Source organism: Molothrus aeneus, chromosome 13 (genome assembly GCF_037042795.1).
Source record: "Molothrus aeneus isolate 106 chromosome 13, BPBGC_Maene_1.0, whole genome shotgun sequence".
NCBI lineage: Eukaryota > Metazoa > Chordata > Aves > Passeriformes > Icteridae > Molothrus > Molothrus aeneus.
Genome location: NC_089658.1, coordinates 18804348 through 18875178, shown reverse-complemented (window position 1 = coordinate 18875178; position 70831 = coordinate 18804348). Strand labels below are relative to the sequence as shown.

General features: G+C 52.2%; 1 protein-coding gene across 1 annotated transcript; it reads right to left on the bottom strand.

Moving 5' to 3' along the window:
- Positions 1-11514: 11514 nt before the first annotated feature.
- SMAD6 (SMAD family member 6) lies at positions 11515-48647 on the bottom strand. Its single transcript, XM_066558638.1, has 4 exons — positions 47731-48647; positions 45039-45095; positions 43273-43350; positions 11515-12473 (listed from the first exon to the last, which is right to left on the bottom strand). Exons 1-4 carry the CDS (start codon positions 48485-48487, stop codon positions 11932-11934), a joined length of 1434 nt encoding a protein of 477 aa, XP_066414735.1. The 5' UTR covers positions 48488-48647; the 3' UTR covers positions 11515-11931.
- Between the last annotated feature and the right edge of the window lie 22184 nt (positions 48648-70831).

Sequence of the window (70831 nt, the reverse complement as noted above, 5' to 3'; positions counted from 1 at the left end):
CTGGAGCTCCCTGGCCTGCAGCCAGCACTGGGAACATGCTGGACTGGACCAGGCAGGAGGGATAAGGACTTCACCATCCAAAGATTGGCCCATAAAAGATGTTGTGGACAATTCCCCCACATTTTGCCCATTTAATCTCAAGGGTGAGGAGCTCAGCTTTGGAAGTTGTAGCACCCCAGGCAGAGCTCCTAGAGGGGCAGGAGACTGAGATGGGGTGGGAAGGATGCAACCCCCTCTCCATCCCAAACCCCAGGGCCAGCAGCTCTCTCAGGGGATGCAAATATCAACTATCTACCACTGAAAATCAGGATTGCTCATCCTGATTGAGCGGGTATTTATGGGGTGCTTCCCAGGAGCTCTGAGGCAGGGGACTGTGGACACTGCCTGGAAAGCTTGTGAAGGCTGAAGCTGGATTTTAAGGGCTATTTCCTGGCACTGGGTGTGTCAGGAATATTCATTCATAACTGCCAATTCACACCAAAAATCCCAGACTTGCCATTAGAAGTCAGGCCTAAGAGCTCAACCAGGCCAGGGAACAAAACCAGTGCTGAATGATCCATTATCCAGCCAAGGGAGTTAAATAAAACCCCCGTGACTTCCTAACAAGCCAAAATATGAGACTGCTCACTCAGAAACCTTTGATCCTGGAGGACAACAAGTGCTTAAAAGGAATCTCATCCATTCACCAATTCCTCCCACTCACGGGCTACCAAACCTGGCCAGGACATTCCTTTGTGGAGAGATGAAGATTTTACACCAGATGTTGGAGCCTGAGCTTCAGAGCCCCACAGAGCCTGGCTCACCAGGACTTGGTGCTGCCTGGAAGGTTCCAGGGGTGTCCCCAGCCCACATCACCCCCCAGAGCACACCCACCACAGCAGGGCCCACAGCTGGCTGCTCCTGAAGCCACCAACAGCCAGAGGAGGGGGCTCCTTGGGAGGGATTTACTCCAGAGGAGACACATCCTTCCTGATAATGTGCTCCAGCTTCCTATTCCCTGTTCACATCTGGGCTGTATTTCTAGGTAGCCAATTTAGCCCCGTGGTTCCACACATGGCACCGCAGCATCGCCCTCCCTACTCGGAGAAAACCCTTCCTCTGCTGAGAAACAACCCCCAGCAGCTCCTAAAGCTCGACAAGGAGTGGCCAACATGAAGGAACAACAGAGCAGGGGGGAGGAAAAAGGAATAAAACACAGAATGAAGCGGTGTGACAGCTCTGGAAAAAAGCAAGCAGCAATGATGCCGTTTGTATAAGATATTCCGAGAGCCGGTGTCAGTCCATCATGGTTTGTATTAAAGCCAGATGGAGATCATCTCCTCTTCAAAGAGAAGTGGCTGTAGTTGTTACAGTCGGCCAGCTGGTTCTGAGCTCCCCTTTTCCCTGCAGTGTAATATATCCCGTGCTCGTTGGAGCTCACGTCCCATGGAATATCTGTGCAATTTGTAACCAGCACACAATGCGGCTCAGCTGTAATTCCATAAATCACCCCGCAGCCTCCGTTTAAGAATAAATCTTCTGATGGCTCTGCCTTGCAAAGGACCAAGCAAAGGTTTGAAAGGGTTTGGGTTTTTTTGGTTTTTGTTTTTTTTCTCCTCCTCGCCTTTCGAAGAGGAAAAGAGATTCAAAGACATTTGCAAAATCCACAAGGGGTCAGTGTCTTGGCAGAAATCCTCCTCCAGCGCTGAGGAACACAGGCATGGCCCCAGCTCCAGGATGTTTTTAATACTCCGAGACAAGGGAAGGATTTGTGGGGGCAGGGGGTTGATTTTGATGTTTCTCCCTGCCTCCTTTTTTAATGAAAAAAAGCAACTCAAGCAGCAATTCTGCTTTGCTGCGCTGTTTTTCTGCTTCGGCACGAGTGACCTCTGAGGAGTGGGAGAGCCCTGGCGGGGGATGCTGACCTTGGACCTGCCCTGCTCAGCCAGGGGGAGGCTGGGGCCAGGCAGGGAGGGGGCTCAGCCCCAGCAGCTTTCCCAGGGCTCAGAAACATCCCCTGTGGGGCCAGGGTGGTGGCACAGTGGGGTCACAGCCCCTCCACACTGGAGCAGCTCCACGGCGAGCTCAGGGTGCTCCCAGTGTGGTGGTGTCACCCCCACCGGGCCTGGGGACATCGCCCAGGCAGGATGGAGCAAGGTGAGGCTGCACAGCAAAGTGAAGAGGGTCAGTAACACCCCAAAGCTCAGCCCAAACCCACATCCCACCATGGGGCTGGTGTTGCGCTGAACTTGTGCTCACACAAAGCCTCAGAGCCCTAAATAAGGCCCAGCCTCAAATCCTTCCCTCTATACCAAAAGCAGGTCTAAAGGAGGGATGGAAACTACAGCACCTTCAAGGTCCCTTCCAACCCAACCCATCCTGGGGGGAGCAGAGCATTTCCCAGCCCTTCTCTAAACAACAGCCCCAGAGGTGTTTCTAAAATAAATAAAGAACATGTCCAGTGTTGCTGCTGAAGCTCATTCATGACCACATAAGAAGTAGACTGAGCTTCCCAAGCCCATCTGCTGCATTTTCCTGCCCACATGGAGGATTCAGGGCTGTTTTCTGATTTTCCCCTGACGCAGGGGCTGCTGCTTCAAGAGGTGATGCCCAGGGGCTCACAAGCCTTGACTTGGTCTCCCTTCCTCAGGTGTGTGGCACCAGATCAGCCAAAGGCACAGGAGGGGTCTCTGAGGGCGGGCTGTAGGTTGGTAAGAGAGGAAGGATTGCCCAAGTCTTACTCAAGGAACAGCTCTGACCTCCCACCCTCCCTCCACACACCACCACTTACTTATCTTGGAGGAAACATTTCACAACACCACATTAAAAAAATTCTTTTACATTTAATAAACCAAAGTTTATGACCATTAAGCTGCTATCAAAAGCCTTCCGGAAATCTCATCTCAGCTTGTCTTATTTCAGGCTGAAAAGCTCCAACCATGTTGGTTAACTCCAAAAATCACCACAAACCCCCTTTCATCTTGCTTGATCCCAGCTCATGTGCACATTTCTGTGAGAGGTTTCCTAAGCAGGAATTCAAGGCTATCAAGGTTTTTTTTAAGGGAAAAGCAAAGCTGAGCTCAGTTCCCATCAGGGCACCTCACATGAAGCCACCTCAGATGCTGGGAGGCTCCTGCCCGAGTTCCTACAGCTGCACTGCAATCCCACAGGTTACTGATCCCAACAGCAGCAAAAATCCTGCTCATTTAACCCCAGCTGGGCCATATCTCCAAGTTCAGGGATTGCTAAATCTGGGAAGCAGAGTGGAAGAAAGTTCTGCCATCACATTGCCACAGATGGAGGGCGATGTCAGATGTTCCCTCCAGGCTTTCAGGAGAGCAGAGCTTGGATCCTACCAGGGATTTCTCTGCCAACACAACCAGCTGGAGGAGGGGAGGATTTGCCCACAAGCAGAGGGGATCTCATGGAGCAGAAACACAACTCAGCAGGGACTTTCCTGTGGGAGGCTCAGAAAAGCAGAACAGCCTCTGTGACCATCCTGTGTACCTGGACCTTCAGATCCAGCAGCAAACCTCACACCCAGAAATCCACACCTTGGGCAGTTCCAAGAAGCAATAATGGGTTAATTATGGACTTGCCAAAGCTATTTTTAACTGCTGCTGTGACAGAAGAGCTGCAGAAGCTGCTCCAGCACCAGCTTCCCCGGGCTGATGGTCCCACTCCATCCCCAGCATGAGAGCTGCACCAAGGGCTGGCTCAGAGTCCTCAGAAGAAAGAGAAAAACATGCTGAATTCCCCAGCATTTGAATCACGGAAGTGTTTGCCAAGAATGGGCCTCCCTCGTTCCAGTTTCATAATTCCTCAACGCTCTCAGCCCCGCTCAGACCCCGTTTGGGTAATAATTAACTGTTCCCAGCACAGCTCCAGCTTGGCACACAGGCCTTCCAAATTAACAGCACTGAGGAGTCTATTTCTGTTAATTACACTGTTTTGGAAGGAGAAGAGGAAGGAAAGCAATTTCCAGAGACGTGTGGGGGTTTTCTTCTCACCCTTCCCCCCGGCATCCTTCGGGAGAAGGCGCTTCACGCCCACCACGGAGCTTCCCCAGCAATGGGCTGTGGTTTCAATCCTGCATCCCCAAAGAGAACACAGATCCCTGCTGCCAGGGGAGGAGGCCCAGCCCTGCTCCACACACAGCCCCAGGTGGTGGTGGTGACTCAGTTCCCTTCCTGGAGGGGTTGGTGCCACCAGCCTGGAGAGCCTCGTGTCCCAAATGCCACCCACAACCCGACTCGCCCAGTGCTGGGACCATCAGAGATGGACAAGGACAGAGGATGGGGATGGACGAGACCAGCAGGGACCAAGCAGAACCTTCTCCCTCCAAAACCTGCCAGGGAAGCCCTGGGGACCCTTCCCTTTGCTCCCTTCCCTGTTCTCTCCCACTGCCCATGCTCGTCCCTGAGATGCCAGGCTAGGGCACGCCCTGGGGACAGAGCCAGGCTGTGACCTGCTGCCACTGTGACTGAATCACACAGGCAGGAAATCAAAAATGTTTTGTGGCCACTTCATTTGGTTACTGCCCCACCTTTGGGTGCAGAGACACTGGGGGACCAAGCAAGTGCCACTGTCTCCTGCCCCACTATCACACATTCCATGGCAATGGAAAACTCATCCTGGGAAGAGGCAAGAGGCCAAAGACACTTTATTATTAAAAAAAAAATAAAAATTAATCAATAAAGATGCTTCTGTGAGTGTTTCATAGAAGAGAACAATCTCCTTTCCTCTTCCCTGTGACACAGCTTGGTGCCCGCTCTCTGTCAGCACAGTGGAGTCCCCAGCCAGTCCCACCAGCCCTGGCACAAGGCCACCAAGCTTGTCACCCAACCCAAACTGGCAGCTGGAGGGTGCTGAGGCTCCCAGCACTGCCAGGGCTGTGGAAGGAAGGAGCTGGGAAGCACCAGCCTCTGAGGAAACTGCTGGCAGCAGTTTGAGAGCAGCAAGGAAACCCTGAGCTCTGGGCTTCCTCCTGACCACAGCACAGGGAGATGCCACCAGCCCATGGCCCTGGCACTCCCAGAGCAGCTCCCAGTGCCAACCCCTCCCACAGATGTGATCATAGCAAGCACAATCCCATAAACAGCATCCAGATGTGCTTTGGGAGGCTCCATAAACCTTCTTGATCTCCTGACAATGGTGCCCAGAAGGACTTGGAAAGCTGACAGAACTCTTTGAAGTTTTATGTGATGTGCTTTGGACATCCACAGCAACTGCTCCATGGTCCCCATCCCACCGGGCTGAGCACCCTTCCCACATCCCCAGGTGCTGCTGGGGCAGGAGCACGAGCCTGAAGCTGCTGGATTCAGGAACTGGGGAGCCTGGAGGCTGCCCCACCCTTTATCTCCACCCTGGGGGTCTGGAAACCGCTCTGGCATCACCCAAGGAAAGCAGCACTTGGGACACTTCCTCTGCTTCCCTGTCCAGGCTGAAAATACTGTGGGAAAAATTATTCCCAGGGAGCAATTTGCTATCTCCAAGCCTGGCAGCGAGCAGAATGTGAGGGGCAGGAAAAGCAGAGGAGCAGCACTTCCCAAATCCAGAGGGGAGCTGAGGGGCGTCATTTTCAGCCAAGTTTCCTAAGGAAACAAGGAATGAGCCACCCTGCCAGCCCATCCCCTCAATTCCTGAAGCACTGACTTGCTTTTACCCAGACCTGTGTGAGGATGAGCCTGTGCCAAAGCCATTCCTTGGGGTCTGAATGCCACCCCACAGCCCCTCCTGTCCCTGCAGGGAAGCAGCACCAAAATCCTGCTTCAAAGAGGAGCCACCAGAGATGCCCCAGCCTCCAAGCCACAGCCAGAGCTGCATCTTCTCAGGCAAGCAGCAAAATCCAAGCCCCAGATGCAATTCCACGCCAGCTGGAGCCCCCCAGGCCCCTCCTCAACAAACTCCTTTATTTTCTCCAAAGCTTTGCCGCTCCACCAGCCCCCACAAGTGGGGTGCACCTCCCACCACCCTCCCAGAGCTCCAGGCCACTTCCCCAAGGTCCATTTGCAGCTTTGTCCCCCTCAGCCCCGTGGCAGGGCTGGAGGAAGGCTGGGAGAGTCACATTTCCCCAAGAAATTCCGGGAAAAGCACTCCTGCTTTTAATGAGAAGACTTTTTTTTTTCCCCTCTGCTCTCTTCCATAGCCAAGCTAATAAAAATGGAAAGCACTAAGAAATTCCAGCAGAAGGGAGGTGCGGGGGAGGAGCAAAGGGAAGATCCCACTCATTTAAACCTATCCTAAGCAGGAGATAATTAGCCACATATATCCCAGAAAGAATAGCAACAGTATATGCAATTATTGGGAATGCACACTTTAAGAGCATTTGCCAAAAATGCCTGTTTTTATTAAAAAGGAATGGTTTCACAAAGGCCCAACTGTAAGAAAGGTTGTAATTTGCCCAAATAAAACTTAATTTGATCCATGAAATAGCTGTGGTTTATTGTGTAATATATGTGCTATGTGTTTTAATTTAATAGAATCCAATATAATTGTAAGCCAGTTGAGTTTCAGAGCAATTTTGGGTTGTTCCCACAGTGTGCAGAGCACAGATGCCACTTTGTGCATCACACCAGCACATCCATAAATCAGGAATATAGGAAGGATTATCCACAAAGCAGCAAGTAATGCTTCATCACGCCCCAGACAGAAAATAAGACCTTTGAGGGGAGCAAAAGGAGTTATTCACAGGAAATAACTCAGGATGCTCTGCACTCAGCCAGGCTCCTGGATGCAGTTTTGGGGTGCTGGAGCAGCCCCAGGTATCACCCAGCAGACAGTGATGCCATGGGCCCCCCCCTTGCAGAGCCCCCAGCCCACCCCAGAGGAGGGGAGATGGAGGTGAATCCTTATTTTTGCTTTCTAGGAAAGTCGTGGTCCCTGCTGGACACACACAAGAGCAGATCCTGTTCTCCCACCAGGCAGCTCAGGACACACAGAGGGGAGTTACAGGATCTCCCCTCCCCAGCACAGCTCTGCAGCACCCAGCTCCCATTTCCCCCAAAGATGAGCTTAAACCAGCCAGGGTGCAGCAGATTCACCACCAGCCTCTCCCCAAGCCCCCAGCCATGCCCTGCACCAGCAGCAGTTCCCCACACCAGCTCTCTCCACAAGGCATTGGGATGGATGAGATTTAATTTTTTTTTTTGTCCTGGTGTTTGTCAGGAAAAACCCCACAACCCCCTCTGGCTGCTGAGGCTCATCCCACATCCCTGAGAGGCACCAGCAGCTCCATCCTCTGAGCCAGCACCACCCTGGGCAGCTGTTAAAGCTCCTCCTCCACCTCAATCCCACCCCGGAGCAGGCAGAGCCCCAGCCTGGAGCACCCAGGGCTTTGGGAAGCGCAGGTTGGTGTGTGAGCAGCTCTGCTAAAAGCATTAACACACATCCCAAAGAGCTGGAGACCTTCCACCACTCACAGCCCATGAAGCCAAGCAGCCTCACACCCCAAACCAAACCTCAGCTCCCCTCTCTACACCAAAAGGGATTTTTGTCCTCTCCCTTGGTAGCCCACACAGAGTCCTGAATTTGAATTCCAGCTCTGAATTATATATTGAACAAGCCCCCCCTACTTCCACTGTGGAGATAAAGCCCTGAGAAGGAGGATTATGGCCCAAAGACTGGCAGCCCCCAGAAAACTGTGGCCAGACCTGTGCCACAAAGGGCTCTCAGCCTCTCTTTTTCGTAAGACCTGAGAGTGGATGAATTTAGCAATAATTTCTTTTCCATTCTGGCTGCTGAAACGCATTTCTCAGTCATAGCAGCAGTGAAGTCAAGGACTGGGATGATGAATGTCTGCTCACAGGAGGAGCAGCAGCCTCTGGGACCCACCAGCAGCAACTGGCTGCTCCTCCCCAGCCCAGTACACGACTTAAACCCCATTATTGCTAAATTAAGAGGATCCTATCAAATAAACACAGTCCACACACCGAAGCCTGCAAGGACTCAGGTCCAATATGAGAATTACTAATTCAGGACTTCCACTGGAGTGGACTTGGAGAACCCAGGTGATGCCTCCAGCCAAGCCTTAGCACTCACAGAAAAACTGTCCATGAATTTCACTGCTCAAACACCAGCTCAGAACATCTCCCTGTCCCACCACCCCTCAGGTGACCCATGGAGAGCCAGGTGAGCCACTCCACCCACCCCAGGCTCTGCAGCAGCATGGAGAGAGCTGCCTGCTCCCTGCCAAGGCCGTGCCCTGGGGCAGCTCCACCTGAGGAGTCACTGCCTCAGAGGGGTGACAGTCACCAGCTGAGGCACCAAAGCCACCCAACAGCCCTGTCCTGCAATAAAACCATCCCCTCTCACCCATAAAGCAGAGCAGCTCCGGGTCAGTGCCCAGCTGGGCCCTCAGCACCAGGACAAAGCTGTGTTTGCTGAGGGATCCCTGCCCCGGGCTCTGAGGGCCGCTGAGGGATCCCTGCCCCGGCCCCCGAGGGCTGCTGAGGGATCCCCGCCCGGCCCCCGAGGGCTGCTGAGGGATCCCTGCCCCGGGCTCTGAGGGCTGCTGAGGGATCCCTGCCCCGGCCCCCGAGGGCTGCTGAGGGATCCCCGCCCCGGCCCCCGAGGGCTGCTGAGCGATCCCCGCCCCGGCCCCCGAGGGCTGCTGAGGGATCCCTGCCTGAGGGCTGCTGAGGGATCCCTGCCCCGGCCCCCGAGGGCTCTGAGGGATCCCTGCCTGAGGGCTCTGAGGGCTGCTGAGGGATCCCCGCCCCGGGGCCCGAGGGCTGCTGAGGGATCCCCGCCCCGGGGGCTGCTGAGGGATCCCTGCCTTGGCACCACAACAGCAGACGCTCAGAACTCCCCCAGCTCAGTGTGACCCTGGGTGTTTCAGTACTGTTACAGGGAAAAAAAAACCCCCTCATTTCCCCACTGCACTGCCCAAAATAGGCACTTAATGATTTGTAACCACAGGGGCGACCCAAAAGCCTCCTCAGGACAAAGCTGAGCCAGCTCCAGCTCAAAAGGAGCCACAGAGACGCCACAGATCAGTCCAAGCACAGGCCAGCACCCTCCTGTGAGGGAGCTCTTCAATTTCTACCCCTAAAATGCTCTAAAACACCACACAGACCCAACAACAGGGAACACGCCACTTACCTCAGGTACTGGGAGAGCACAATTCCTGCAGGAAGGAGGAAAATCCCACGTGGAGAAGCTCAGGAGGCAGCTCAGAAAAGAGCAGGGTTGTGGCCATCCTGCTTGTATAGGGCTGGGGCAATTGGCAGCAGCTGTGGGTGCTGTACAGCAGGACCCCATCAGCTCCTTAACCAACCCCAACCGTGCCCAGCTGCTCCTGCAAACCTGGCAGGAAATTCACTCCTCCTTCCCCATGGCAGTGCCCTCCACCCACAGCCACCACCCCAGGGCTGCTCCAGGTGACATTTCCCAGCCCCAGGTCCATCCCCACTGCGGGGAAGGCTCCAGCTGAGCTCTGAGAGAGTCCAGTGTGGAGCTCAACTGCTTTGAAGTCCTAAAGCTCCTGTAAAGAGTTCTAAGTTTCGATGATTATAAGGTATTAAAGGGGCAAAATGAGACAGAAAAGGATACTTGATGTCTTATTTTGTTGCCTCACCATAAAATCCTTTTTTATTCCCTTTAAAGCCCCGCTGTCAACTGAAATAAAACTCCAGATTTATTCCTGGGGAAGCGCGTGAGTAATGAAAAAAAAGAGAATTAAGCACCACCAGTGGATTGCACAAGGGAAAGCCCCGAGTTAACCCTCAAATCCGTCCTTGGTGCTGTTTTGTCCAAAATTATGGATGAAGTGGGTAGAAAGTGGAAAATGGTGGCACTGCTCCACAAGGAGGAGAACAGGGAGCAAAGGTGTGAATGTGGTGTGGGAAATGCTGGGGAAAAGAAAAGGAAATAAAAAAAGCAATGTTTGCTGGTGCTCCCCAGGTAAAATGAGGACAGTATTGAGAAAAATCTTTTAAAAGCCCCCAAAACATAAAAGTGGCCTCTTGATAGACTGTGTGAAAGTGATACAGCAAAGGAGGTGGGTGGTTTGGCAGGACCCACCAAACCTAAGCCAAAGGGATAAAAAAACCCCTGCAAAGCTCTTGAAAGCTGCTTTAAATGAGAGTGACATGTTTTGACACCGTTCCCCAAGAATGGCTGTAACACAAACAAAAATTAATGATGTCAAGTATTAATACTGATGCTGCAGGAATTCAACCAATGTGTTCCTAATTAAACATCAAATATGGTTATAATTTGAAAAATGACTGCGGGAATGTCATTGCAACATTCCCTGCTCAGATCTCTCCAGCATCCACCCAGGTTCCTGTGTTGCCCTGTGGGATGCAGCCCCCACCTTCCTCCATCCCTGGAAATGTCCAGGGCCAGACTGGACGGGGCTTGGAGCACCCTGGGATGGAAGGTGTGCAACAAGGTGACATTTCAGGTCTCCTCCAACCCAAACCATTCCAGGATTCCACAATTCTGCAATTCCCCATCCTCACTCGTGGCTGTGGCAGGAACATCAGGGCCAGGTGCCAAAATGCAGGACCCTGACATGCACCAGGAGAGCTTTTGAGTGGTAAATTCAGGCCCTATTTAACCCTTTGAGGTCTCATTGAATCTTTTTCTCTGCAAATACGAAGGTGACAAAAACATCCTCTGCAACCTTGAAAGCTTCCCAGTCACTGGGCTCCAGAGGCTGGGATTTTATGGAAATCAAAGGCACAGACTGGAATTGTAGCAGAACTCCAGGACTTGGCAGAGCTCCTCCCTGGCAATAAATAACTTCCCTGACCAAGCAAAGCCCGTGTCCAACCTGCCCCTGCCAGGCCCAGCACAAGTCAGAGCAAAGGAGCTGATTTTATCCAGGATTTCCAGGCAGAGTAAATCAGCTGAGACAGGCACATCTGACCAGGACATTTTTTTGGCTGCAGCTGCTCCTCAGAGTAAATATATTCTTCCCAAACACTCCTGGATCATTTATTGCCTGGATGACAGACTGGGAGATCTACAGGACAAAGCTGCTCATGGCTCCTCTGAGGCACTGGAGACGTTCCCAAAATCCAGGCCATGCTCCAGTGGAGGATCCACCCAACCATGAGTTGTCCAAAACCTCCATTTGTTTCTCAACCATCAAACACGTCTGGGACGTGCAGGGCTCACAGACAACCCCTGGGTAAGGCAAAAAATCCAAACTGGTCCTGCTGGGCACCTTTGTGGCCGTGCAATATTCTGCTTTTCTCCAAGACCTACTGATTAGCACTGATGAAGAATAATCTGCACAGCATGGATGTGCACCCTCATCCCCACCCTGTTCTGTGTTATCAGAGAGGTCAGACAGCCCTGGGTGAGAAGAGCTACAGATCTTCCTCTCACCTCCTCCCAGTGTTCCCTGGCACTCCAACTGGCCTCACTCACCCTCCTCTTGGAGCCAGCTGCAGCCTTCCAACTCATTTATTGCTTTTCCAGGGTCCTGGCTAAGATGGGAGACAGCAGCTGCCCCCTGGAACCCCCCTGACTGCTGCCAACTTCAGCTGGGGGGGGGGAAGAAAAAAGACAAATCCCCCCCCATAATGCGAATACTTTATTATCAATGAGTGACTGGTATTAGCTTTTTGTCTGGGTATTAATAATATTTCAAAAAACCATACATCAAAATTAGGGCTTTCTCCTATTTTTGCTGTATAATTTTTGTTGTTTTTTTTCTTTTTTTTTTAAAAATCTGTATTGAAAGAATTATATAAGCCAAAGTGCATTTTCTGTTTTTTGTCCATATACACATTGCACCATACATAAATAATTACATTGTAAAAATGACTCCATAATTACAAGTATAATATATATTTTCATATAATATATAAAACTTTATATTAAATCTAGGTAGATGATATTTGGGATAGTCTGTGTCTTTTTTTTTTTTTTTCTTTTTTTTTTTCTTTTTGTGTGTGTGTGTTTTGTTGTCGTTGATGTTTTCCTTTCCTCGGAGAGTTACCGGTTGTTGCTGAGTAAGATCTCCAGCCAACACGGACACGACGTGATGAACTGTCTGGAATAACAGGGCCCCCAGCCCTTGGCGAAGCTGATCCGGACGCTGTTGGGGTCGTAGGGCCCGTCTGCGTAATCCAGCTCGGCCGTGTGCTGCAGCAGGCAGGACTTCTCGTAGTCAAACACCTTGATGGAGTAGCCCGGCATCACCTTGCGCACGATCAGAGTCCTGCAGTTGGGGATGTCCAGTGTCGGGGAGTTGACGAAGATGGGATGCTCGCTGCGGTTGTAGGCCCACACCCCGTCCGGTTCCTTGCTCAGTAAAATCCCGTAGCCGATTTTACTTCGAGTCCTTCTCACAGTCTCGCTCCTGTTGTCCAGGTTTAGCTGTCCGAGGCAGAAGCCGTTTCCTTGAGGTAGGTCGTAGAAGATACTGACAGACTGTTCGTACACTGTGTAGAGGCGGCCCACGCGCGTCCGGTGCTCCCAGTAGGCCACGTTGCACCAATGGCTCCTCTTCACGGCATCGGGCGACGTGCTGGCGTCTGTGGGGACAGAGAGCGAGTCAGGAGTGCTGGGATCACCTGGGGAACCACAGGGATAGAGCCTGGGAAACAGCTCCTCCCACCCATCAGCTCTGCTCAGTGAGAACTTGAACTTGCGCTCAACCCAGTCCTTGCGTTCAACACAAATCTCATGTTCAACCCAAAGACGGTGCTCAACCCAAAATTTGTGTTCAACACAAATTTCACACTCAACTCAAAACTTGTGTCCAAGCCAAAGCTGGAATTTAACTTGAAGTTCATGCTCAAGCTAAAACTTGAAGTTCATGCTCAAGCTAAAACTTGTGTTCGACACAAACTCCATATTCAACCTAAACTTGTATTTAACCTGAAATTCATGCTCAGCCTAAAACTCGTGCTCAACCCAAAGCTTGTGTTCAACACAAACTTCATGTTCAACCCTGTATTTGTGTTCAACCCTAACTTGTATTTAACCCAAAATTTGCGTTCACCTCAAAAGTTCTGTTTAACCCAAAGTTTGTGCTCAACCCAAAGTCCATCTTCAACCCAAAGCTGGTGCTCAACCCAAATCCTGTCTTCAGTGGTGTTAAATGCCACTAAGACTGGTGGCTCAAGCCCAGGCTGGAGATCCCACAGGATGCCCACCATCTCCCTTGAGCTCAGCACATCTCTCTCCATTTAATGTCCAACTCTGCATCCACAGCTGGGCCCGCGTGTCCTCAGGATATTTGCATTCCTCCCACTGGAGCCGGTATGGACACTGTCCCGGAATCCTGAGCCTGGTGGCTCCCCAGCACCCCTGTAACCCCACCTTCCAGGCCAAACTTGTGCCGAGCTGACCCCCAGGATGTCCAGGATGTGCCTGGATGAGTGACCCGCCGGGTGTCTCCTCAGTGTAATATTCTCTGACAGCCATGCTGATGTTCCCATGGGGAACATGAAATCTGAGGAAGTGTTTCATGCCAAGGGGGAGTAGCTGCTAGGAACTATACATGTCCTTCTAAAAACCCACTGGAACTCTCCAGACAATGAGAGACGTCTCTTCTTTCTAGGAATTACACTCAGGGAAGACGGGAGGGACGCAGGCTGCCAGAAATCTGTTTAATCTATGATGCCTCCAGAATTTATGATGTCTCCAGAAGGAAGACAGGAAAAGAAGGAGCCCCAAAGAGGGCGAATTAACCACTTGCTGAACATCATTCCTGCTCCTGCCGCACCGGTTAAGGGAAAACCGCCGTGGAATTTCCAGTCAGGAGCTCTGCTCTGGGCTGGCTGTGCTCCGTGGCCAGCATTAAGCTCCCTGACAATCCCTCACGTGCCCGTGGCCTGCTGACCCCGGTGCCTCCGTGCCATCATGTCCCATTAACTCGCCCGCGGGGTGATGCCATTATTTTGCTCCAGAGCCCCCATTGACACACCGGATTTCAGGCCCAGCCCTCCAGCCCTGCTTCTTTTCAGGCTCAAATTACCCCGGAGGAGAGCGGGCTCCCCTCCCCATTAACCAGCTTTGAATTAAGCGGCTTTGTTGGAGTTTAACTGGAGTTGTAACTATACAAATTTAAGGGGAGGGCCGTGGGGGAGGGGGTGACGGGGCAGGCAGGGAGGCAGCAGGATGCCCTTTGCTGTGGGCAATGCTCATCAGCCTGAAGCAGCCCCTTCACCCACCACAGGTCACATTCTGGGGACACCATCTCAGTCCGTCCCTCTGTCAATCAACTGGGACAACTTCCACTGAACCAGGGTGCTAAGAGACCCATCCATCTTCTCCAGCATCCAGTTTCCACAGTCATTTTTCCCCTGGGACATCCTACAGTTCTCCCAATGCCTTCCCAAAGCTTTCCCCAAACACTGAACTTTGCTGCTGTCCCACTCAAGTGATCTGGGGGCTACAGACCAGCTTAGAGCCTTTCATGTGCCGGGGCTGGAGGCTGGTAGCAATTACTGAGCTCTGCATCTGTTTAACCTCCCAACCTCCACAAAGCCCTCCATGCCCATTAGCTATGTTGGTTTTGTTATTACATTTTTGAGAAACTACTGCTCAGCCCCTGCATTTCCCTTACAGATTAAGGATGGGACAACTTCAAACCTTCAGTGTCCCCAGCAGCTCCATTAATCAGGGGAACAGTCAGCAATAAACATTTAAATAGGAGTTTCTCATGGTTTAGTGCAAATTAATATACAAGGGGGGGAAAGTAAAGCTGGAGGAAAACAGTGCCTATCCTACAAAAATATCTTGCTGCAAGTGCCAACAGCCCTGGTGCCATCTCTGCTTTCGAGGAACTGGCAAATATCTAAGCAGAATCACCCATGAAAACATGGATGATTTTCACATGCATTTGAAAGAGCTTTATTAAAAGCATTTCCATGCAACTTAAGGCAGGAACTTCCCCCTCCATCCATCCATGAATGCAGCCCCCTGCCAGTGAGCTCCTCATCTCTGTCATCCCACAGCCCCTGCCTGGCAGTGCCAGCTCACAGCACTCCTGGAGAAGTCCTGTGCTCCTTCCAGCAGGTGACAATGTGACTTTCAGGTAACTGCACCTCAAGAAAGGAGAAGTTTCCTTTCAACCCACTTCTTCTGGCCAAGGGAGAGGAAAGGCTTTAAAATCCAAAAAAAGCAGCCCACAGGGAAGTGACCCCCTGGCAGGGGACAGCTCAAGGCTCATCTGAGCAGCCCCTGCTCACAGGAAGCTCTCAGGGTCCCTCACCAGCGCTCCCCGTGCTGCGCTGGGTTCCTCTCCCTCCTTTTATCTCCCAGTGCACTCAACCAATTCCTGCAAAGATGAACTCATCCCGCAGCCCTGACATAAAACAAGCACTTCAGCAAGCCCCCAAATCAGGGGGGCCTGTGCTGTGTCTCATCCCCTGCCAAGTATTAGTTTCGCCTCCAGCTATTAGGCACTACCACTCTGCAGAGAGCAGGGGCGGCCGGCACACCACCACCTCCTCCTCTGCCTTTTAAATAAATATTCCACTTTTCCCTCCTCTTTTTTTCCATGCTGCCCTTTATGCACAGACAAGAAAATCCACTTTTTGTTCTGTTTTTTCCCCCCTCCCACTTCTGCTGGAACAGAGGCGGGCTTGTTAGCGTTCTTTTTGAAGAAAGGAAAATATTTGAGTCCCGCAGTGGTACAGGAGGGGTTTTTAACAACTATCATTGTAGGCAGCTACAACTTGTAGCAGCTCCAGAGGGGCTGGCGTCAGGGCTATCTCCTCCATCAAAGCCACCTTCATCCATCAGATGGAGGGGCTGAAACTCTGCCTCGTGTTTCCTCCTTCCTCCACCACTGCTCCTCCACACAGCCATGCCTCGTAGCACATCCCAAAGTGAATTCAAACAATTAGAGATAAAGGAACAAGATAGGAGAATCCAGCCCAGAATTTAAAGGGAAAAGGCTCCTGCATGGCTCAGGCAAAAGGAATCTGGCTCTGGGAATAAATGCAGAGAGCAAACACTGTAAATCCTCCCGGCGTTAGCAGCACTGATGCTGTCACTCCCTGCAGAGTGTGGAGGTAAAGAAAATAACTTGAGGTTTGAGACTATTTGTGATTTGACAGCGTTTTATGCCAGTAAAGTTCAAAGGAGTGCTTTAAAAGAGAAAAGAAAGATGCTTTTTTCCAAAACAAAACGTTGCACAGTCCCACTGCTTGATTTTGCACTTGAAAGCAGGATGGAAAACATGGGCAGATCACGAAGCACATGAAACAAACGGCTCTGATTCACTCCTTGGCTTTTCCAAAGCCACCAAACCTCCTCCCAGCAGGTCAAATGGCCCCCTCAATACATGGCTGCAAGGAAGAGCTTCTCAAAACACACTGAAGAGTTGCCCATAGGGAAGACCATGCACATGAAAAATAAATCACTGCACTCTCCAGATGGGACGGGGACTTTAATGCACATCTGGGCAACCTGGAAATGAAGCAGGATATTCAGAAGTCCTCCCACCAGAGAGCCCACTCCCCATGGAGCTCAGGTACACCCTGCCCCAACACCTTTCCACTCACTTTTACTCCACTTTTGGACTATCAGATCCATGCTCAGTCTTTTTCCTCCCCTCTGCCACAGCACAGATCTGTATTTACACTGCCCGACACACAGGAGCAGGGAAGCAGGAAGGTTACAGCCATACACAGGGCACTGTGAACATGGTCCAGATAAAAAACCCAGCACAAAGAACACACACATTTCCCCAAAATCTATTAACAGTTCACTGGGGAGCCATCACTTAAAATAATCCCCCATTAATACCCCTGGAAACAAGCGCCAGGGTAAGAAGGGGTTAAAACTTTCCACAGAGAAATGGAATTTTTATGGCCCTGCAAAGAAAAAAAAAAAAAAAGAAAGAAAAAAAAGAAAAAAAAAGAGAAATTAATTGTCAATCTGCCCCAGCAAAGCTCACAACCATTTTCTTTAAGCCAATATACTTAAAGTACCTCTGCCTTACAAGTTTCAGCTGGAATGCATCACTGTGCCCCCCAGAGCCCCCCTGCCACCAGCACCAACCCCAGCACGGCCCCTTGGGCTGGAGCTGTCCCCAGCATGGGGGGGCCCTCAGGGGACACAAACCAGCCCTGCTGGCTGCCCATCCTTAGGGGGAGCTGTGAATGGCACCTTGAGGGCACCTCAAAGGGCTTGGGGACCCCATCTTGGTCCCACCGTGGGAGCACCCCAATGCTGGGCACACCGTGTGTATTGAGGGCAACATCCTAATCCCAGCAGGAAACAGACACAGGAGGCTGGGCAGGAGCTTCTCCAGGTGAAAATCCTGCTGAGGACAGGACAGCTCAGTCCCCTTGCCTAACTCCTCCTTGGTTTCTCCAGGGAAGCTGCTCCTGAGGGGAAAAGGCAGGTGGGTATTTTTGCCCATTATCGCAGCATTTAGAGAATCCCCCTGCAAAAACCCTGAAGAATAACTGGGTGTAAAACCAGGGTTGGATACTTTTCCAGAAATACATTCACAAAGTTCACACAAATTCCCACTCTGGGTAATTTTTGCCCATTATTGCAGCATTTCACACTGTTTCTGATGGGGCTGTGGATGATGTGGGAGCCTCATTGTCCAACCCCACTCCTACATGGTGCAAACAGATATTGATTGGTGTTGGTTTCTGGTTTACTCCACTGAATGTAAGGATTCAGCCCAGCTCCCACCTCAACTACAAAACAAGAATGAGATTTTATGTTGTCAATAACCTGGTGTCACCACTGTCACTGCAGGGTCCCCCCCACAAGGCACGTTCCTCGTGCTGGATGTGGCTGTTGAGCAGCCATGGACACCAGTTCAGCTCATTTATCCCAAAAAACCGTGGGAAGACAGCTGAGAAGAGCCCTCCCCACCATGGCCACCATCCTCCTCCAGGCCTTCCCTTGGAGCAGAGCTCTGCTGCTCCCCAGCCTCCTCCTCCAGCAGATTTAATTTGTTAACCCAGGAGATGATTAACTCTGAGGAACACTTGCGTTGGGTTAATTAATTAAATTAGTTCAAAAAAAAGGGTCTGACGAGCACCAGAGCCGGTGCAAGAGGTGTGTGGAGAGGCCTGGGGGGAAAGGGGGACATTTCCATGGCAGCCCAAGAAACAAAAGCAACACAGGACAAGGAGCCAATGCCAAGAATGAGGATGAAAACAATTTTCTCTGCATAAAAGAAACCACTCTGCAAAATCATCAGCTCATGCTAATTTTTTTTTATATCCTTCAAAGCAAAACACATGCCATGTTTAGTTCTGCCCGGAAATTTGGAAGTCATCATCAGTTAGCTTATTTTTAAGCTAAACTCAAGGAGTTTTCTTCTAATGGACCTTCCCTGGCCATTAAATCCACAGTCCAGAACATGATTTTAAGGTATTTTAGCACTGTTTTTCTCCCCAGATCCCCTGTTTTAGAAAGGATTTTTCAGCCAAGGGTGAAAACTGGAAAAACCCAACTCGGGTATTTTTCCCTGACATTTTTATGTGTTCCTTCTGAACGCCAAAGTTTTCAGAGATTTAGGCGATATTTTTAAAATGTTTTCGAGTCCAACAGTCTCCATTAACCTCAGCCCGTCTTGCTCAGAGCTTTCAGGCACATCCATGGCTTTTCCAGCTCCAGGTACCTGCGTTACACCTGGCACGTCCTAGGGAGCACAACAATGTAAATACAGCTTCAAAAGGAGCCCTGAACGTCACCGCCCACGCTGGCTGCCACTTCTGAGAGCCTCAGAGCTGTCATCAACCACAGCCTGCCTGGGACTTCTGCCCTCTTGGAAACCAGCCCTGGATAAACCCAAACCCAGCAAAATCCTGGGGTCGTGCTTGGCATCTCCCTGAGCATCCACCCCTGTGCCCCAACCAGCTGGAAAATGGGGAGAAAAACGAGCTGGTGAAAACCACAGGGGAAGGGCTGGGCGAGGGAAGGTCCCCACTGTTTGATTTTCTGTAAAATCCGGAGGTTTGATGAAAATCTTCCGTGTGTCGTCTGGTTGGGATTGGTTTTTTCTTCTGCCTGCTCCTGGCAAGGCACCAGCTCCACTCACAGGGGAGAAGGTTCATTCCCAAAAGTGCCCTCTGCAGCAGGGTGAGGGAAGCCAGGACAAAAATGGGGGGAAGCCCCCTCTTTTCCCCACTTTTACATTGAGAACTCGCACATTTTCAGGTCCTCCACCCAACCATGTGTGTAGTTCCCTTTTTTGTTCCCCTAGAGCCTGAAAAACGCTGAGGATCTGGGAGAAATCACCCCATAAATCACAGGATGGCAGATCTCCCTTGCAGCCACAGCTGTGATGTGCAAGGCTCCTTTCCCCACGCCGCTCCCGCTGCTCACCAGTCCGGGGGCTGCAATCCCAGCCACATCCCAGGGGGTGGGCAGGGACTGGGATGTCCAAATGGGATCTCCGGGGCTCTCCCTGCCTTTGGAAGCCGTTGTGGCTCGGCAGAGCAGCTGTGGGTGCTGTCAGCCTCCCCTGGGGCAGCGGGATAATCCTCCCAGCGGCCGGAGCCGCGGCGGGGCCGGGGCGCTGGGGAATGGGATAAATATAAATAATCATAGTTTTCGCTCCCAGAGAAGTTTCGGCTGAGCGCTTCAAAGCCTTTTAAAAGCAGAAACTAATTAGTAGGTCCCTCAGAAGAGAAACAGGAATAACACCCCTTCCCGCCTCCATCGCGCCGCTCATGAGGAGCACGTTGGGCGCTGGAGCCCAGCCTGGGAACCTCCTCAGCACAGGGGACGGGCCAGAGGCTGTGGCTGCACCAAACCAAACCCTGCTGCTTCACACCAGCACTAATCCTCAATCCTTAACGATGGAAAAGACCTCCAAGGAAGAGGTTTCTCCCAGGGTGGAGGGGGCACTGAGTGCTGGAGCTGGTTTTGAAGCCAGAGGCTGAGGTGGTGAGGATGTCATGAGGAGGCTGCAGAGATGCTGCTTGAGCCTCCTCATTTCCCACACTTCCCAAGAACATCAGGGTGTCCCCAGCAGCAGCAGGACCACTGACCCAGCACTGGCTGCTTTTTATGTCCAGTTGTTGGATAATCCATGGGCACTGAGCTCCTCCAAACCAGGAAGGCAGTCCTGCAAAGGCCAGGCAGCCCATCACCACCTCCTTGCACAGCCCAACCCCAAATTACAGCTCAGCTCCCTCCAGGAACAACCCAAACTTGCCATTTCCAGAGGGGAATGCTCAGCTTCCCCTTCATGAGGCCTCCTTCAGATGTCCCAGCTGATCACAGAAAATCCACTTCCCAAAACACCGGGGAAATGGGAACTTTGGGCTTTGCAGCTTGGACAGGACACAGGATCCTGAGCAGGCTGTGGCTGCAGCAGATTTTTAGTGTCCTAACCAGAAATGAGTGGAGCTGGGAGGAAAACCAAAGCAATACCAAACAAAACACCATCACCAGACGTATTTTGAGAGCCTGCACTGCTCCAGCCCCAGCCATTCCCTTTGGAGCAAGAGCCTCTCCCTGCTCTCACACCTCCACGGGATTTACTCCTGAGAATAATGGTTTCCAGAGGTGAAGTGAGGAGCAGCAAATGGGCTGAAAAAACCCAAGGCCACCCTGATTTTCTCAGCAGCCACAGCGACACCTCCAAGGGCAGAGTTGGCTCCATGGGAGTATCAAGGACTGAGAGAGTTTTAGGAAACCATCCCCAACCTGGAAAACAACCTGTGACAGGGAGGCTCCCTGAGGGGGCACAAGCAGCAGCCCAAGGAATACTTTTCTCCATACAAGCTGGGAATGAGCTGCTTTGCTCCTCCTTGGCCAGCTGGGTGTGGAGTCCGGAGCCGGGCAGACACGAGATCTCAGCTTGGGAACTCTGCCTTTCAACCCAACCCTGTGCCAGAGGGCTCATCCCAGACCCCAGAGAGGCTGTGTGTCCTCTATTCCAACCCAACCCTCTCTCCAAAAGGGCTCCAGCTGAAGCCTCCCCTCCTCTGATAATTCTTCCCCAGCAACCCCAAAAAAAGGCACTTTTCCCCAGCCTGGTATCAGTGCCCTCACATATATGGGAAGCAGACAGGGGCTGTGAGAGGAATGGGAATTCAAGCTTTGCTCTGCCTGGCCAGAAGCCAGGCTCCTGCTCCTTCTGAAGCTCTCCCGAGCCTCTCTGTCTGCGCAGGCACCTCGAGAGGGAGCCGGGGCTGCGGGGCTGCCACCGCTGTCACAACGCCCACGGCTCCTGCAAGTCCCCGCTCGTGGAGGATTTGCTGGGGTTTTACAGGGAATTAAAGGATTTTGGGTGCCAGCCTGGCCTTTGCAAGGAAACAAATCCCTCTGGTGTGCTGGCCAACCTGGTCATGCTGAAAGGCTGAACCTGTACGGGGAGGTCTCGGGCTCCTGCCTGATGGAGGGATTGAAAGGGCTGGGATGGGATTGGGGTGAGCAGGGATGAGAAGGGCCTGGTGCAGGAATCCCACCAGGAGAGGTGGAAGGGAGCACAGGGATGGCTCCTGCCTTCCTACGTGCCCAGGGCTGCGTGGGCACCCCCACACGCCAGATTTTCCGATAGCTGCTCCATGAATTGTGTGTAAACATCTGCTGGGGCTGCCCCAGCCCTGCTCCAAGCAGGCAGCTGGTCCACTCACCACTGCCCGTGGCCAGCATCCACGGCCTCTGACTCCCACTTCAAGCAAAGACTAAACAATGACTTCAGCAACTCGGGATTTAAGCCCCAGGGTCGGTCCCTGACGTGCACAGTGGAGCAGGGAGGATGCTGGGCTGGCATCTCCTGGAGGAGCTCCTGAGTGCCACAAACACAACCCTTGTGCCATCTGTGTGCATGGAGGGGCCCTTCTCCTGCAAAACCCACAAACCAGCAGCCCAGAGAAGTGCATGCACAGAGCAACCATTTCTGCTAACCTGGGACAAGACCATCCCTGAAGATCAAACAAATCTTTTCTAAGAATTGTAGAATTGTCACAGCTGTAACTCTAAAATCATTGAGCCCAACTGTCACATTTTTATACTCCCTGGAACGGTGCTGTAAAACCTGTTAAAATGCAGATAAACAGCAAGAAAACTGGTGGGGGATGAAAATCAATGTATTTGCATGAAACCCACAACACTGAAGAGCATGACTGCAGCCCAGACCTCTGCAAGTCCCCATGTCCCAGTGTCATCTCCCAGATTCCTCACGCTGTACTTGCCCACGGAGTCTGGAGGTGACTCACACCAATTACCCTCCCTGGCCAAGAAGGACTTGTTTTCATTTCTACAAACCACAGTTTCTTTAAAAAAAAAAAAAGGGGGGGGGGGGAAATAGGAAAATGCCAAAATACACAGAGAACTCCATGGAATACATCCTGTCCTGCTGCACTAATATGAATCCCAGACAACTCCAGCTTTGCTTGGGATATTCTAGGAGAAAAGGATTAATGAGTTATCACAGAATGGTTTGGGTTGGAAGGAGCTTTAACCTCATCCCATTCCACCCCTGCCATGGGCAGGGACACCTTCCACCATCCCAGGTTGCTCAAAGCCCAGTTCAGCCTGGTTTTGGACACTTCCAGGGATCCAGGGGCAGCCCCAGCTTGTCTGGAAAATCTGTGCCAGGGCCTGCCCACCCTGACAGGGAAGAATTTCTCCCCAGTATCCCATCCATCCTTGCCCTCTGGCAGTGGGAAGACATTCCCTGTGTCCTGTCCCTCCATGCTGTGAGTTATAGCAAGGACACAGCCAGTGGAACTGCATTTTCAAGCTAAAAAAATAACCTTTTCAGGACTGGTCTATGCAGGGCTTGTGGCTGCAACTCCTCCACGAGCTGTTTTGGGGCTGAAAGCAAAGGCTGAACTCAGAAACTGCAGAAGAAGCAGCACAGAAATGACCTTCCCATGGAGAGGGAAAGGGAAGGAGAGGAAGGGGAGCAGGTCGGGCTCTTTGTACATCAAGGCCAGGGAGATTAAGGGAGCACGTGAAGGCATCCTTAGGGATAATGAGTTCAACACTGCACTCCCTCAGCTCAGCACTGCAGCAGAAATAGCAGATTCCTCCCCTCCCTCCGGGGAAATCCGTTCTAAAAAATAAAGTGAGGAATACTGGGGGAAACACAGGGCATTACACATTCAAAAGGCAGCTTGTCACCAGCCCGAACCAGACCCTTTTTTTTTTCCTCATTCCATATATATCACACATATAAAGAATCCACTTGGATGTAGAGAACCCCCCTGCAAAACTCTGAAGAATAACTGGGTGTAAAACCAGGGTTGGATACTTTTCCAGAAATACATTCACAAAGCTCACACAAATTCCCACTTTGGGTAATTTTTGCCCATTATTGCAGCATTTCACACTGTTTCTGATGGGGCTGTGGATGATGTGGAAGCCTCATCGTCCAAGCCCACTACTACATGGTACAAACAGATATTGGTGTTATAAACTCTGTCAAGTCCTGCACTAGAATCCTTAAATTGTTAAAAATAGGAAAGAAACTGCACAGTTCACATATTTTATAAAGCTGGGTTAAATCAACATCTGCAAAAAATATCCCCGTTAAACGAAATAGCAGGATTTCATTAAGTAAATTGCAAGTTGGCAAAAATTCTGAAAGAAAGGGAAAAAGCCACAGCCAGCCCTGTAATTTAAACCTCATTTTAACTGTGACAGCATGGCTGTGAGAGGCTGCATTTCCAAAGGAAAAAATAAAATGAAGTTTAAAAAAAGTACCTGTTCCCCCTGTACCTCACCTCAGTGTCTGCAGTCGTCACTCAAACGAGTTTTTCCACAGGGAGATGAAGAGGGAGCAGGACACGCTGCCACCTCTGCATCCTCTGTGTCAGACCTACCAACCCTGCAAAACTCAGCATTTTCCACCACAGGAGCACCTGGATGCTGGTGGGTGATGGTGTCTGTAAACCCCTCAGAGCCAAGAGGGCTCAGGGACACCCCAGGGAGGCTGCAGCCCCCCTTCCACCCCTTTCCCTGGAAGCTGAGCAGCTGAAACCCGGGATGAGATGGCTGCAGAGCTGTGAAACAGCTCAGTCTGGGTGACACTTCATCACTTGCTGTGTTTTAAACACATCCTGCTCCCCTGCATGAGCCCCTGGGGGTACCACAGGAGTGGCAGGAACCCCAAAGAAACCCCTGAAGTGCTCAGCCTGGGGAGCTCCCTGGGCTCTCCTCTGGGGTCGCTGTTTTGGGGTGGTCCTGGCCCCGTTTTCCCACCTGGAGGGTGCAGCTGTGGGGCAAAGCTGAGCCCTGGGGCAGGCAGGCAGTTTCCAGCTGGTTTTCCCAACCTGCTGAGCCTTTCCCTGCCCGGGGTGACTCAGGCAGGCTGGGCTGGGCTGCGTGGGGAAGCCGAGCTCTTCCCACAGCCCCGGCCAAGGGCCCTGCAGGAGCAGGGACGGGGACAGGACACCCTGAGGGCACCGTTCAGGGCCACCTCCTCCAGGGCAACACCCAGCACCCGGGGTCCAGATTTCAGCTCCAGAGCTCCAGTAACTCCCATTTCCCACCCAAAAGCTCTGTGTGTCCCAGGGGAATCACCTGGAAGCAGCACTCTGGGACCAGTAAAACCCATCTGGCACGTACTGGATCTGTTTGCTTTGAGAAGAATTGCAAAACCTCAAAACAAAACGTGAAAAGAGCAGCTCTGATTTGCAAACTTGGAGCTGAAGAGGAGCCCTCTCACAAAAAGGCCAATTATTTGCTTACAAGGTTTTGGCTCCGCTGTTTTTCCTGGCACTTACGCCACTGGAGTTATTTTGAAGGGCTGTTTGCTCCAGGAGGAGCCGAGCAAACAGCAATCCCATTTCCTTTCGAATCTAAACATCCGTTTGCCGTGCGAGCGGGAGGAAAAAACCCAACCCTGAGAGCCTCAGGAAGCACAGGGGAAGGGGAGGTGGGTGCTGCTGGGGAGGGGAGCACAGCACCCACCCAGCCAAGGGGTCCCATTCCCTGCTGGCCTGAAACGACAGGGAAAGGTCACCCAAGGGGCCTGGGATGCTCTGCTTGGAGCAGACCAAGCAAAGCTCCAGCTCTGGACCCTCCCACCTTCTTCAACACATCCACGGGGGCTGGACTTGATGATCCTCACAGGTCCCTTCCCACCCAAACCAGTGCAGGATTCCACCCTTACAGTGGGATGGGGCAGCTCCTGAGGGGGGAATTCCAGGCAATGTCACAGCCTGGTGCTGGATGAAGCAAGAAATAAAAAGGGGAGTGCAAAGGCCCTTCGGAGCTCCCTGGAGATGCAGCATCGTTGGAGCCTTGCAAAAGGAAATTTGGGAGCAGAAGCAAGGTGGTTGTGCTGGGGGAAATGCAAGGCAAAGAAGGACATGGAGCTGCTGGAGCAATTCCAGAGGAGGCCATGGAGATGCTCCAAGGGTTGGAGCCTCTTTGGATCCAGGCTGGGAGAGCTGGGAATGTTCACCTGGAGAAGAGAAGGCTCCAGGTGACCTCAGAGCCCTTCCAGGGCCTAAAAGGGTTCCAGGAGAGCTGGAGAGAGCCTGGGGACAAGGCATGGAGGAACAGGACACAGGGAGTGGATCCCACTGCCAGAGGGCAGGGATAGGTGGGATATTGGGCAGGAACCCTCCCAGCGACGCCTTCTACCCTTCAGTGAGCAAAGGGCCAGCTCGCCGGCGCGTTCCTAAATTTCCTGGCTTTTGAGGATACAAGCCAGGTCATTAACATTATTTATAGGTTCCTGTGTATGAGTTTCCATTTGTTTGCCTGCTTAAAACCAGTTAGGTGGAAAAAAAAAGCAATTCCTGGAGGTCAGACAGTTAAAAAACCCTCATGTCCATGGTCTGATGGACCCAAAGGATCAGCAGCTCCTTTAGAGGCATAACTGTTTCCTTAAATGCTTATTGTGTAAATATTTAAGCTACTTTATAAAACTTTTACAATGTACTTAGGAAGCATAAATCTCCCCAGCGGAGCTCGGAGCACGGCAGGCCCTGGCCGTGCACGCTCAGAACACAAACAGGGACATTTCCAATGCTAATGCTGCACCCAAGGGGCCCTGAGGCCACAAGCCCAGGAAAATCATTACTAAGCTGATCCCCTGGGCTCACCCCAAAAGGGAGCTGCTTATGTGCACTGAGTCATTGCTACGGGGTGACTCCAGCGTGGCTGCCCTTGAAAACAATCAGGGATTGATGGCTGCTGGGTGGTGGTGTGCATGGAGCCCTGAGGTTTTTCCTCTTCAAAGCACAGCTCTCACACTCCAGAATTATGTAATTCACAAACAATCCACTAATGCTCATCCGTTTTAAGAATGAAATTTTTTTTCTTTTTTTCAGTGCCTGTGGAAGGTTTGAAGTCAAGCCCAACTCGTCAGAGCCCACTGCTGCATCCCTCACCAGTCCAAACCAGTGCCACCCACCCAGAGCAGCCTCTCTCCTGGTGCTTTTTGGGGAGATGAACTTCCCAAGGTGAATATTCCCTCGCACTGGGAAAAATCCCCCATGTGCTGACGGACACATCCGTATCCAGGCTGGTTCCACAGGGAAACTGCAGCTTTGTGGGATTTGCTTGGACACAGCACTCACCAGCTCCAACTCTTCAAAGAAAAGAGACCTTATTTAACATAGGAAATAACATGTTTAGGATTTTTTCCCCAGAACAGCTTCTCTACTGTAATTTAGGTGCGTCTGAGGCAACAGCAACAAACGGAATCAGGGAACTGGAAGTTTATTCTCTCTGCAAAGCACAGCTTGCTGTTGTATATGATGAAGTACATAGAAAGTCTGGAAAAAACTTGGATGGGAGTTCAAACACTGATGTTTTAAAGATGAAAGCATGTTCTGCAATTAAATGTTTAAATAAAGTTTTCTGGTACTAAATCATTTAAACATTTTCACATTCCTCACATTTCTAGAAGTGCTGTTGGCTTTTATTTATTGTCATAACCCAGTGCCCTCAGCAAGCCACCAGGGCCACTTGAGGCAACCTGCTTTCCAAAGGGAAAGTTCTTTCCGGATGGTAAAAAGTCAGGAAGAACAAGGGAGCCTGAGCCTTATTCTCACCCCCCATTTATTCTCCAACCCCCATCATATTTTCCTCTTTTTTTTTTTTTTTAACAAATAAATCCGCCCATGCTGCACATGGGCACAGCCAGGTTCTGCTCCAAATATTGACCAGAAATTCAAAGTAACTCCACTGACTTCACCATGGTTGTATTTAGACAGCTGAAAATCAACAGAAATTGGCCTGGGTGTTCAGATTGTCTTTCTTAGCAGCTCTCAGGCTGCTCCAGGGTGGTGTCAGTGATGAAGTCAGAATTGCCCATGGGGACACAGAGCAAGGCTCCACCATCAGTGTCTCAAACAGCTCCAGAAGAGGAAAACCTGAAGTCCTCGAGCTTTTTGAGAAGGTACAACTCATCAAACCACCAAGCCCAACACTCCAGCCCAGCAATGCAAGGAAGCTCTGACCTGGCCTCTCCCAGCTCTGCCACAAAGCTTCGAGGAACTGCAGAGAGATCCAAGGAAAATGGGGATAAACCTGCCACGAGCCAATTAGAAGTGGAAATGCTGGCGAGGTTTTTCCTGCAGGACAACGCAGCAGCAGCAGAGGAACAAAAATCTGAATTTCTCCTATGACAGAGCTCGATAAACACAACGTGGTTTCCAAAGCCAGAAGAAAACTGGGCTCAGTCACCCAGCGTGCTGCTGCCGACCCTGATGTCCTTATTTCCTTGGAAATCCATCATTAAGGAATAAAAACAACGGCCCAGGCTCAAGGGGACGTTCCTGAGCCGCGAGTCCTGCCCGGCGCTCCATGGTTCCATCCCTGCTGCTCTGCACTGAACCTCTCCCCAGGAGCTCCCAGGGCTGTTTGGCTAACACGGCCCAGGATAAAGCTCCCTATTTATTTTGGCTCCCTTCACTCCCAAGGCCCTAAAACCCAAATAAAGTCCGTTCCCCTCTGTGTGTATCTCCAGCTATTGACACTGCTCGGGACCAATTTGCAAATCCAAACAAATGCGCTGTTGTGTAATGGGGCTGGAAAAACAATCAGGAAGGGGCTGGGGGTGTGCTCACAGGTTCCTGCTGAGGGAGGGCTGGAAGGGCCGGCAGCCCAGGCACAGATTACAAGAAATTCAACTTTTACTCTGATAACAACAGGGGCTATTTTCTGCCCATGACATCACGCTCCCAGCCCGCCACGAGGCAGCGGAGATGGTGCTGGGGGAAGTCACGGAGGACTTTGCTGGTTGTTCCAGTGGCCAACATCCCACAGTTCCCTCTTTTAAAAATAGTGATTTTTCTTTTCTTTTCCAGTGCCTCATAACCACCCAAATCCTCTCTGCTGGCTCAGCTGATCCGAGGATAAATCACAGCACCCCAAATCCATGTGAAGAAGCCCAGACCCTCCAACCTGCACTCCCCAGCAGGGAATGATGGGGAAACAACTTATCTGCCCTGTTTTAGCCCTGTTCTGTAGAGAGAAGATGAACTGTGCCCTTCAACTGGCTCTTCCTCCCTGTTGGCTGCAGTTAAGTATCGAAAAAAACCATCTCAGACATGGACATCTCTATTATTCTGAGATTAAGTACACAAATTGCTACCCAAACACCATCAAAATGGTCCAAAACATTATTAGCTCTTTAATCACATGCAAAAGCAACATCTCACTAAGGGAATTCAAATCTTAAGGGCAATGTGTCATTGTCTGGATGACTCTGGATAGGAAATGGAGCTGGAAATGGATTGTGAGAATAAATACATCGGATGTGCTCTACCTGCAGACACAGAATTGATGCCTAAGTGGTGGCATTAAGCTACACCTACCTAACTGAAGGATGTCAGGGGCTGGAGAAGCACAATGCTGTGCTGTGCAGGGCAGGGTGAAGTTAAACTCTTATCATGAGCCCATTATTTCAGAATCAATGGTTGAAACTAAGAGCTGCCACAAACTTCCCCTGCAGCTTGAAGGACCAGCCCAGAGCCCCATCCCGGCCACCACAGGGGCTCTGCTCAGCAGAAAAAGGGTCTCCTTTCAGTGCAATGGAGAAGGCAGAGCAACAACTCTATTTTAGCCCTGCTGCTATGAAATGTCTACAAAAATAAGTCCTGGTTGTGCCCTCCCTGAGGCACATCCCTGTGCTGCTCCTCCTCGCAGCCCTGTCCCAGCCAGAGCCTGGCCTTGTTCAAACTCACCTGGTTTCAGGTTTCCTGACAAACCCTGAAACATAAATACATCCCTAATTCTGCTGGGGAAGCTGAGCCAAGTTTCTGGCAGGGCTGTGCTTGGGATTGAAACAAGGGGGGGGGAACAAAACCACAGCGGTTTTGACCCAAAACCAAGACTCCCCCCCAAACTTGGCACTTCCCACTGATTTTTATTTTGACTCAAAACTCAGGGCTCCAACACCCCGCTTGGGGAGGGGGATTTTCAGAGCCCAGCAGGACATCCAGCTCCCTGCCTGACACTGGATATCTTGATGCAAGTGTGCTGCAGCTCTCCAGTGCCATGAGGAGGAAATCCCAGCTTTCACTGCAGCAGAAACCCCAAAACAAGGGAGGCTGTCCCTAAACCCTCCCTGCAAATCCCATCCACGCCCAGAGCCCAGCACTTGAAGGCTGCACACAAACAGAGCTGCAGGCATCTTTCTGAGTTTAAAAGCAGGATGTTTGGCTGAGCTGCTCTTCCCTCAAATAAACACCCAGGACCTCACTCCAACAGAGAGGCACCGCTCTGGGAGCGCTGGAATTGCTGCATTTCCAAAGAGCCAGCCTGGATTTCCCCCCTGCTCTGGGAGTGCCACCAGCCTGGGTGGCACCTGGGGAAGGCAGCCACGGCCACAGCTCTCCAAGGGCCACGCTGGAATTCTGGCATGTGTAGGGAAGTGTTTTCTCATCCCCCCTTTCTCACGGACCTGCTGGGTTGAGTTAGTCAGAAAAACTCTGCTCTGGAAGCTGTGAAATGCTGAATTGGTGAGAATTTCTTTCTGCATCACAGTCTGCTGCATCACAGCTCAGGGAATGAATCCAAGGTATCCAAGCTGATGCTCCCAGGCTGGGAGTGGATCTGCATTCAACACTCACTGTTGCCTTTGTAGTTTGGAGACCACCAAACCTCCAAACTGCACCACCCACAGCAGGAGCCAGAGTCTCACCCCTGTGCCACCACTAATCCAGGATAAAGACACAGCTCTGGAAAAACATCTCTGCTGCCTGCTCTTCATACACCCTACACACTGCTCCAGGTCATTCATGTGACACAAGCATTAAGCACAACTTCAAAGGAGAAATAAGGAATAGAAGCTCCAAGATAAGCCTGTGCTGTTTCCCTCAGGTGGCTGCACTCACCCAGGCACTGCAGAAATGCTCCATCCCTGTTAAACCAGCCTGTGCCCACCCTCACCACTGCCCTGAGCCACTGAAGGCTGGATGTGAGGAGTTTGGTACCTGCTGCAGCTGGCACATGTGAGTTGTTAATGCCTGAACTGCTTTCAGTCACTTGCCTGCCTTGGCAGCATCCCCTGAATCCCTAAAACCTCCCTGGGGGGTTGAACAGGGTGGAAAACATGACTCCAAATCCCAGGGGCTGCTTCCTGCTCAACACACACCAAACACTCAGCTCCAGGGATCTGCACCGAGGCAGTCTGACCCACAGAAACAAGAGAGAAACAAATAAAGCCAAAATTTAACAACCTCTAACCCCAGCAGGGCTGTGCAGCGATGGCTGGAGGCGGCAGTGCCACGGCACATCCCAAACCCGGGTGCTCCCTGTGCCCACCCCAAGATGCTCCAAAGTGGGATGGCTCCAAATCCAGGCCCAGATCCCAGGAGCACAAACACCACCGAGGGAGGACAGAGACAGCAGGAAAAGCTCAGGGGGCTGGGGGAGAGCCAGGCAGCCACGACCCACCCGGTGCCAGGCTGGCCCCGCTGCGAGGGGAGAGGGCTCTGGGAGGCAGCTGCTTCTCATTGAGAGCTCTGAGCCTGCATGGGGGGAGAGAGCCTGCAGGGAAGGGCACAGCGAGGAGGAGGAGGGGCGACAGGATGGGGATTAAAATAATATTGTGTCGAAATCTCAATGAGAGGGAGCAAAGGGGGAAGAGCGGGGAAAGCAGCGCCAGCCATCCGGCCCGGGGCTGAGCTGGGATTATCTGCTGGCTCCCAGCAATGTCCTGGTGCTGCTTGGTTTGTCCTCAGTTAAACCTGCATTGGTCCTACTGCATGCACCCAGCCAGGGCAGCTCCTTCCCCCCAGCCCAAGGCTCCCACAGTGGACAATGCACTCACAGAAACCTTCCACAGCTTGTCCAGGCACAGACAGCCCTTCTCTGGGGCAGCCCTTCCATTAACACCTTCTATTTTATGGGGTTTTTTTCTGCTGTTTCTGTGTTTTAAAGTGATCAGTTCCACAGTGCAGCCCGCTGGGATGTGCACGGATACACCAGGCTGGAGGGGAAAGGGCTCCAGCCTCACTCCAACAAAACCTGTTTGGTGACAGACCTGATCTAAACATGCACAAGCCCAGGATGTGAGACAGGTTCTCCCATTTTCCCTTCTGAGATTCAATTTCTTCGGAAAAAAAAAAAACCACAACCCACATTTCAAGCCAAGAATCAGGAAATTTCACAATATTATTTTCACTGTTTACCTTTGTTTGAATACTAGCTCTAGTCCAACTGACTCTCTTGTGTTTGGTTCTCACTGCCAAGATCTCAGCTGAATTTTCTGGGACCAACTACCCCCAATTCTCCAAACACACAGAGGTTTCCTCTGACCCCCAGGGAAGGGCCATGGAGAGAACCATTCCTGGGGCTGTAGCAATGACACACACCAGCACATGCAGCTCCAGCACCCGTTTCCTACAGGAATAAGCCCTGGGCATCCAGTTTCCTTGAAAGCTTTGAAAAGCCACGCTCAGCTTTTCCTTCCTGCAGGTTTAACATGAGCTGACACTTCCCAGCGAGGCAGCAGAGCTCAGGGGACTGCAGAGCTCAGCACATAAAACACCCAGAGCTGCAGCCTTTGAAGCAGAGCCCTTCAAAGACAGGCACATACCAAATCTACTGAGGTTTTCTACACAAACAAATTCAGCATGGCAAGAGCAAAACTAATTTGCAAAGATCTTTTAATGTTGGAAGTCTCAAATGACCGACCCTTTCAAGCACAGCTGAATCCAATCCTGCTCTGAAGGTCTGCACTGGCGATTCAACATGGAAAAGACACGGAGATTTCAAAATATGTGCCTGTAATTACTGGGGAATAAAGAATGACTCCAATTTTCTTGTTCCAGTGATGAAGAAGCTGCCCAATGTGCTCCTAGTCTGTAACCTGTGAAGTGACTTTTTTTTTTTTAAAAACATGATTCTGCTGACATTTCCCTTCCATTCAAATAACTCAGCAATGGGGGAAGAGCAGCTCCATGAACTCAGAGGATCTTCACCTTGGCTTGTCCTCTCCTAGGAATTTCCTTGTTCTGCTGGGGTGGAAGTCCCCTCAGTCACACACATTCCTTTGTGCAAGCACTGCACAGGCCTGGTGCAAATGGAAGAGCCAGATGAATTCCCATGCTGGGAACCCCTGTGGCATTTAAAGACGAGCCAAAGCAGAAATGGGCCTGTTCTGGGGGCTGGTCCTCCACACGAGCCAGCTCCTGACTCCTGGGACACCACCCTGGGGCTTGGGGGGGCTGGGATGTCCCCACCAGAGGCAGGAGCAATCCCAGAATGGATAGGGCTGGAAAAGCCCTCTAAGATCAGCAGCTCCAACCATTCCACTTGTCCCCAGGTGCCAGAGCCACACGGCTTTTACATCCCTCCAGGCATGGTGACTCCACAACTGCCTGAGCAGCTGTGCCAGGGCTGGACAGCCCTTGTGGGGATGAAATTTCCCAAATTACCCATCCTAAACCTCTGCTGGCACAACACCCAACAGCACCCAACACCCCTGACCTGGCACAGCCACACTGACCCAGCTCTTCCCCTGGGTCACATCCAGGAACAGATCCAACATCCCACAGATGCAACTCCCATCCCATGTCCTCACCTGCACCCTGCAAACCCACAGGAACCCACCTGAGATGGAGCAGGGAGCCCCCAGACAGGGCTTGCAAACTGCAGAGCTGCCACCCAGCTCAGGCCCCAGCCATAAAAAGAGCTCCACAATAGCGTTATTTATTTTTTTGGAGTCACAAATGATTTCCAGCAGCAGGAGGGTGAGGGATGCGGCGCTGGACCCGGCACCCGGCCAGTCTCATAAATGGTTGGCAGCCAGCAGAGCAGCAAACCCATTTCCATTGAAATCAGCTTGTTACTACTAATTTTTACTGGCTTCCTGGTCAATTCATAAAGTTTTGTTGGGTTTTTTTGTGTTCTGTTGGGGTTTTTTTTGCAGATCTCAGAAAGCGACTCCACAACGCTCAGGGAAACTGAGCCCTGGCCTTGCCACCAAGGACTGCTCTGCACCCACAGCCTCTCTGGAAACACTGTCCTGTTCCCAGGGCTTCACAAAACCTCAGCAGAAAGAGCTCTCCAGAGCAGGCAAAATCAAAACCTGCTGGATTCAGTGTTACAGTGATCAGAGCCGTGGCAGAGCAGCCTGAGCCCTCAGTGGCAGCTGCAGACGCACAATTTATAGGGCAGGATTGGGTCTGAGACATTAAACTGCTCATTTTCACATCTGCCCCTTCTCTCACAGCTGGACACCCCGAGCTGCTGCACCAGACAAACCCAACCAGATCTAACCTTGGAGCCTGAGATTTTTATAAGCACCACTGACTGCTGTGAGACTTGGCAAGGCTTTGGATCACAGAACCATGGAATGGTTTGGGTTGGAAGGGACCTTTAAGACCATCCTGTTCCACCCCCTTCCATGGGCAGGGACACCTCCCACCACACCAGGTTGCTCAGAGCTCCATCCAACCTGGCCTTAAACACTTCCAGGCTGAGAGCTCCTGTTGGGCTATGTCACAATTCCTCTGGATTTTAAGAAGAATGCTGGAAAAAAAAACCTGTAACTTTTTTTACCTATAGCTTGGATATCTTTTTTGAACCATAGTTCATTTTTACCTACAGCTCTCACTGTAGGGTTTAAAGAGCAACAAATAACAAAAAATAAACAGGCAAAAAATCAGGACACAATGACTGCGTTTGCCACAGAGCTGAGGGGAAGATGCAGCATTGCTTCCAAAGGAGCAACATTTATTCAGGACTAAGGGAAAGCAGAACCCTGGGAGTTCCCAGCCAGCACGGCCCATGTTTGCCTTCCCTGTGGAGGACAGGGATGCTCCCAGACCCCACAGCCTCACACGGGGGGTGAATCAAGTGCCTCATTCTTCCCCCTGGACAAACTTGGCTTTTCCCAGCACAGGCTCGCACAAACGGGGCCTTGTGTGAGCTCCACGCTCAGGAACAGCACAGGCAGGCCTTGGAGCAGCCAGGAGGGCAAAAGAAAGAGCAAAGGGAAGCAAAGGGATGTGCTGTGCACAGCACGTCCACGCCAGCAGGAGCCCCTGCAGACAGGGGGGGTAAATCTAGAGCTCATCAGAGAAACAGAACGGGTTGGGTTGGGTGGGAAGGGCTCATCCCATCCCACCTTCCACGAGAGCAGGCTGCTCCAAGCCCAATCCAACACTCCCAGGGATGGGGCAGCCACTGTTTCTCTGGGAAGCCTGGGCCAGGGCCTTACCCAGCTCTCATCACCAGCACCTGGTGCTGCAGCTCCTGAGGTACCTTTTCCCTATTAACCACACAACTTTGCATCACTCTGTGTGAAAGCACAAAGCAGCTGGCACTTCTTTTTTTTTTTTTTTTTCAAGTCTTTAACATTCTTTGGCTTCTCTCATGGAAAAATCTTAGCAAATGAGACCTTAATAAATGGAAAGAACTGAAAAATAGCCTTTCTGCTGGCAGGTTCTGCTCCTGCTCATGGAATACACAGATAAAACCAACACAGTTGTGTCTCCCGCCCTTCCGTGGAGCCACTGTGAGAAATCCTGCCCAAGCAGCCCTGGCACCAAGAGATGCCCCTGCAGCAGCCTGAAGGCTCCAACTTCCCCAGCCTGGAGGAATGGGCAGCCTGATCCTTCTGCCACAAGCACTTAGGAGAGGAACATCTCCAAAGCCATAAACCAAACACAGGAGCAGGAAGGGGAGGGCAGCTCTTCCAAGCCCAGGTGGGGACGTGGCCAAGCTGCAGTGGGGCCAGCAGAGCAGCAGTGTCCAGCTGGGACAGCAAATGTGGCACCAGGGCACTGCCATGAATTGCCTTGGGAAGGGAGGGATGGCTTTGGCCCAGCTTTTGCTCTGGGAATGCCCTTGGAGTGGGTGGGGGATGCTGCAGGGCAGGACAGGAGCACGTGGGCTCCCTGAACCCTCAGCAAAGACCCCCTGCATCCCCCAGGAACTGCTGTGAAGGGCAAAACAAACTCTCCACACATCCCTCTCTCTTGCACTGCTGGGAATTTGACTTTTTGGCAGGTTTCAGACATGGGCTTTTATAACCTGAAAGGCAAAATGCTGAGGGCAGGGAGCAGCATCCCAGGCTGAGCCTGCTCCCTGCAGGACTGCATCCCTGTGGGGAGCCAGGCTGTATTTTGGGAGGGTTTTCAGGCCTGGGCATCAGAGGCAACTCTCAGCCATTTAAAGACTAAAACTAGGAAAATACAAAAAGACAAAAGAGGGGGAAACCTGGGGTGTGGGGCTGATCAAGGAGATGCTGGGGCAGGAGAGGAGCTTTGAGTTTAATTCTGTTTATACCCTCTGATGCTGGTGGCTTTTTCCCCACATACTTTCCCATATCCAAAGCCTGGGATGAGGAACCAGCTTCTCCCTGAAGGAGCAGCTTCTCTGGGACAGCAGCACAGCCCAGCACATCCATGCCAGAGCTGTTTGATCCCTGCTCCAGCCCCAGGAGCTGCAAAGGCCATTACCAGGCAGCATCAGCAGCCCTGCCAGAGGTCAGCCAAGACAGGCATTTCCATGTGAAATGTTTTTGTTCTTACACAAAAAACACACCCAAACAGGAATCCAACAGTGCTGAGCATCCCCAGCCCAGACCCCAGTGCTGCACAAACTCCCAGTTAAACTCCCAAACCTGCAGAAGGAGTTCTGACAAGGTGGGCAGGCCCTGGCACAGGTGCCCAGAGCAGCTGGGGCTGCCCCTGGATCCCTGGCAGGAGCCCCCTGGGATGGTGGGAGGTGTCCCTGCCCATGGCAGGGGTGAGCAGGATGAGCTTTGAGCTCCTTCCCAACCCAAACCAGGATTTGATGACTCAGCCAAGTGAAAGGCACCGAGCAGGGGCAGAACAAGAGCTGGGACAAACCCCAGTCCCCAGGGGCCAGGTGGGACCTCAGCGAGCCCATGTCCCCCTCCTGCACCACCAGCCAGGAGCAGGAGCGTGGGGCAGAGCTGGGAATGACAGCCCCAGGCTCTGGGGAAGCACAAAGAGCTGAGTCTCCTTTGCCAGTAAACTGAACCTGGGCTTCCAGGGGCTGGGGACACTTCAAAGCCCTCAGCAGCACTGAAGGGATGGACTTTTCAGCTGTGGAGCAGAGAGGCAAAATCCACACAAACAAGCAGTGTTCCAGAAAACCAGGTTTAACCATCAGCAGCTCCCAACGACAGGGGAGATGTTTTTCCTGAGGTTTTTTTTCCCTTCTTCTTCCAGTTTGCCTTTTTTTTTTTTTTTAATTTCTTACTAAAAGCCAGCTCTAGCTCCCACACCACACAGCCCTTTTGGGTCTGAGCAGCCTCCAGAGGTAAAATGCTGAGTTAGACCTTGGAGCCCAGGGAAGGAGGTGCCTTTGATGAAGAGCAAATCTCCAGACTTCAATGGCTCCGGTGAGCGCCACACATTTAATAAGTTATTTCCGTGGAAAACCTTGGTAACTCAGTTATGAATCAAGCCTATAAACACCTCTCACTCATCAAAGTGCCACAAAAAAATCTATTACTGGGACTGTGAACACAAGCCTCTCTCTACAGGTCCCCTACAAGAAGCCAAAATTCCTCTTTCAAAACATTCACCATTTTCAAAGGTCATAAATACACTGTGTCCAGTATTCAGCAAATCCCTTTAAAAAGCAAAACACAGGCCCAGGGAAAAAAGGAAAGTTCAAACAAAGCTGGATCCATGGGATCCATGCTGCTTAAAGGACACAACCAGAGCTACATCAAAGGAACTTTTACTACCTAGAAAGTCGTATCCAGCCCCTAATAGGGTGCAAGAATGTAACGTTTAGGCTACAAAGATTAAACTAATTTACTTTTAAGTAACTTGCTTACTTCCTGATGTTTCTTTTTATAAAGAGTGATGCCTAGGTGCTTGGAGAAGTGAGGGATGTGATTATTCTGTGATTCAAGGCCAAACATCATAACTACTCAATGAACCACAGACAAAAACATATTTTATCTGGGTCTTGGAGAAAGTACAAGACCTTCTAGGTTGAAAACATCCAGGCTGGCTGTGAAAACCCATCCCAGTTCTAGGTAACAGAGGGAGGAAAAGCAACTTTCCCCTTCTCTGCTGGAATATACTGAGGACTTCAGAGTCCTGCCTCCAAGGGAACCATGCTCCCCAAATACTGCCCGTGGAACCTTCCCTTCATCCAGGGCATCATCCTGCCTGAATCCCTGATGGAAAATTCTCCTCTGGGGCTCTGGAGCTGTGTGTGCACACAAACACAGAGGCATCATCTGCAGGGCAGCTTTCATCTCTGCATCAGGCACAGGGTTCTACCAATATTGGTAAAACCAACCTTCTCCCACCCTTGTGCAGCCTAGGCCTCTCCAGGCAGATGATCCCAGGCTCTGGCAGCCACTTTGGATTTTCTGAACAAGGCCCAATTCCACCTGCCCAGATTTTTTCGGGGACAGCTCTGACTGTCCTCATTTCTAAAGTGTGGCTGTTGGGTGGTTTTAGCAGCAAAGGGACATTCTCCATCTCCACCTCCAGCCCAGGAGACACCTGCCCTCCTGTCAGGCTGCTTTGGGAGGCTGCTGCTCCTTGCTGCACAGATGGAAAACCTCAGAGGAACCTCAGTGTCCCTCCTCAGGAGACCCTCAGCACAAACCACCCCTTCCCACCTCCACCCAGCAAATTCCTCAGCCTGTATGAAATTAATTTCTCCTCCCCACATCACTGTCCTGGCTGAGCCCTGCACTACAAGCCCATAACCCACGGGGTATTTTACACAAACAGCTTCACTGGCTTTAGGAGCACCTCTGCAGCTGCACAGGCACTGCCAGAGCTCCAAACTCTGTATGGATGGAGCCACAGGCCCCCCTCCACACAGGACAAGGGGTACAGGTGGCACCACAAAGGTGCGCTGCCACCAGAGCACTGCCACCCACCAGCTCAGGGACAGCTCAGTGCCCCAGCCCTTGGTTTGGGGGCCCAACCTGAGTTATCCCACAGGGTTTTAATGGAAAAACAACCACATGCAGGCAATATCTCCCTCCAGCCTTGATCTAGGGTGCTTCTCTTCCATTTGTAAGTCATCTAACTCTTAAAAAAAATTTCTTTAATTGCTGCTTGCTCGTTGCTCTGAACAGCTTCTTCATCTGCTCATGATTTTCCCAGGTGGAATCAACAGGATTTGGACACAATGAGGAGCCCAGCTGGCTCCAGAGTCAATGATCCCTTCACCTTCTGCTCCAAAGGAATGGCAGAACTGCAGGAGCTGCCACCTGAGCCCCCACCTTGGCAAGCACAAATGGGATGTGGAAAAACCCCCTGCCCTCCATAAATCCACTGGCTCCAGGGGTTTATCACCAGCCCAGACAGACATCTCTGTATAAAAGAAAGGAGCACACCTGCACCTCTGTGAAAGGCACAGCCCTGAAAGCCCCGGGAGCAGCTCCCAGAGCTTCCCCACCTTCCCTGCAGGGATTAATCCATGATTCACCCCTCAGCTGCAGAAGCTGCCTCTGATGCCAGCCCCAGGCAGGGCCAGAAGCTGCCCATGAGCAAAGCCCCAGGGAGGGCAGGTTGCTGCTCTGAGGCTCTCCCATGGGGTTCCAACACCCATGGCCATCCCCAGCCAAGTGGGAAAAGCCTCCACAGCGAGCAGAGAATTCCTCTCTGAAGCACACTGGAAAATAGATGCACTTTATTTCCCGTTGGCAAAGTGAAACTATGGAGGAAAGCTGTTTAATATAAAAACATCTGACAAAGCACCTCCAGGATGTATTTTTTTGCATCAAAGAAGTAGCTCTTGGCAACGGGCTCGTTCCTCTGACCAGGAGAGGCTTTGGCCAAACCCTGATTGTTCTAGACTGCACAGGGGAAGACAAGCCAGCAAACCTACAGTTAAATATGAAAGAAAAAAAGAAACCAAAACCCTTACTGGCCCAAACAAACATCTGTCTGTGATTAAACTGGATGCACAGATAGGTCGTGTCTTTTTTAAAGGATTTGTTTCTGCAGGAAGGGAGGGGAGAAGGGATGAAAAGGCTCCAGGGTGGTGCTGGGCCAGACCCAGCCCCCAGCCCAGAGCTGTCACTGAGTCTGTCCTCAAAACTCAACATTTCCCCCCAGAAGAAACTGCTGTCCCATTACTGACAAAAATACCCTTTTTTCTATGAACAGGTAATTCCAGAGCCTCTCCCCCAGCCCGGAAAGGGCAATGTTTGCCCAGTTGCCACACACATCCGCCTGACAGATTTAATGGGCTGCTTTTTTTTTTTTTTCCTACCTCCTAACACACAGGATCTTCATAAATTTCCTTGTTAGCATAAATCCTGCAGCCTGTTATTTCTGGGGGGGAGAGGAAGGGAGACGTTCACTTTCTCCATTCAGTGGGTTTTAAAATATGCTTCCTTAAGTTCATCCTAAATATTGCTGGGAGCAGAAAAAACCCTCTGGCTCTTGCCTGGAGCTGTGGCATCACCTCAGCAGGGCTGAGTCACCAGCTGGGATGGATGCTCCTGTCTTCTTCCTCCCTTTGGTGCTGCAGGAACCCTGCTCCCCAAACCCACTGCCCCCAGCCCCACCACTGCCCTGCAAAAACTGCCCCATCTTAAAAAGAAAAAAAAACCAAAACAACCAAACCAGCAATAATTTAAATAAGCCCCTGCCCATTCAGACTCTGGTTTTTTCTCTCTGTTAATTCTCAGCTTTCCTCCACCATCAGTCACCAAGCACAGCTCATCTCCACATGGAGCTCAGCACCTTCTGGACATCAGCAGAGCTACTGGAATAAACTCATGCTTGTGCTTCCACTTCCAGGTGGAAAACACCTTCCTGTTGCTTTGGAGCATGGACAGAATTCATCCCTCCTCCAACAAACCACCAATTCAACATTTCTTCTTTAGGATGCACATTTTCAGCTACACACGGCTTCACCAGAGCTCAAAACTCCTAAAGAGTTTTAGCACATGGGAATTGATTTCAAAGTTTAAAAAACACCCACAACAACTACTTTTGGAAAAAACAAACCAGCATCTTCCCTGGGGATGGTCAGATCAGCACAGAGACCTACAGATGCAAGGTCACCTTTTGCTCTCCCACCTGCCCTCCCCTATTTAAAGCCACCACTAACAAGAACTCTGCCCAAGGCTCATCGTGGGGCTTTTCCAACAGGAATGGGGCTATTCCATGGGTTTTATGAAAAGGTCCCTGCCAGGGCCAGTGAGGGAGAGCCCTGCGGGATTCAGAGGAAGGCAGGCAATCCCAGAGCCACAGCAGCTGCTCCATCCCATCCCATCCCTGCAGAGAGGCTCAGCCTCCACATGCCTGGCAAGTCTAACGGGTACAGCAGCTTCTTGGCAAGTGCTGGAGGAGCCAAGTCTGAGGGGAAGGGAAAAAAAAATTACTACAAATGTTCCACCAATTATGAGTCACGAGGCTGAGCTTTTGTTCCTGCCTTGCTGGGCTTTGCCCTTTCCCTGGTATTTCCCCAGCCCCGGCGGGAGCCGCCAGGACTGGCCAAGGCTCTGCTGGCTCCCGGGGGACACAGGAACAACCTGGGCTTCAAATGTAACCCCAAACAGCAGGTTCTGCTCAGCTCTGCTCCCCAGGCAGGAGTGAATCCGAGGAGGAAAAGATGGAGCTCTCTTTGTGCTGAGTGTGGCACTGCCTGAGCTCAGGAGGAGGAAACTGCAGGGTCAGACACCTCCATGTGCCCTTGGCCACCAACCCAGACCTTCCCAGGCCACTGCACCTCACTGGGAAAACAGGAGCATCCCCATTCCAAGGGAGAAGCTGTGGCTGCACACTGACCCTTGTACAAACAACTCTGTTCCAAGACCCAAATGCTTTGATCAGGAGATGAAGAGGGCTCTGGGGAATCATCCATGGATCCAGGTCACATCCACCCAACCACCCACAGCTTGTGCTTCAGTTAGCACTGACTGCTCCTCTGAACTTCACAGTGAGCCTGACACTTCACTGTTTCCCTCTTTTTAAGGGTAATATTTTAGCCATGGAAGGTTCTACTTCAAAAACAGGGTTTGTTATTTTTTTAAATTAACACATATGACAGAGATCATCTTTTGCCTTCACCCTAAAACCTCCTGTTTAGAAGTTCATCAAGTAAAGGAGAAACAGGAGAAGAATGGTTCTCTTTGTTACGCAAAATTGAATTTTGTGGCTTTAGTAGGAAAAGCCTTTTTGATGATCAAAGCTGGACCAATAAATAGCAGTGGCTTGATGCTAGATCCAAAATGTACTTATTTTTGGAAGACAAGCTAAATGCACACTGAGTACACAAGAGGAGGCAGGGAGGACCACGTGCTTTGTGTATCACTCCCACAGACCTACACTTCAAGCAGAGCTATTAAATGAGCTGAAATGGAGAATAAAGAAACTGAAATGTGGCAGGTAGACTGGAGCCTAAGTGGGTTTTTCCCCTGTACTTCCCTGTGATGACATGTATGGGTTAACTTCAGCAGGGCTCTTATCCTCTTTCAGCAATCCTGAGCACTGGGGAAAAATAAATCACCCAGCCCCAGACTCTTATTAAAAGTTACACCATTGGAAACAGCACAGGGGGAGAGGAGGGATCTGGTTTCAGCACAATCTCAGTCACATGTTATCATTATATTGTTCGAGGAAAAGTTAAAATCTCTCTTCTTTCCAGCAAACCCACCAGATGTCCCATAAAGACTGAGCCACGAGGGAAGCTAAACCATTACATCTTCAGGAACCCCACTTTTCCATCTTGGCTGCTGTAATTAATGCCAATTATCAAGTTACAACAAAAGCCACGGGCACGGGGAGCTTTAGGGATGTGCATCCAGCCCTAGGAATGTTTGTTGGGAACTGCAAACACCTATTTATTAGAGCACAAAGCTCAGTGATCCCAGTCCTGCTATCAACTGCTCCCCTGCTCTGGACACTTGGCAGCACAGCAAAAGCCTGCGGGCCCAACCACAGGGACACCTGAAAGGACAAGAAGGGAAGATCCCTAGAGAGACGTGTGCCACCCTGCCATGATACAGACCCTGTGCTGTTTGAACACCCTTTGGAGCTGGGACTGGCCTAAACATCCCCAGGAATGCCCAAGCCTCACCAAACTGACCATGAACTCTTGCAAGGAAAGAAAATGAAGAGAAATGCCACAACCAAGGCACCAGTACCCCAAAGGTCCCCTCCAGCACCTCCCCTGACTGGCAGCATCCCCAAGCGAGCAGCACATCCCATCCACGTGCTCAGCAATCCAGCCAGGAGCCTCAGAGGCGCCCAAGCCCCACCCCAGCTGCTGAAGGAGGCACATGGGGCTCCACCAAACCCCACGTTTGGCTCTCAGACCATGAACCAGGCGAAGGAATTAAGGCTGGTCCTACAGCCAGGCCCCTCCTGTCACACAGTGAGCCAGCAGGGACAGAGATGTGGGATGTGCTGAGCCAAGGACAGCCCCAGCTTTACCTGCTGTCAGGTAAAACCACCCCAGGCCTTGCAGAGCCCCATTAAGTGAATGAAAGGTTGCAGGGTGGGGCAGAGCAAAAAACCAGGACCTAATTAAGCCAAGCTTTGTTCGGGATCTTCAATGGCTCCGTAGCTGGGAGCTGCTCATGAAAGCAGGGAGCGCAGCCCGGGGCCAGGGCCCAACAGGTAACACCAGCCCGACGGTCCCAGCAAGAACCTCCCCAGAGCAGCAGCTCTGCAAGGGCCCCACTGCCCTGCCATGGCAATGGGGAGGGCCCACAGCCCAGCCCCACAGTCCTGCAGCCTGGCACCCATCCTGGTGGCCTCCACACGGGACACATGTGACCCTGTGGCCACCTCCGAACATCCCTGCCCACCCCGCAAACAGCATCTTACCACAGCACACACAACATGGATGTCTCTGAAAAACCAACTCAAACAACTGCTTTTTGTCCTTCTCTGCACACCCAGAGCACAAACCAAGAGCAGGACCAGGACCCCCATCCCCTCCTGCTGTCCTGCCCCACCACCAGCCCCCATGGAGGGGGGAAAGCACCAAGAGCTGAGAACCAACCTGAGAAATCTCCGGGCGTGACGTTGGGAGAGTTTGTAGCCTCTGTTTCAGTGTAGGACAACGTGGAATCTGATAGATCTGGGGGAGGAAAACAAAGGAAAAAAAAAGCACTTTTAGTGCTGCTGCGTTTGCCAGCGCTACGTGAGCACCCGTGGCTGCTGGGCTTCCCACCACCTCCCCAGGAGAGAAACTCTGCACAGAGCCAGAGAGCAGCCATTAACTTTGGAGCTCCACCACGCAAATGCAAAGTTTGAATTGCCTCAACCACAAAAATAACTCCAGTTAAGTTGATCAAACAAGTAGGAACTTGGTGCTTACTGGATAAAGTTACATTAAGCCTCTAAACAAGTCAGAGTTACTATACTTAATTATCACCATTAAAATTCTTGAAGCTGTTTATTCTTGCTTCCTTCCTTCCTCTTTGCTGAAGCGAAGGAAACTTTGTTTTAACAAGTTAAGAGTCTTTGTTATTCTCTCTTGCTTACACCCCTCTAATTAAGTGCTCAACTGTTTGCTCACAGATTAACTATTATTTTTCCAATCAAACAAGCCAGTGAAGCAAATTTCAACCCCTGGCTGTTGTTTTAATAAAGTCACGTGTCCCTCACTATCATCTCTCCCTGCAGCACAAGCAGTTTCTAAAAGGAATTAACTTGGAAGGGGGAGTGCAGGGAGGGACAACTCCTTTTTTTTTTTTTTTTTGCCTCCACACCTAACAAAAAAAAGAAAAAAAGCCACCAGAAGCCAAGCTGGCCTTGCAGGCTGCTCTGGTCACAGCCCTGTGGCGATGAAGGCGCGGGGTGCACACATGGCTGAGCTGCTCCCAGGCCGGGCAGGGCAGGGACTCGCCTTGGCAGGGGCAGCAGTGCCTTCCCCCGGGGCTGGGCGGGACAGGCAGGCACTGCTGTCCCCTCCTATCCCTGCCAAGCCCCGTTCGTCTCCTCCCTGTCCCTGCCCCGCGGCAGCAAAAGCAGCTCCCCTGGGCATTAACCCCAGCAAATCACTGACCACGGGGTAAAGGCAGAAAGGCCCCAGCTGCACTGATCCCAGCAAGAAATCCAAGAGGGATGTGGGATTCCTCCCTTCCCTCCCATGCTCCCGTGTCTTTGCTTCCCATTTAATTGCACAAGAGGCAAAGATGAGAAAGGATGGCGAGGATGCAGCGATGCCAGCTCAAAACATCTCCAGGCTAATGTGCAGCACACAGGACCAGGATCCAGGGCTGCCAGCATCCTGCACTCCACACCCAGCCTAGCCACCCCAAAGCTGCTCTCACCAACTCTGCTTGGAAAACCTCCTATAATTCCCCAGGAGAAGTGACACCCCGCTCCAAAATGACACAGCGCCGAGTTTCAAAGGGTTTCCATCTCTTTGTAAGGAGCAGAGGAAGGGTAATAGCTGGTTCCTGCATGGAACAGCACAGCCAGGCCTTTATGGAAATGGCACCCAGGAGCTCCCACTCCCGCAGATTACACACGCAGACAAAACATGACGTCTGGTAACCTTTCATTACGCCTTCATTAAAAATAGAGCTTCATATTATTTTGGAAAATATGCATGTGTCTGCACGGTAATTTGGTAGGATAAACTGGCATCCATTTACTTCTTAAAACTTGTCAGCTGATGCTTGCTCAGAAATAATGAGCAGCCATAAAACCCCGACTTGTTGGCTTTTGCCTGGCGTGCCAGGCAGGGCTGTCTCAGAACCAGCACCGGGGCTGCACCATGAAAGAGTTCCCAGAGATCAAAAGAGACAAAACACGTACCCAGTGGCTTTTGCTCATCATTAGGAGACAGCCGAGAGTAGGGAGGTGGTGGAGACTCTGGAAAAACAAAACTTCAGGTTAGTGCTGGGCTCGGTTTATCAACAAACCCTCTCGCTTTCTCTTTGGGGGTAGGAGGAACTCTTCCAAGGTTATAAACACCCAGAGCAAAACAAAACACTTGGAAGCAACTGGAGACGAAGGTTTCTCTAATTTTTGAACAATGGGTGTTCCACCTTGAACTTTCAAGGTGGGCTTTGCTACTGAAAGTGCTGCACCCCTCTGCCCCATATCTGTGCCTGGACACCCACAGATTGAGTAACACAAAACATCAAACTGCTGCCCAAGAACCCCATTTCCATCATCTGCACTGGGAGACAAGCCTCCATGGGTGATTCCAACATACAGGGCTTGACAAGAGCTCCCCAAACACTTCTCAAGCACTGAAAAGAAGGATTGGGTGATGAGAAGGCTCCTCTTGGCACACAGGGCTGGCACCAGAGCCGGGCTGGCTTCAGCCACCAAGCCATGCCATAACCTCGGTCCATCCCAAAAGGCTTTGACACTAGAGTGGCTCAGGAGCAGAGGCCACCATGATCCCCCTCACCCTGAATCCATCTCACAAAGCTCCCGAGCTCAGCTTTAAGCAGCAGCACTGAGCAGCCATGTGCTCCAAGCCCAGCGAGTCCGCAGAGGTGCTCTGCTGGACCAGGTCATTCAACCATCCTCGCTGTTCTTGGAAGGGTCAGGACCACGGGGAAACTCCAGGCCCTGATTACAGGGGTTTCTTTTCCCCTGCCACAGTATGGCAGTGATGTTTCTTGAATTGTAACTTGCCAAAACTGAGCGTGCAGCCAGCTGGGCTGTATCAGCACTGAGCAGGCACTGCCTCAGGGAGGAATTGCTCTGTGAAGTCCATGAGGGGCACCACACCGACCCCAGAGCAGGGAAACACGGGAGTGCCCCTCAGCCCCCACCCGGACCGGAGAGCACCCAGCCAGCAACTGCAGCTCACCCGGCTGGGCTCCCCTAAAGCACCTCAGCATCCCCCGTGTGACGGCTCTGGGGTCATCTACTGCTTCTCAGAAAAGCTTCCCCAATCCCCCGAAGGGAGCAGCGTGCTCTTCTTAAAGGGTGCTTATAAATCCCAAAATATAAAAAAAAATAAAGGTGCTGGTGTCCCCATGTGGAGGTAACAGCCAGACCTGGCTGTGCTGGTCCCACTCCATCCTGCTGTCACCACGGCCTCCTTGGAAGCGCCCCAGAACTTTCACACCCCAATGGGTGGGAAACACCAACAGGATGATCCCTGCAGGGAGCCACTTGTGGAAAAAGGGCATCAAGGCCTTCTCCTGGCTCCTGTTACCAGCGCCCAGCCGGCGCGGGCGGGGTCCTGGCACCGTCACCCGTTATCAAGGTGATAAGGAGCCACTCGATAACAGCTCTGCTTTCTACTACTCCCAGCACAGGGCTGGCAGCCGCTCGCCGCTGGGAAAACCACCACGGCTGCAGGGGAGACACTGGGAAACTTCTCCCGTTTCTACAAGAAATGCCCCGTTCCTAAAAACGCAGCTCAACTCCAGCTGGAGTAAAAGAGCTGCCTCCAGCCTCTAGCGACCTTCGGGAGAAGCACGCCCAGAAGAGAAGTTTCTTTGAAAGAAGTGATGCAAAGCGAGGCAGGAGCCCAGATTGCAACAGAAATAATAAAATCAAAGTTCTTGCCAAAAAAAAGGGACAGTCAGCATAGAATCATAGGATGGTTTGGATTGGAAAGGACATAAAAAATCATCTCCTTCCACCCCTGCCATGGGCAGGGACACTTTCCACTGTCCCAGGCTGCTCCAAGCCCCATCTAACCTGGCCTGGGACACTTCCAGGGACCCAGGGGCAGCCCCAGCTTCTCTGGGCACCTGTGCCAGGGCCTGCCCACCCTCCCAGGGAAGAATTTCTTCCCAATATCCCATCTAACCCTGCCCTCTTGGCAGTGGGAATCCAGCTGTCCATTCTCATTACGGTTTTTGTACAGCCTATTAAATATTATTTCCGTTTCTGCACCTCAAACTCCAACATGTCTCTGCTCCCTGTACCATTCCCTGCTGACACGGACACACAATCGAGTACTGCTGAAAAAAACCAAAAAACCCTCAACAATCCCAAACCCACGCCTTGAAAACGCTCATCTCTGCCCACGGTAAAAAAAGAAAAATAAAATTAAAAAAAAAAAAAAAAAAAAAAAAGAGAAAACCTGGAGAATTGCAGGAGCCCCCGAAGTCCCCGCGGGTGCGGGGATCCCCGCGGCGGGGACATCCCCGCAGCCCCCCCGGAGCGCCTGCGGCTTTAAGCCGGCGGCGGTGACCGCCCGGCTCCGATAGGAGCGAGCCAGGCTGGCGCCAGCGGGATGGAGCCGCCGATTATCGCCCGTCCGGCTCCCGGAGAGCGGGGAAACTCCGCGGGAAGGGGAAAAAACCAATAAAGGGCTTTTAACGCACAACTGGAAGCGCTGGTTCCCAGAGAGGGGGGATGCCCGGCGGGGACCCCGGAGCGGGCGCGTCCCCCCGGGCATCCCCGCAACAGCGCGGGGCCGGGGCAGCGCTGCCCACCAGGGCTCGGATAAACCCAGGGAGGGGTCAGAAACCCCGAACCCCCAAATCGGTGCGTGTTTGTGGCGGGGGGGACCCAACTCGCCGCTGCTCACCTGGCCCACAGAGGCGGCTGAAGTGGTAGGGGTTGCAGCAGACCGTGGGTCCGTCGGCGACGCCGAAGCTCTGGCACTCGCAGAGGGGCTTCAGCTCGGCGGGGTGCTGCAGGTCGGGCCAGCGGAACAGCTTGCCCAAGAGGAGGTGCGGGGGCGCCGCCAGGCCCCCCAGGCGCACCTCGGTGCGGGCCACCAGGACGCAGCCGCCGGGCATCCCCCCGCGGGACTCCACCGCCTCCAGCAGGCTGTCCAGCGAGCGCTCCTTCAGCCGCTTCAGCAGCGAGTAGGTGACGGCCTTCAGCTCCTGCTCCAGCAGCAGCAGCCGCGCCCGCGCCTCCCGGCCCCGCCGCTCCGGGGAGCCGCCGTCGGCCGCGCCGTCGGGGCCGGGGGCGGCGGCGGGGGGAGGTTGGGGGCCGCCCGGCTCCCGCTCCGAGAAGAGGCAGCAGGTCACGGTCCGGCCGTCGCTCTCCGGCGCGGAGCCGGGGGCGCGGAGCCGGGCCCCGCGCCGCTCCGCCATGGGGTCCCCGCGCGGCGCCGCCTCGCCCGCCGCCCCGCGCCGCTCCTCCGGCTCCCGCAGCAGCAGGCTGCGCGCTACCGCGCGGAGCTCCACCGAGGGGCTTTTCTCCGCGATCTTGCAGCTGCCGGTGGCTCCGAGGTCGTGGCCGCTCCTGGCGCTCCCATCTCCGCCGTCCCTGTCCGGAATGACGCGGCTCCTCCAAAGTCGCCGCACCAGCCCTGAGCGTTTGGACCTGAACATACGACCCGCGGGCGGCCGGGGGTCGCGTCGCTCTCCGCCGCCCCCCGCCCTCCTCCGCGGGGCTCCTCGCTCCGCCGCCGGCTCTATCTCATCGCAGCCCCGGAGCAGCCCGGACTCCCCGCGGCGCTGCTGCCCAGCGGATCTCCGACGGCCCGCGGCGGGGCCGCACCATGGGGGGGGCGGCGGGGCGGCGCGGGCATAGACGGCGCCGCGGGGGCCGCTCCCGTGGCGGCGCTGGGGCTCGGGCGCGCCGCGCCGTGCCCTACATCGGCTGCCAACGCGGGGCCGGGCGGGGAGCGGCGGGGGCGAGGGCCGGGGGGAGCCCGGGGCAGCGCTCGGCTGCGCCCCGCGGCCGCTCCACCATACAAGGTGGGGAGGAGCGGGGAAGCGCGCCCGGCGCGGGGGTGCCGCCCGGCGGGGAACCGGCGCCGGGGGCCGCTCGGAGGCGTCGGATCCCTTCAGCCAAAAATAGTATTTAAAAAAAAAAAAAGTAAAAAAAAAATTTTTAAAAAAAAAGGGGAAAAAAATTAAATCAGAAAGGCGAAGAAGCAGCAGCAGAGCCCGCAGCGCAGGCCGGTTGTCAGCGCGTCCCTTGTCCGCATCGCAGGGCGCGGCCCCGGTCCGGCGGGTCCCCGCGCTCCGTGCGCGGCTCCCGGGGCCGCCGCCGCCGCCCGCTCGCGCCCGCCCGCCCCTCGCCGGCTTTTGTGTGGCCGGGGCGCGCGCGCGGGGCCCCTCGCGAGCGGCGCCGCCATTGGCTGCCGCCCATCATGTGCCAGTCTAGACACTCCGGCGGCTCCGCGCGGCACCGGCCCTTGCGCAAACACCGGCTCGGGTTTCCGACCGCTTAAAGCGCCCCGCGCCCCGCGCCGCCCCGCGCCCGCCCGCCGCCGGCCCCGCGCGGCCCCGCGCTGCCGTGGGGCGGGATGAGGGGGGGTCGCCCCGCGGGGAGCGGCGGCGCGGGGCGGGGGGGGTGGGCGAGCGCGGCGCGGTGAAAGTGGGTCACGGCAGCGAGGGGGTTAACGGCCCCCCCGCGGGCCGCGCGCCGGACACACCCCCGCGATGTATCAACTTGTCCGCCGTGGCAAAAGTTCAGGCCCGGCGCGCTCCCATTGGCCCGCGGCCGCGTGACGCGCGGCGCCGCCGTCTCCCATTGGCCGGCGCGCGGCGCGGGCCCCGCCCCGCTCCCAGCCCGGCGCGGCCGTGAATGAACGGCGGGGCCGGGACCGCGCCGGCACCGCGGGCTGGGGAGCGAACGGGGGAGCGAACGGGGGGACACGGACCGGCCCGGGCCACCAGCAGCGCCGCCGGGAGCGGGGGGAGCCGCGGCCGCGTGTCCCGCCCCACGGCCACACAGTGCCCGTGGGGCACCCCGGGATGGGACCCATCCCAATAACCCTTCTCCGAATACAGAATTAATAAATAAATGCCTATAAAACAGCCATTCCCGCGCGGCCAGGGAGGCGAGTGCCGGGTTCGGAGCAGGACGGCTTTGCCCATCCTCGCTCCATCCCAGGGATGTGGGGGAATTCCCCCACCCTGGGATGGATCGGTGGGAACCTGCTGGAGGAAAAGCTTGGGGCCAGCCTGAAGGCTTCGCTAATAAGCAAAAATTAATCTGGGCAATTAATCCCCCAGCAGTTGATCGGTTAAGGGAAAAACACCCAAAACCAAATAAATTATTTCTACCAACAGATCCTAGGCAACCTGAATGTTTGCAGTTTTTCTCTTGGAATCTTTTGGGTGGTTTTTCCATACCTGAAGGCTTCTGTCCAAATTTCTGTCCACTTTTCCCCAAACCTGCCCTAATCTACTCAAGAACACAATTTAAATCCACTGGATGAAGACTACCTTTTTTTTTTTTTACAGCAAAGCTAATCAGTGCAACATCAAATACTCCATTTAAAATCCATAGCTGTGTGCCACCGATGTTTGCACCAATATAAACACAGAATGTATTAAGGATATAAACTCCTACAAAACCTGTGAGGGACTTGCTGCCCCTGACACTGCAGCCACACTTCACACCTGAACCACAGTTTGGGCTGAAGTAACCCAGCACCCCACTGTGGGAGGAAAATGCCTTTTTTCACAGTGAGAAGGCACAAAAGGAGTAAAAAAAGAATATTTCAGCTTCAGACATGGAAGTAGAAACTGGGATTGCCTGGATCTCATGGAATCATGCAATGGTTTGGGTTGGAAGGGACCTTAAAGCCCATTTGGCTTCACCCCTTACCATGGGCAGGGACACCTTCCACTGCTCCAGGCTGCTCCAAGCCCTGTCCAACCTGGCCTTGGACACTTCCAGGGATGGATCTGCAACCCTGGTGGGATCCCTGCCCATCCTGAGGCTGCTCCAGAGAGGTCCCAACCCTTGTTTGAAATCCCCACGGATCACCCTGCCCTGCATGACCCCAGGATTCACCTCCCTAAACACAGCTGATGCTTTTCTTCCCACCACTGTCTTTCCAAGCTGTCACCCAAATTACAATATGTCCCGAATGTGCAATTACCAGCATTTAAATATATATAAATCTTAAATATAGCAGTGCTAGAGCTAAGAATAGGTTATTATTGCAACCAGCGACTCATCCAAGGCTCTGTAATCATGGAGTGTGCAATATGGCAGCAAGAACAATGGGGCTTTCATGGGCTCTGGAGCAGCCCAGCACCTCCACGGGCACAGGTATGCAGGAGCAGCCCCACTGCACCCGGCATGCCATCCATCCCAGCCCCTGCAACAACAGCACTTTGTTCCTGCTCCTGCCCCAACGTGGGCAGCCACAACAGAGCCCTCGATTGTGCCCCCACAATGCACACACAATTTATAGTAATGGTGCTTATTAAAGGATTGCTGGTGATTAACAGCAATGTCCTCTTTCACTGGCTTTTTTTTTAACCACTTTTTTCTTTTTTTTTTTTTTTTTGCCTGTCATAATAACAAACATTCCTGGGAGATGCTCTGGAACACATCCTATAGGTCTTGGCAGGGAAGCTGGAGAGAAGCTTTTGAAAGCCTGCCAGTGTTATCTGACATGGATCTCCCAGGTATGACAGAAAGCCAAATCCTCCTGGGTCCAAGAGGACCGTGGGTGGCCAGGAGGGCACCAACCTCTTCCCAAAGCCAAACTGCAGCTGGGATGGGGAAAAAAGGGGGACAGGGACCAGCCCTGCCATTGCCAGCACCCTCAAAGGCATCAGCAGAGCCCAAACCCTGACTGTGGCACTCCAGGTATTCAGTAAGGAAAATTATTATCATCATTTTCTGCTTCTTTTTAAAAAAAATCTCTAGTATTTGATACATTCCTGATCAAAAAGAAGAATGCAGGGGTTAAAACACAAAATTAATAACTGACACTTAAATGTTGTAGGAGCTCGACTTGAAGGTTATTTTAATGCCTTAAAATGGGGGCAGAGGGGGACTCCCAAGGGGTGGGGAGGGCTGGGGGACACATTGCACCCCCTTTTCCCCCCAGGAATGGGGGCTCAGAGTGTCTGGGCCCGACCACAGAAAGCACCACAAACCTGCTGCGCCAGAGCCAGGGGCTCTGCCAAAAACTAAAATGCCTCATAAAATCCTGCTGGTTTTGCTGGAAGCTGATTTTGAAAGGAACCAGAGAAAAAAGGATTTGACAACATCAGAATGTCCCATTTCCTTTGTTTTCATGACATTGCCATGATTTTCCAGTTCAAACTGATTTTTCATTTTGCTCTTGCAAATGTTATACCCTGTGTGGTAACACACTGTGATAGGACCTTGGCCCCTCTTCAAAATGGAAAAAGCTAAAATCAGAATGAGGCATTTTGATAAATCCAAAGTATTAAAAAAATTATGTTTGAAGAGTTTTCCTCCATGGAGAATTTCCCAACTGCTGGACTCCACACTCCCAGAGCTCCTTGGCATCTTGAAATGCTTTGTGCAGAGAGGTGATCTCACCTCAGCACCTCAGGCTGTGCCCCCCTCCTGGAGGAGCTGCAGCCTTGGCAAAACCCTTCCCATGGGATGTAATCCATGGGTTACAAGTGACCCACTTTCCCAACTCTCCTGGGGCATAAAATCCTGCAATGGTTTGGTTTGGAAGGGACATTAAGGCCCAGCCAGTGTCATCCCTGCCATGGCAGTCCCAGGCTGCTCCAAGCCCCATCCAAGGGGGCTTGGAATAGCCTGGATATACTCCAAGGATCCAAGGACAGCCCCAGCTTCTCTGGGCACTCTGTGCCAGGGCCTGCCCACCCTCACAGGGAAGGATTATTTCCAATATCCCATCCATCCCTGCCCTCTGGCAGTTTGAAGCCATTCCCTGGCTCCTGTCCCTCCATGCCTTGTCCCCAGTCCCTCTCCAGCTCTCCTGGAGCCCCTTCAGGCCCTGGAAGGGTCTCTAAGATTTCCCTGGAGCCTTCTCTTCTCCAGGTGAGCATTCCCAGCTCTCCCAGCCTGGCTCTGGAGCAGAGGTGCAGCATCACCCCCAGCCCTGTCCCAGTGCGTGACAACCCCATGGAGAAGCTGGGACATAGTGCAGGAGCCTCTGCCTGGCCAAGGAATGCTCAGGTGAGTGCACTGACATCCCAGCCCAGTGGCCAGCTCTGCTCTGGCACCTTTCCTCCAAGTGGGATCCAAGTTTCCCCATCCCTCCATCATCCCTCCATCATCCATCCATCCATCCATCATCCATCCATCATCCATCCATCCATCCATCCATCCATCCATCCATCCATCCATCCATCATCCATCCATCCATCCATCCATCCATCCATCCATCCATCCATCCATCCATCCATCATCCATCATCCATCCATCCATCATCCATCCATCCATCCATCCATCCATCCATCCATCCATCCATCCATCCATCCATCCATCATCCATTCCTCCATCCATCATCCATCCATCCATCCATCATCCATCCATCCATCCATCCATCCATCCATCCATCCATCCATCATCCATCCATCCATCATCCATCCATCCATCCATCCATCCATCATCCATCCATCCATCCATCCATCCATCCATCCATCATCCATCCATCCATCCATCCATCCATCCATCCATCCATCATCCATCCATCCATCCATCCATCATCCATCCATCCATCCATCCATCCATCCATCCATCCATCCATCATCCATCCATCCATCCATCCATCCATCCATCCATCCATCCATCATCCATCCATCCATCATCCATCCCTCCGTCCATCCATCCATCCATCCATCCATCCATCCATCCATCCATCCATCCATCATCCATCCATCCATCCATCCATCCATCCATCCATCCATCCATCCATCCCATCCCATCCCATCCCATCTCACCCCATCCCATCCCATCCCAATTCCATCACGGCCCGTGCTGGGGCTGCATCTTCTGCCTGTGGGGGTGAATTGGGGCCAAATCAGCCAAATTGCTTAGGGATGGACTGAAACTAAATATCCTCCACAATTCATCACCATCAGAAGGGAGAAAAAGGAGCCAAAATCCGTCAGGAATTGGCCAAAGGCTGGGTTTCAGCAGGGATTCATGGGAATGGGTTAATGGGAGCTGCACAAGGCAGGAGCTGCTGAGTTTCCAGGCTTTTCAAGGCCCTTCCCACGAGTATCTGCTGTGGGTGGGGACAAGCTGACTCACAGTTTCCAGGGCTGTAGTAACATTTCAACACCCCGGCGCTCCAGCCTTGGGGACTGATGGCAAAGAGCACATTCCCAGCAGAGTGGTTGGGAAGCTTTTTGACAAAATGTTTTCTTGGGTCAGAAAATGTCACTTTGGCAAAACCAGAAATTTCTTTTTTTTTTTTCTTTTTGGTAACAAAGTACCAGTTTCCACGAAATGTTGCTTGGAAGGGTTTTCTGGGAGCAAGCCTGGATTTCTAGTCAAACCCACAGAGGTAAAATCATCTCCCCAGAGGTCCTTGGGGTGGGTGATGGCATCCATCCGTGGTGATGCCCATTCCAAGAAATGTCCCTTGCTTGGAGCAGGGATATGGATTCTTTAAATCCCTTCTAGGTGGAGCTGGGCCAAATTGTACAAACTAATTTAAGCAGTTACTGAGGGAGAAAAGTCTGACTTTAGCACTGAAGAGGAGAGCCCTGATCTGAGATAGGGAGTGTTGGGTTCAGTTCCCTGGTTTGGCTCATGACAAACAAGGACTGAACCACAGGTCAGGCCAGTGCCACGAGTACAGGATTATCCCCTGTGCTGCTGCTTTCATTTTTAGGAAAACAAACTCAAGGCATCCCAGAAAAGCCCTGCTGCAGTCCAAGGAAAGCATTGGTGTCTCCAGTTCTGTAGCACAGGAAGAGTGCCTCCATCCAAGCACAATGCCAGCCTCCACAGAGAGAAAAGTGGGGCTTTTCTCCTGAATAAAAGATTCATTTCAATTTTTCCCATGGCAGAAGGAGCCAGAGGCACCCCGTGGCTCTTGGTCAGTCACAGGGTGAAACACAAAGCAGGAGAAGCAGCTCCTGTCATTCCCAGAGGTGCTGAAAATCCCCTCTGGGAAGCACAGTCCTCTCTGGGCAGCCTTGGATGCCTTCAGAAAATGCAGAGTCAGCCCAGCAAAGCAGAGAAGGGTGAGGGGCTCCTCAGTGTGCCCAGGCTTCCCTTTGCCAGGGGAAGGTGACCTGTGAGCATGAGGCTGCCATCTGTGCCCCTCCTGCTGTCACTGACTGGGATCCTCCCTGGCCTTCTGCACTGATGAGCTGAGAAAAGGAGGCACGGGGTAGGAGAGGGTGAAGGCATTGATTGCTGGGCCTCCATCTGGGCTTCATCCAGGAGCACTTCCCACCTGGGGGTGCACTGGGAGCTGCAGTGGGTCCCACAGGGGTGGGAGCATGAGGAGGGGACGCGCAAGGTCCTGCCAGGACTGAAGGGAGCCCACAGGAAAGAGGGAGAGGGACATTTACCAGAGCCTGGAGTGACAGGACGGCGGGGAACTGATTAAAACTGATGGAGAGAAGTGTTGGGTTGGATATTAGGAGGAAGTTCTTCCCTGTGAGGGTGGGCAGGCCCTGGCACAGGTGCCCAGAGCAGCTGGGGCTGCCCCTGGATCCCTGGCACTGCCCAAGGCCAGGCTGGACACTGGGGCTTGGAGCAGCCTGGGATAGGGGAAGGTGTCCCTGCCCAGACAAGATAAGATTTAAGATCCCTTCCAACACAGACCATTCTGGGATTCTGTCAGATGAAGAAAGGGATGGGGAGGAAAAGTCACCTTCAGCGCCTCCAAAAATGGTGCAGCCTCTGAGGAGGACAGAGAGGCACATGCTGAGTCCAGCCCCTGCCTGCAGGGCAGTTTGGGAATTTGGGCCATCGGCCCCAGCCTCAATCCTTCCCTCCCCAGCCCTGGAAGGACCAGCAGCCCCTAAACCCCTCCTGTCCTGCCCTGGCTGCAGGAGCCCAGCTCTGCCACATGAACCAGCTGCTCTGCTCGGATGGGAAGGGAATTGCAACCAGAGGACATCCAGAAATCACACCCCCCTAACAAACAGCAGCAGTTTGTCCTTCTATCAGCTCTTATTCAGCAGCTTGTGGAGACAGTCTGCCTTTCTGGAGCCCTTTCCAGGCAGATAACACCCAGTTCTGAAACTGCCCTTGACGTTCTTGTTGGCTTGGCTTGGGTGAATTGTCATTTCTGACCTGGAAAGGGACTATTTGAGTAAGAAAAACAGCCCTGTGTGCTGCCACCACGCTGATCCAGCAACAAACTGTGTAACGTGCCAAGCCCAGTGTCCTTAAAAAAAATAAATCTACCCCTCTCCATGTTTACCCATACAATCTGCAAACACAAAACTGGAAGTTCCCCAGGGGGATAGGATTAAAAAAAGGATTATTCTATTTGGAGCTGGTCCAGAAAGCAAAGGGAGTATATATAAATGTATATGTTTATGTCCAAAATGGGTTTTAATTGAGGTTTGTTGTGAACAGTGGTGCTCTGCTAGCAGCAGGAGCTAAAAACACAGCGGGGCTGGAGGAGAAGGAAGGTTGAGGAGGACACCAAAGCAGATCTGAGAAAGGTCAGCCCTAAATGGCAACCTGTCCATTTCTGCAGTAGTTTGCTCTCCTATTTATGATGGCATTTTCTGGGAAGAGCTGGCCAGAGCCAACTAGGGCAGGCTTGTAAAAAGATAATTTTTCTCCCTTAGAAAACACAAAGACAGACAGACTGGGCTGCTGGCTTTTCTCCCTGCCCAAGATCTGCTGCCCTGGGCAATTTGTTCTGTTGCAGCAGCTCTTTGCTGGAGTGAGTGGCGTCTGGGCAGCCTCAGAGCAGACGCCAGTCACTCCAGCAGAGCTGCTTAGCACAGCTTTGTAAATATTTTCTGCAGAGCTGCAGCAGCATCTCACAGAGCAGCACTGTTATTGCACAGGCATCTCCAATAATAACTCCGAGAGGAGCGGCCACAAGACATCAGCAAAAGCTGCTGCCACTGACCAAAACTTTGGAGGAGCAGGAACAGAAGTGGGAAGAGAATAGAAATAGGGACTGAGTCACTGGCTGGAGAGGCAGCAAGGGAAAATTGAAAAAGGCAGGATTCTGAAGCTGGGACACGGCTGTGGGATCAGCACACGCTGGGCTGATGCTTCCCCAGATTTCTCACAACCTCTAAATGGGGACATGAAAATCATTATGGGGAAAAAGAGAATATTGGCTTCCCTGTTCTGAGTGCAGACCGAAGGTAGCCAGAGGCACTCACTGCTGAAGTACCACAGCTCCATCTCCTTTTGTGCTGAAACTGCGTTCTGAGTGTCCCTGCTGGCAGCTGGCTGCAGGACCTCCAGGGCTGCTTTTCCAACAGAAAGCAGGACTGGGGAGGAAAGGAGCTGACCCTGGAGTCATTGGCACTGCTGGGTGTTTCTGAGAGCAAATCACCCTTAAACAGACACCAGGACACAGTTTGGTGCAGCGAACACCAGCTCCCACACCCAGCACAGGAGCAGGCTTTGCTGGGAGGGAGATGGGCTGGGAAGCCAGCCAGGTCTCCAGGGGATCCTCTCCATTCCATTGCCACACCATGGAATGAGAAAACCCCTCTCTGAGCTGGCACCCTGGGCTTGGCCCTTCTCTTCCTCGAGCTGCTGAGAGCCCCTGTCTGTCCAGGAAAGCGCTGGCTCTGACATGCCAGGCTGCTGGGAGAGGATCAGGAGCAGCAGCTCCTTCCCCAGGGGTGCCAGCAGCACCTCTCCTGCTGCACAGGGACCCTGGCTGCCAGCACGGCCACCCCTGGGCATGCCAGGCAGCCCTGGGCTGCAGGTGCCCTCTGCACACCCCTTGCCATCCTCTTGGAGCCAGAACTGGGGTTTTCCCTAGCTGGACATGCATTTCTGACACTAAACCCTGGTGTTTTGGTGAGCCAAGCCCTGGTGTGGCACCTGTCACCTCCCCTAGACAGGTCCCAGCTGAATTCTGACCTTGATTTCCCTCCCGAGTGGGCATGGCCTGGAACAGCTCCTGCCCAGCCTGACCTGGCACGCTGGCTCTTGCCCACCCTTCCCAAAATGCAGCCTGGCTCAGGGTGCAAAGCTGAGCTTCCCAGGGCCACCAGGCCAGGCTGGGTGACAGTGAGGGAGGGGATGGAGCCCTGCCTGGAGCAGGCACTCAATAGAAAATTAATTTTATACAAATGAGGGGGTTTAGCTCCTGGCCTCTTTGTATTCAGCTGGTAAATGCCTGATGCACAGGGACCATGTGCTGAACCCAGACCAAACCAGCAATGAGAGAGAGAGGAGGAGTGTGGAGAGCTCAGCTGAGGGATTGCAAACCCCAGAAACTCTTGTCCCACTTTTCATGGGACCCTCCCTCCCTTCACTGAGCTCCACCAGCCCTGTGGCAGGGACAGCAGCTGGTCAGCACAGCTCAGGACAAGGGAAATGAATTAATGAATTCCCAAAGCCAGGTCAGGACAAAGTTTTTGGCTGCAAGTGCTGCCAACCCCTGCCGAAGCCACCTCCAGTGAGGGCAGTGCCCATGGCAGTGGCAGTGCCCCAGCTCCCAGTGCCACCCTGTCCCTGGGCTCTCCAAACAGGTGGGACACGTGCAGAAGGACAGAGGGACACTGGCCATCCCAACAGGAGCTGTTCCCATCATCATTAGCCAAGCAACAAACGCTCCTCGTGCGGCCATAAAGCCAGGGTGGCATTTTTATTAGCTGAGGTTTCCTCCTTTCTTTTTTTTTTTTTCTTTTCTCCTTTTTTATGGCCTTATCCACAAATGCTGAGAGCCAGAGGGAATTATTTGTTGCTTACATTAAAGCGAGAAGCCCTCAGACCACAGTGCTGCAACCACTCCCTGTATCATTATTTTCTTCTTTTTGGATTTATATGAAGCTCATTATTATACCTGAGCTAATACAGACATCCTGACAAGGCACCCAGTGCTAATAAGTGCTAAACAGCATTATTAATTATTGTAATTACAGCGTTTAATTGGTGATATTAAAGAGAATACTTGCCTACTTTTCCAACAAAAAAAAATTCCACAAATGTAGCCTATTAACACGAGTTCTATTCTTATTGGTAAAACTATTGTTAGATTTCAAAGACAGCAAGTTTGATGCATAAACAGCACCAAAAAAGACAGCACAAAAAAATGGCTCATGCTGGGATGGTGGGGCACATTCCCAAACTTTGGTGTTGCTTAGCTGGGATGGAGATGGAGGGATCTGGGCAAAATGAGGAATTCTGTCCCTGAAACCTGACAGCAGCAGCACTGGTGGCTTTTAGGAGGGGCATAAATCCATATATTCCCTAAAACCAGCGCAGGCAGGTCCATGCAGGCTTGGGGAGCCAGGATCACCTCTCCAAAGGCTGGTTCTCTGCAGGGAGAGGGAATGGGAATGGCAGGAAGCATCTCCAGACTCCCCTGTGGTCAGTTGTGGGGCTGGGATCCTGTGACAGCCCCATCCTCGCTGCCCCTGCTATGTCCAGTGGAATTATTTATTCATGCTGAGCCCAGACACCCAAACGGCCGCATAAACACCGAGCTGCGCTTTTAATTAAAGATGTGCCGAGATAAAAAGCTGTACAAACCAATTTTGAACAATTAAAAGTAATATTGGAGGCGTTTGTCTCCCCAGCCTGCCGGTGTCCCGAGCAGCTGGGAGCCTTGCTGCATTTTCATGGTTTTTATCTCAGTCAGGGCTTTTCGCAGCCATTCCCCGGGCAGGATGAGCCCGCGTCCAGACGTCTCTTTGCTCCAAAGAGTTAAGATTTCACTTGTCAGGCTGTTTGTGTTTCTATTCACATGTCAGTGCCTGTCATTTATTTAGTCAATGGGACATGTCCAAGGGATGGAGACAGACTGGGTTAGTCATTCTGACCGTGGGTCGCCAGTCACTGCAAACTGCCTGAGGTCATTTCCAAAAGCGCCAGGAACAATGAGAGGGAAGCTGGGCCCGGGAGACCTGCAGGAAACGCCGCGGAGATTAAAGACAGAGATAGTCCTTTGCAAAAGTACACTGGAGGAATGTTCCCTATGTTCTGTCAACAGAGTTTCTTCCTCGCTCAAGACTGTCTATTTTAAGTCTGAGCTCGCACCAAAAATGGAAATCCTCGCTCAATGGCTATCAGTGGATCTTGGGTTTCTGGGGCTGCCTCAGCCGAGGAAATGAACCCTCCGGCTGGGCTGGAGCAGCTTCAAACGATCCCTCCATGCAGCAGCTCTGTGCCTGGCTGAAGGATGCAGCTGGGGCCATGGCAGTGCCCTGTTGCCCACCAGCATTGTCCCCACGGGGTCCCCACAGAGCCCAGAGTCACAGAACGGCTCAGCTTGGAAGGGACAGCGGTGGGGACATCGGCTCCAGCATCCCAGCTCAAGCAGGGTCATCCCAGAGCACCTGGCTGGGCACTGGAGTGGCATCCCAAGCCCTGGTGGCAGCACAGAGCCGGGCAGGGCCGGCAGCCCCTTCCAGGACACTCTCCTGCTTTGGGGAAGGGGCTGCAAAGGCAGCAGAAACACAACCAGAAATATTTGCTGCAGCACCTCGGGCTGGGCTCAAGCCCCGTGACTGCAGATTTGGGGGAATGGGAAATTCCTCTGGCAGCCAGCTGGGCCTCAGTGCAGGGCTGGAACACCAGAGCAGTGTGAGGTGCAGAGATGCACTTCTTGCTTTTCGAACAGGCCAGGCTGCCCTCACTTCACACACAAGGTACCTCTGGGTGTTTTGGAAAACACTAATAACAACCACATGATTGGTGTAAAACGCTGCCTTTTCCATCCAGACACACTATTGTTTTCAGATAAATACATTCCATCGAGCTTTTTTTTTCCCTATCCTGACTTTCTGCATGTGGCTTCTGCCTCTCAGGAAGATGGGGATGGGGGTTTGACCACGGTGGTGGCCCAGGAGGAGCCACTGGAGCCCTCAGGCTTGGGAATTAGGGATGGGGGCTAAACCCTGCCCTGGGTGAGGGTACAAGAGCCAGAGCTGTGGGACAGGGATGGAAGGGTGAGGAAAAGGAGCTGCACAGTAGATCTGCAGTAGTTTTTCCAGAGGAAAGCAGAAAATGCATTTTTTAGAACACAAGCATCCCTCATGGACACACACACAGGAGAAAACCCAAATTCCCAAATTCCTCAGCATGGTATTTATGAAGCCACTCGCAGACATGATACAGGCCAGCTCCAGCTCCGGGAGATCTCTCCACGTGTTGTTAACGATTCAAATTGCAGAGCAATTTGGAGCCTTTGAAGAGGCTGGAGCGGGCACTGCGAGCCCAGGGCTGCTGGGGCAGGGGCTGGCTGGAGATAAGGCAGAGCCAGCAATGACGGAGGCACTGGGGGAATTGGCTCTGCCTGCAGATAAGGGAAGCATCCTGCTTTGAGCACGGGGTAAACAACTTTTAATACACAAGTGACTTATCTGGAGAGTCCCACGGGAGGAAGTGGCGCTGGCCGAGGAGGCTCCGTCTGTGCGGTGACACGGAGGGGACGCGACACCGCCACGGCACCCGGGGGCTCTGGGGACACCAGGGGCGTTTGGGGAGCCCAGGGGGGTCTGGGGAGATCAGGAGGGGTTTGGGGAGCCCAGGGGGTTTGGGGAGATCAGGGGATTTGGGTTTGGGTTTGGGGAGCCTGGCTTCTCATGGGCGCTGGGGGTAAGGCTCAGCCAGCTTGCAGAAGGGGATGGAGAGAGATGGATTTGTCTCTGGCAGAGGGACCAGGGCCGCAGGTAGGGATTGAGCCAGCCAAAGGAAAAATCACAGAACAGCTGGGCAAAATTAGAAAGACTCCAAAAAGAGCTTTAAACGCTCTTCCTAAACAAAAAACTGCCAACACCAATCATTTTCCCCACTAACAATGCAGAATACTGGGTAAAATTCAGGTGTGTTTTCATTGATAAGGCCAGGAAAGCACTCCCAAGCTGGAGACAAGAAGTCCCAGCTGTTTCATCACAGCTGGAGAAGGCTGGTTGTTCATCATGGCAGGATAAGATTTGGAGAAATCAGGAGATCCCAGGCACTCCCTGGTGCTCCCTGTAGCTGCAGGGCTCATCTCTGAGCTCTGCCACCTCGCTGAGAATCACTCCCAGGTGGGGACATGGCCACAGCCTCGTCCCTGTGTGGTTTTTGGGGCGAGGAGATGGAGTCAGGAGGCAGCAGGAAGAGCTGCTCTCCAGTTGAGAGCCTGATTTATGGCCCAGGCCTCAGGCAAATCCCTCACCGGCTTTGTGGTTTCATTTCCCCATCTCTACAATCTCTTTCACGGGTCATGTGTGAGGGGGAATTAACAGTCAAACTTTGTTTTTAATAAATATTTAAAGATTTCTCTGGTGTTTTATGGGTATTTCTGAATGATCTTCCTGCCCTTGCATAAGGGTCTCTCCCTGCCAGCTCTTTAATCCCAGCTCCTCTGCCTGGCGTGGAGCGATGCCTCTGCTGCAGATTTGGGCTTTCATTGAGTAACAATTAAGCCGCCTCACTTAAATGTAAAGGCGTGTGAAGAAAGTTTTCTGCTGCCAGACCAGTGCTGGGTGCCAGCAGCACCCTAAACTGAAGGGCTCCTCTGCAAAAACTCAGCCAAAGCAGCACCCAGCGCCCAGCAAGGAGCTCTGAGTGACCCCCAGCACTCCAAAATTCCCCATTTATGTGTGAAGCATGAGTAAAAACTCTGTTTTCAGCAGCCCAGCGTGATTTGGAAGTGAAAGCATGGGCTTGAAGCTCCTCTGAGCTGAGGCCAGTGGAAATTCAGTGTGGGTTTGACCCCAGCACTGTGCACGCTTTGCTCTCTGCCTGTTTATTGTTAAACTCATTAAAACCATCGGGGTTTTTGCATCTTAAAAGTGTTTTCTGACTTCACAAAATATGTGAATGCTTAAGAAACAATCTGTGTGCAACTGTATAAATAGTGACTAAGGAGGAGGGATTCTGTGGTGTTCAAAGGCAGGAAAAGGAGCTGAGGAGCCTGTGGAATGATGAGTTAATTTGTCTCCAGCCTACCTGGTGCCCAGCTCACCCTCCCTCAGACGTGGCTGCTGATGGGCCCTGTGCTCCTCCAGCCAGATGAGTGATTTTAAGCTAAAGATTCAAAATTAGCTGTCTCAGATGTGCCCCAGCACAAGGTTGGTCACTTCCTTACAAGATGGATGTGGGATTTCAATGAGACGAAATTCAAATAATTTCAGAACAAAGTGTTTTGACTCTTTGAGTTGAAATCATCTCTATTTCTAACTGACACTTCATTCTAATTTGAAAATGTTATAAAGTTTGGAGAGCAAATCCATGCATGCATTCAACCAACATTTTTGTTCAAGCTCTCATTTCCCAGAAAATAATTTGGTTTATTCAGAACTGGAACAAAAATTTGCAACTGCCAACGATCCGTTTTCATCCCAGACTTAATGTAATAAACTTTTTAGAACTGCTGGAAGTTGAAGATGTCATTAAGTGGATACCTTGTACTGTCACCAAGATTCATGGGATTCCCCAAACTCGTCCCAGGCTTCAGCAGCCCTGTTCAGGGGATGTTTACAGCTTATTCTCCTCTTGTAGGAGAATGATCCCAAGCTCTAAACCTGGTGGGAGGCACTTGGCTGTCTGTCACAGGGGCACCTGCTGAAATATGGCTGTGAGAAAAGCCAGCAATGCTCAAAGCACTGCAGAATCCCAGCAGAACAAGGCATGAGAGGAATATTTTATATTTAAAATAAATGAGAGGAGCATTTTATATTTAGGCAGAGGAGGCGGAAGGCAGGAGCTGGATGATGCTGGGCTTTTCATGATAAGGAAGGTTTCTCCCTGCCATGGGAAAAGTTCCATGTTTTATTTTCCTGAGGAACAACTGTCTCCTGTGTTTCCCACCAGGTTGCTTATGGTACAGAGCTGGAGCAATCCTACTTCCCCTCTCCATGTCCTTTTCAGCCCACATGGCTTTATTTGCCAGGATGGGCAGAAGATTTGGAAAGCATCAACAAAACCCACAACATCAGTTGCAAAAAGAAACAACTGGCTAAATGGCTGTGCTTGATGAATGGACTTTATATTGGATATTGGGAAGGAATTCCTGCCTGTGAGGGTGGGCAGGCCCTGGCACAGGGTGCCCAAAGGAGCTGGGGCTGCTCCTGGATCCCTGGAAGTGTCCAAGGCCAGGCTGGAGCAGCCTGGGATAGTGGAAGGTGTCCCTGTGCATGGCAGGGGTGGAATGGGCTGAGCTTTAAGGTCCCTTCCAACCCAAACCATTCTGGGATTCTGTGATCCCAAAGGTCTTTTCCACCCTAAACAATTCTAAGATTCCAGCCTCGTCCTCCCAGGCTGTCCTGAGCTGAGAGGTCTCCTTTAATCCTCACAGTCCCTGGAGAAGAGCCTGTTCTGCCTGCCTGTCCCTGGGTGTTGTTTTCCCCTGGATCTTCTGCCCCTCCTGTGCCCCTGCTCCACCTTCTCCCTGTGCCCTGGCTGAGGTGAGGAACCAGCAGCACTGATCAAACCAGCAGCAGAGGGGTGCAAAAGGACCCAAAATGAGGACCCACAAAAGCTCAGGCTGGAGAGACAGGGAAGTGTCCCACAGCACTGCTGCACCTGGGGCAAGTGTCAGTGCCCAGCACAGAGCTGGCAGCGATGAGGGAAATTCACAGATCCCTCTGCCTCTGAGGGAATGAGCGCTGGGATCCCTCAGTGACACACGGTGCTGCTGCCTGCAAGTTCCCTTGGCTCCCTCTGAGTGCCTAAAGCAGAGCCCTGGCCAGGAGCAGACTCATTCTCAGCAGTCACTCACTCACATCTCGTCCCCAAATGCTCTCCCTGGCCCTGGGCCTGACCCCAGCACCCTGCTCCGGCCAGGGCTGCTCTGTCCTGGGTCTCCTGTGCTCCATGTGTGGAGGTGGAACAATGCAGCTCTCTGAGCACCCCTCCAGCACGGAGGAGTTGGACATTGTTTTCTTTTCCTGTTTTGTTTTGTGTGGAATAACTCCCCTCCATGGAGTCACTTCGGCTCCAGAGCAGACTATTAATAAACTGAACTGCTTTGGGGAGCCCAAGCCAAACGCTGCCCTTAGAGGGGAAAAAATAAAATCTACAATTGCACAGAGGCTTTTCATCCCTGTGAACCTTCTGAGGGACATGTGGTGATTATCCACCACGTCACCACGTCACTGCTGGCCCTGGGAGCCACCACAGCCCAGCCTGCCCATGCTGGCCTGGGCTGAATGAGCTCTGCAGGCTCAGCAGGGGCTTTCTCTAAGCTGGGGCTCTTTGGTGGTTTCCATCAGCTTGGTTCATGAATAAATGGTCCCGTGAAGGGGTCAAGGGGTGGCCCTGTGGTTAAGGCACAGAGCTGAAGTCAGGGAGCTCAGCAGGGGGATGAGACAGTGCTTTGGTATCAAGGTTTTCTCTGCTGGCCCCACCAGGTTCTGCAGAACATAAATTTTAGGTTTAAAAAGAAAAAAACAGCTCCATTATTTTTGAGTCCAAGGTCTAATTCAAGCAGCTAATGAGGATAAAAACAGTTGAAGTCTGTGCTCCCCATTCAATGTTAAATCTTACTGCAGGCACAGGATCAGACTCTCAGGCTGAAACCACTTTGGATAAAACCAAGGGTGTCCAGCAGCAGGAACAGTCAGGGATCACAGGAAGAGGCTGAGAGTTACTTTAGTAGTGGGTGAGATGATATTTAAAATATATGAGTACAACATCCAACCTAGAGATGGGACCAGAGGTCCCATGGAAGCACAAAAGGAAGAAGACCATGTGCCAGATCTTTCTCCAGGTGATACTTGAAGCCAATGGAGTTGCTCTGGTCTGTGGTAGAGAAGCCAAAACCAGATTTTAGCACTAATTCTGGACTGGGATGCATGCAGAACTGACACAGGGTTGTAAAACTGCCAGAGAAGGGTGAGCACTGAGTCCAGGTGCCATCCTGGTATGGATCTCCCAGAGAACAGAGGGGTTTCATTATTTTCCTTTTAAAAATGTATAAAATTAATAGAGCTCTGAAACAATAAACAGCACAAGCCAAATGTTCAATTTGCACTCACAAACCACAAACCAGCACCTGCCCCCCACCCAACTCCCAAAATGAACTTGAGCCTAAAATTCAGTAATTTTTAAACCAGCAGGTCTTTCACTCAAAATCCCCAAAAAACCACAGGTTTCACTTTCTTCCATTATCTCCAGCACCGAGAAAGCCTGGCAGCTTCCCTTCCATGCAACAACTGCCTCTCCTTGGCATTAACCTGCCCCCAAACAGCACTGGGGTGGTCACCTCTGTTTTCCTGCCTGTCCTGGAATGAAATCCCTGTTTGCCCAGGACGAGGGCTGGTGCCTTCCCCTTCCCCATGATCACCTGTGCTTGCTCCTGGCCCCCAGAACTCCCTGTCCGTGTGCTTCCCCCTCTCCCTGTGGATGAGGCTTTGCCTGATGTGCAGGGACTTGCTTTGGCACCATCTGATTAGCAGCTGTTAACATCACTTATCCTGCTGGAGTTTCTTCCCAGTGAGCAATGAAACATTCCTAATCCAGGCAGATTAAAGAGAAACACGTTTCATCATCCACCTCCCAGCTTCCAGCACTCCATTAGGAGGCTGAAGGCCTTTGGGTTTGGGAATTGCTCACAGCTCCATCAGAATGGAGCAGCCCTGATGGAGACACAGCCTGACAGCTCCCAGCTCCACGGGGAGCTTTGGCTGTGAAAACGATTTTCATGGTGCTTTACCTCAACCTGCTGCAGATGTTCTGTACCCTGGGGGAGCCCTGCCTGAGGTGCTGCTGCTTCCAGACCCTTCCCAAGGCTTTCCATGCTGGGTCAGCTGCAGCCGCTGCTGCTGTCCAGCCTCCTCCCTGGGCTCAGCCTGGGAAACCAGGAGATGATACCCAGCATGGCCTTATCCAGAACACACTTCCCGTGTTTTAACCTGCTCCTCTAAGCTTGTGTGGCTGCTCTCAGTGGATGTGAGCATGTGCACACATTCCCCAGCCATGGCAGGGGCTTTCAAAGTCGTGGGTCAGTCACCCCCTGATTGAGCTGTGTTCCATGACCATCCCAGCTGGGAGCAGAGCAGCCTCTGAGCACCACTGCTGGGGAAGGACCAACCTACAGCCCAGAAGATGTGACACCAAAGAATTTACTGGCAGGATGGAAATACTGTGTCAGAAAGAGCTGGAATTGGAAGCTGTTTTTGTTGTCACCCAGAAATCCCAGCACAAGGTAAAAATAGGGAGGAAACCAGAGCTTCACTATTTCCGCTGCTCATGGGGCAAGTTATTTTTATTATCACAATAAAAAAAGATTCTGCCTTGAGAGGTTTGGGGAGGTACCACTGGCCTTCTAAAACCTCTCTCTGGAAAGGGTGGTGACTACTAACCCCAGGTAAAACATTACAGGCTCCCTCCAGCCTTGGTCTCTCCCCAGAGTTTCCCACATCCCTTGTTTTGCCTGATCCCCTGACGTTGTGCTCTTGGAGCAGGGGCTCTCTGTGCCTGCCTGGGGCACTGCAGCTCCTGAGCTCCAGCAGAACCCTGCCATAAACCAGAAGAGTTCCCACATTCCTGGGACATGGCTGGACACAACAAAGCAGGAGCAGAGGCAGCAGCGTGGAGGAGCCCGGCCGTGCTGCTCCGCTCTGCCACGACACTGAGAACCAATTTAGATTCAAACCAAGCTTTTCACTTGCCACCAAAATAAGCGACTTATGGAATTGCTATCCTCCCCAAACCACAGGGCTGTTTTAATGACCTTCCATTTAAGCATTAAGGAGTGAAATGTCTAATCCTGTCGAGTGTGTAAGAACGTGACTCATCCCCTCAGTGCTGTAAGCTGCCTCCCTTTTGGCAGCTGCTCTCTGCAGCAAGGAGAGGAGCCTCCAAAATGGCAGGGCTTGGATCTGCTCACCTGGAATGAGAAACAAACCCTAACTGCAGGGAAGACCTCATTTCATGTGTGTGTGTGCAATAATATTATTCCAGTTGCCAAGCAGCAACCAGGAGGTGCAGTAAAGGACAGAGATAAACCCATGTGAACAGGGGTGTGCTCTCAGAGTCATTGAATCCTGCAAGGGATCTTAAAGCTCACCTTGTCCCCATGGGCAGGGCACCTTCCACTATCCCAGGGTGCTCCAAGCCCTGTCCAACCTGGCCTTGGACACTTCCAGGGATCCAGGAGCAGCCACAGCTTCATTCCTTCATAGAGGGTTTATCTGATTGTGCTGGGTTTATCTGATCTTGCCCAGTGGTTAAGAACAAGATCTACTCTGTCTGAATAAAAAGGGAAAGGTGATGGTTTGAAGTAAATATGGATTCAAACCTCATAGAAATCCCTGGCTGTCCTCCTACTGGCAGCCCTGAGCTTCACACTGGGCAGAAAAGGAACAATGTGATGGGAGAAAATGTGGCACTGATCATCCCCTGCGTGGGTGGGTTCTGCTGATGGAAAAGGTGATGGTCTTCAAGTCAGCTCCTTAAATTGACCTATGATATAAACAGTGAACAAACAAGCAGGAACAACCCATGGATGTGTGTCCAACTGCTTCTGTTGTTCATGTAACCACTTGTTTGTCCATGCTGCTACTGGGGCAATTAATGGGGTGAGCTCGCCCCTAATGGGTTTTTTCATCAGCAGAACCCAAACCACCGAGCCCTCCCTTGCAATTCTCCAAACAACACACTTGCTGCCTTAGTCCTCCAGTTGAAAAAGGATAATTGCAGTATCAAGGAGAGCTCTCAAGATCTCCCAGGAGATGTTCTGGAGCTCGCAGGATCAGGTCCTAAGCATGCATGATTCACTGAAATAAGCAGTGGTCTGCATGTTTAAACTTGGCTTTTAAATTGGCTCCCAGAAATGAAGGGCCCACACTCCCTGCAGCAGAAGCATCCAACAGGATGTCCCTAATAGAGGTGGTTGGAACCTCCTTCAAAAAGAAAGTTGAAATTCTGAACTTGCTTCTAAAGCCTGGTTTAGCACACACAGAAATGCAGCTCTCAGCAGGTGTGCAGAAATTGCACTTGTATCTCTTTTTCCTTTCCCTTTTGGCTATTTGGCTGGAGAAGGAGATGCCCAGACCCCGCCAGCCATGCATGGGATGTCAGAGCTAGTGCCACCCACCAGACCCCCAAAATCACGCTCCTTTCCTTTTTATGGTAAGCAATGCAATGCACCTGAGCTGTACCCACTCAGACACCTCTAGCTTCACACACCTTGTTAAACTGGCAGCTCCAAGAAATCAGGAACAACCCTAATGTGAAATCTAAAGTCACCTCACTGCAAAATTACTGGTGTAGTTACTCCATGGAAAAGACATGAAAATCAAGGCAGTTTTAAAAAGAGACAGAGGAAGCACAAAGGAGGAGAAGAACAAAACAATCCTCAAGTAAATGCACAGCAATGAGCCCAGGGATGTCAATTACTGAATGCAGTAAAATGTCACCCCTATTTTTAATTTCTGTTTGAAGATCAGTTCAGTTAAACTGAATTTCACACCTACTCCATGCAACATCTGGCTTTGTGTCTTGTCCAACCCTCCACCTGCCAGCCAGGAGGCTGCTGGCATCCCTGCCCCAGCTGCCAAGAAAGGGCTGGCACCTGGATTTAGGGATTTCAGGCTAAGGATTTTCTGTAGGAGGCTCTTCTGTGCCGACAGTTATGAATCTCCAGGGCTGTGTAGACATTTCTATCAGTGCTGGCCATCACTCAAATCCTTGCAAACAATGACTAACAGGAGCCCACACATGGCTCTGAGGGAGCTGTGCTCTGCAGCCTGCCTGTGTCACACGTTGAGAGACCATTGGGACCAACAGGAGGTTCCTTCAAACCCAGAGAGCTCCCACTGTGCTGTCACCCACTGCTTGGCACACACGTGGGGATCCACTCTGCCATGGGAACAGTTTGGGGCACCCAAGCTGAAAAGCCCAGAGGAAACTTGGGTCAACATCCCCACAGTCTGGTCACGCCTCCAATGGCAGCTCTGACAGCCTGTGAGTCACCCAGAAAAGATTAGAGGAAAGTTCCCCTCTGTTTTAATGAATGAATAAGCTCTAAGGTTTTTCTAGGGTGTGGAAAAAGATAAGGCTTAAGGAGGAAATGCAATTGTCTGTGGAGCCTTCAGGTCTACCAAGTGCTTCCAGCACGTTCCTAGAAACAGCTGGCATTTGATCCTAAAAATCATGGGTGCCTTTGCATCATGTTCTGGACTAACTGGAACCAGTCCACCCGAGATCCTGGTTGCAGTGCATTTCACTGGAGGGGGGTTTATAGGTTTTATGGAGGTCATCACCCACTGCCAAGTGCTAAAAGACTTTAGAAGGATCATTCACTTGAGCTACAGCATGCAGGGAAGCTAATGGTGGGAAAAACTCTGTTGAGCCTAGCTAGATCCCTGGAGGTCTGCAGAGACAGCTGTAGCACCAGGAGCATCTCCCACGTGCCCCAAGTAAAGGGCAGGGACAGGCTGAGACTCTATTCCAGCTCCCCAGCAGCAGCACAAACCAGTGGTGGCCACAACACAGGGTGAGGCAGCTGATTGTGCTGGCCTGCCCCTCAGAGGTGTGGGTGTTATGTGGGTGGGAGGCCCCTGGAAGGGGTTCTCTTTGGGTCTGTGCAAGAGACTTGTGGGCCAAACCCTACCAACACCACAGGAAAGCAAGAACCTGCTCCACTCCCACCACAGAGCTCAGGGCTCAAACTGGAGCAGCCTGGAGCCGCATCGTGTCCATGCTGAAATCACCTTCACTGTGCCTTGCAGAACCCTGGAGGGCTCAGGCCACCAGTGCCTGGGGCTGCTGACCTGCCAGGGCACAGATGTCCCACAGGGACCCTGGTGGTGCCCTCTTGGAGCACCCCTGTGTGGGTCCTTCACTGCGGGTCATTTCCATCTCTTTTTATCTCTCCTGTGAGCACAGGTTTGAGGTGGTTCATCCCACGGGGTGAGCTG

Bases quoted from the DNA above. Each gene is read 5' to 3' on its own strand.
- SMAD6 (XM_066558638.1), bottom strand. From the start codon at position 48,487: ATGTTCAGGTCCAAACGCTCAGGGCTGGTGCGGCGACTTTGGAGGAGC. The intron at 43,351-45,038 runs GTACGTGTTTTG...TTCCTCCCCCAG, and splicing joins TGATGAGCAAAAGCCACTGG to ATCTATCAGATTCCACGTTG. The intron at 12,474-43,272 runs GTTGGTTCTCAG...CTGTCCCCACAG, and splicing joins CACGCCCGGAGATTTCTCAG to ACGCCAGCACGTCGCCCGAT.